This window comes from Procambarus clarkii, chromosome 14 (assembly GCF_040958095.1).
Source record: "Procambarus clarkii isolate CNS0578487 chromosome 14, FALCON_Pclarkii_2.0, whole genome shotgun sequence".
NCBI classification, from domain to species: Eukaryota; Metazoa; Arthropoda; class Malacostraca; order Decapoda; family Cambaridae; genus Procambarus; species Procambarus clarkii.
Window position 1 is genome coordinate 43,702,051 of NC_091163.1, and position 72,089 is coordinate 43,774,139.

The 72,089-nt window shown below is 45.9% G+C and overlaps 1 protein-coding gene across 1 annotated transcript; it reads right to left on the minus strand.

Annotated features, from left to right (window-relative positions):
- Positions 1 to 4,872: 4,872 nt before the first annotated feature.
- LOC138364815 (tripartite motif-containing protein 3-like) lies at positions 4,873 to 52,476 on the minus strand. Its single transcript, XM_069324798.1, has 3 exons — positions 52,383 to 52,476; positions 42,246 to 42,316; positions 4,873 to 5,709 (listed from the first exon to the last, which is right to left on the minus strand). Exons 1-3 carry the CDS (start codon positions 52,474 to 52,476, stop codon positions 4,996 to 4,998), a joined length of 879 nt encoding a protein of 292 aa, XP_069180899.1. The 3' UTR covers positions 4,873 to 4,995.
- Between the last annotated feature and the right edge of the window lie 19,613 nt (positions 52,477 to 72,089).

Below are 72,089 nucleotides of genomic sequence, written 5' to 3' on the forward strand. Positions count from 1 at the left end.
GACAAGGAAGTGGTCTGAGAATCCCATACAAGACCCAACCAGGTCTGAACCTGGGAGGGTGCCTGATGGGACTTCTGCCAGTTCACCAGGAACCCTAACCCGGCTAGCTGGAAAAGCACTAAACCCCTGGCGAGCAGACACACGGACCAACTGGGAGCACAAACCAGCCAGTCGTCAAGGTAGGCCAACACCTGAACACCTAACAGACGCATATAGGTCACCACGACTCGGGTAAGAGTGTGAACATGAGAGACCCCAGGTTCAACCCGAACGAGAGACAACGAAAGCAGTAACTCCGACGCCCCACAACAAAACCAAGCCAGTCCCTGAACCCAGGATGAATCTGGACATGCCAATAAGCGTCCTTGAGGTCCAAGGACACCATCAAAGCACCCGGCTCCACCAGCAGCCGGACCTGGGGCAGAGTGGTCATCCAAAAGGAGGGGCAGGAAACCCAGGGGTTCAGACATGACAAGTTCAGAAAGAACCGCAGGTCCACACAGTCCCATTTCGGAACCAGAAACGGCAGGAAACCCACCTGAGATGTCGTCATTTCGACCACACCCAAGCTCACTCACTCCAAGACGACCTGACAAAGCCCAGGAGAAGAGGCCTGCCCTGTCAGCCCCTAACCCCCCCCCCCCCTAAGGAGGAGGAGCCACCCAACGTCACCACAAGCCACGAGAAAAAATGCAAAATGGCCAATGCCCCTTATGAGAATCCGACCTGCGCACGGAGCGATCACCGCAAAAAGATCACCAGGCTGCACCTGGCTGCACCAGGTGCAGCTGGGACCGAAGGTGGCACTGCTCCAAAACTGGCACCTGTGGCCTACCTGACGAGCAGAACCACGAGCCCTGGCACGACCCCTCCGGGAAGAACCCACCCGGGAACCCCGGAGAACCAACAAGTCAGACATTGGGCAACAGCTGGAAGAAGCTGCTCGCATATACTGCTCGACCGCAGAGGCCGCAAACATCAAAAGACAAAAGGGCAAAGACAGTCTAAGAGCCAGGGCCCAAGCGGATTCCAAGGAGGAAGCGAAAACCACCTGTCGACACGAGACGTGCAGCGAAAACCACCTGTCGACACGAGACGTGCAGCGAAAACCACCTGTCGACACAAGAGACGTGCAGCGAAAAACCACGACAGTGCATCCCGCAGGATCGTTGTAAACAACTTCAAAAGTGCAGACAACGCACGACCAGCCGAGACCAAAGCACCAGACCCAAGGAACGGCCCCAAGCACCTCCACCACATCCTCAAGCCAATCCGAAGACAGCTCCAGGAGGGAAAAGAAATGCAGGACTGAAGTCAACAGGCAACGTGTGCGCAAGTCCTCAGCCACAAGCGCAGCCAACAGGCCACGTGTGCGCAAGTCCTCGGCCACAAGCGCAGCCAACAGGCCACGTGTGCGCAAGTCCTCGGCCACAAGCGCAGCCAACAGGCCACATGTGCGCAAGTCCTCAGCCACAAGTGCAGCCAACAGGCCACGTGTGCGTAAGTCCTCAGCCACAAGCGCAGCCAACAGGCCACGTGTGTGCAAGTCCTCAAACACAAGCGCAGCCAACAGGCCACGTGTGTGCAAGTCCTCAGCCACAAGCGCAGCCAACAGGCCACGTGTGTGCAAGTCCTCAGCCACAAGCGCAGCCAACAGGCCACGTGTGCACAAGTCCTCAGCCACAAGCGCAGCCAACAGGCCACGTGTGCGTAAGTCCTCAGCCACAAGCGCAGCCAACAGGCCACGTGTGTGCAAGTCCTCAAACACAAGCGCAGCCAACAGGCCACGTGTGTGCAAGTCCTCAGCCACAAGCGCAGCCAACAGGCCACGTGTGCACAAGTCCTCAGCCACAAGTGCAGCCAACAGGGAAGGAACCTGCACGTGAAGCTGAACCGTGTCAACATCCAGCAGAAGGGCCGGAGCAAAAAGGCACTCATTAAAGTACTCAAAGTCCCCCCCCCCCCCCCCAGGTAAACCTGGACCACAGTCAACGCCTCGCGCCACTCAAGCGTGTCGGTACGACAGAAGGCTTCCCAAGCATCCAGCGAGAACAAAGGGCAGTCCATAAGCCAGGACGAACCCTGAACTTCATAACAAACCCGGCACAGAGACGAAGCCCCAAACCTGAAAGAAGATGGATCCATTATGGAGGCATACTCCGGGTCGTGCAGGAGGTAAGCCGCAATGGCCGCCCGCACCTCAGTAGGCGAGACGCGGGAAGCTGAAAACCTCTGCAAGGACGGAACTGAAGGACCAGCAAGAACACGGAACCGAACCCGGGGAGGAGCCGAACCCAAATCCAACTCGTTCGCAGAGGGGGGAAAGGAAAACCCCACTCCTTGTAACAGTAAGCCTCGCTCAGAGAGTCTTCCAACTCTCCAAGGGTCCAACGGGGCCCAAGGCCCCCAAGCCAGCTCCTCCCCAACCCCGGGAGACTCCACGTCAGGCCTCGGGAGCGAGTCGTCCTCCAAAGCCCCGGTCTCACAAGAAAAAGCCGGGGCGGCCAGAATGGCAGAAAGAGAATGGGTCCAATGGTCAGACCCTGGAGCTACGGCTGGAGGAACAGACTTGAATGCCTCTATCTCCACCCTGGAAGGGGCAACCCCCAAAACCGCCCTAATCTTAGAAACCTCTAAACCCTGCCCCGACCCCGAAGCCCTCAGACAGTTATGAGCCGGAAGCAGGGGGGGAGGGGGGAGGAACTGAATGAATTACAGCAGGGAAAGAACAAGGGGGCGCAGACTGAACCAAGGCCGAAGTGACCAACACCCCAAAGTCTGGGTCCCTATAAGCAAAACGGGGCAGCCTCAGGGCATCTGGGGAAGCAACCAACCGAACACGTTGCAACAACCTAAACCTATCCTGCAACGTGCGAGCCGCCTGCACCCCGAACAATGTCATCTGTAGATTGGGTGAATTGAGTCACAAACAAGTAAGAAATCTCGAAGGACTCCGAGTCGAATGTGTCACCGACCCAACAGGCAGCATGACGGAGGCAAAAACAATAAGTGTCGCCCTGAGACAAGGGGACAGAGCAACCCTCAAACTTGCACAAAGTGAGAGGAGACTCAGGGGTCACATCCATCGGACCCGAGTGCCCCCGCGGAGTTTCCCAGGGCCACTAGACTGGGTCTGCTAAGGGTAATCCCAGGCAGTGTATTGCTAAGCGGCGCCTAAGCTACCAAACAACACTGCTAAAGCAGAACCCTCGGGACGTGTCCACTCACGAGGGCAAAGCAGGGGGTACCACCAAACAAAAGCAACCCTAGTAAAACGGGAAAGTAATACCAAGGCAGACCCCCCCACCAATTAAAAACAAAAAATCCTCGTAAGATGGCAACGTACCCAAAGGGAACAGAGCCAGCTGTTGTTATAGGTGAAAACTAGCTGTGCAGTACCCTGCACCCCTACAAGTGCAAATTCTACCACTTACCCCAAGGTAAACAAGTGCTGGAACCCCCCCCCCCCCCCCCAACACTCGAGGCAGTCAGTCGCTGAGCAGCAAAAGACCAACAGAGGTAGTCCCAAGGTGACTTCTGGATGACAACCCAAGCTTCAAGGGCGGTACTTACAGGGTACTTAGGGAAGGGAACCCTAAGTGCATGCAGCACGAGTACCTTGAAATAATACTCCCTGCTCTGACGCCACCGTAAGAGCAGCACTGAACCAAAGCATAGCACAACACAACACAAGAGTCTGGAGCTGGAGCCACATGGCAGCGATGCATCACACCAGCCGAAGAACTGGGGTGTGGATCGTTGGCACGAGGGTCTGGGGCTTCCCCTTCCCCCTACCGGGGAGGGGGGGGGGGAGCTGTGCAGACATGAGGCGCAGCTTGTGTGACGTCATGCTCGTTTGCTAATTTTTATTTGGGGAGTTCTGTCCACTCGTTTGACTGTTTTTGCCGTTTTAACCAGAACAGGGGTTTGTTTTGGGGTGCTTACCTTTCTGGGTGCCTGTCCCGGTTGATGGCAGATATAGAATGCTCCAAAACCACATGTGCATTTCTATAGGCCATTGCTCCTCGTGCCTCTCTGAGGGGGCCAGGTTCTGGCTCGTGGTCACCGGTAGGCCTAGAACTCCACCCACATCAACTGATGCCAAAGTTAAGGATATTCATGTCAGCCTGGATAGCTCCGGGGCCATAGGGGCGCTCCAAGAAAAAAATTAGTTAGTAGTTAGTAACAGTTGAGAGGCGGGCCGAAAGACCAGAGCTCAACCCCCACAAGCAAAACTAGGTTAATACCGTGTAGTGTACACTGAGTGCTGACCACAGTGTAGTGAACACTGAGTGCTGACCACAGTGTAGTGTACACTGAGTGCTGACCACAGTGTAGTGTACACTGAGTGCTGACCACAGTGTAGTGTACACTGAGTGCTGACCACAGTGTAGTGTACACCGAGTGCTGACCACAGTGTAGTGTACACCGAGTGCTGACCACAGTGTAGTGTACACCGAGTGCTGACCACAGTGTAGTGTACACTGAGTGCTGACCACAGTGTAGTGTACACTGAGTGCTGACCACAGTGTAGTGTACACTGAGTGCTGACCACAGTGTAGTGAATACTGAGTGCTGACCAGTGTAGTGTACACTGAGTGCTGACCACAGTGTAGTGTACACTGAGTGCTGACCACAGTATAGTGTACACTGAGTGCTGACCACAGTGTAGTGAACACTGAGTGCTGACCACAGTATAGAGAAACACCAAGATGACAGTTGACTTTATTAATAAAAATGTCTCATGCAGTTTCCTATATATATAAAGTTTACTCTCATCTTGATGTGTCTCCATATCATCCTATATATATAAAGTCTACTCTCATCTTGATGTGTCTCCATATCATCCTATATATATAAAGTTTACTCTCATCTTGATGTGTATCCATATCATCCTATATATATAAAGTTTACTCTCATCTTGATGTGTCTCCATATCAAAAGTGTTTATATAGAGGCAATACTACACTCAGTTGGGTGAGAACAATGTGACCTTCAGCAGCATACCTTCACTGAGGTGTGGACAGTGTTGACATCTGGGAAGAGTTCCTGACACTTCTGGAGCCAATCTTCTACCTTCATGCTGCACTCATCAGCTGTGTCTATGGTTGTGCCAACTTCCTGTGCTGTGTTGACTGTGTCGAGGCTCCCCAACATGGCCTGCAGCTGAGTCTTCCCTTCCTCTCCTTGTGTTGTCATATCCACCACACTGGTATCCTCCAGTTCCAAGAGCTTCATTGCTGACTTGTTCTGCTCTACCAGAGCATAGAGTCTGTCCTGGAGCTGGAGGTGTTGAGTCTTCCAGTCCCCCAGCTGCCCCCGGTACTCACCCATCTGGGACAGTACCTCTTCACAGCTGGTAATGAGGCTGCTGATGCTGCTCTTCTGCTCCTCCACCAGGGAACGTAACTTCTTACCGATGCCTCTGGTCGGAGCTTTATTGGGTTTTGTGGGTACTGTTGTCACTGGCACAACCTCCATACCTTTTAGTTTTCTGATAAGGGCCTCCATACCATAATTGATTAGGAACTGAGTAGCAGCTGTGGCAGTGTGCTGGGCTCGGCAGCTGGGGCAGTTCAGCTGACCATTCTTGATAGCATTGTCAATACACTGGGAGCAGAATGTGTGGCCACAAGGCAGAGTACGAGGCCGTAGCAGAGTGTCATCATAATTGTTAAAACACACTGAACATTCCTCTGGGTTGTTATCCTGTGGATAAAGAATATTTGGTTAAGTTACATGTATTTACAACGAAAAAAATTATTTTCTGTGTTAGTCCCTCCGGCTCTCTGGAGCTATCGGATTGATATGCGCATATTAGTCCGGGGTCATCAGTCATCTGGAGTTCAGCCTACCGAGGACCACAAGCCAGAACCTGGCCGCCTCAAAAAGGCAAAGGGAGCAATGGCCTCTGGAAACCCCATGTATTTGGGGACATTCCATATCTGCCATCAACTGGGGTTAGCACCCAGAAAGTTAGGCATAACAAAACAGACCCCACATGGTAAGAAAAATTGCAACCAAAGACCGAATAGAGAGGCAGATTCCACCCCCCCCCCCCATCTAAAGAAACAAGCAAACATCATACACACCGCCACACAACTAGTCCATGCAGCCTTCCCCCCCCCCCCCTTGGGAGGGTGAAGGAAACTCCTGTGCCGGTTACTCACACCTCAATTCAGAGGCTGAGAATCAAAAACAAAATGGAAACCACCGACCGGAGGGAGCGAGGGTGCCAGGAAGCCTCCGAGACTCGCCCAGAAAATGGCGTTTCATTACATTCAACGCTGGTTTTCTGTGTAGAGTTCCTCTGGCTCCCTGGAGCTACCAAACCAAGGAGAAGTAAAATAAAAGAGGGCCTAACGCAGGAGGTGGCTGCCACTCGCCCCTCAACTCGAAGTCGAAACAACTGGCTGCAACCTGCGACCCAAAGCCACACACGAAAGACCAGTACCAGGAACAATGACCAAGTAATGAGTGGCCAGGACCCTGTCCGACCTCCAAAACCCCCCACACCCGAATGTCAGCCCAAGACATGTTACCAAGCACGGCAGCCAAAGCAACAAACTTACAAACATCATAGTCACGAGGGTAGACCACAGGCTGGCTAGACTTAATAACCCTGCAGACGACCTGGGAGACCCGAGCCCTGGAACAGGGAACGAGGGAAACCGGATCAACCCAAAGCGCATCCCCAGCCACAGAAACCAAAGCACGCAGATAATGGCAAAGAGCCGCCACAAGACACAACACCTGATGCACCCCCGGTCAGCCAAGCATCAATGACCCAAGGCCCCTCTGAAAAGCCGTCATCTTGTTCTTTGCCATAAAAGAAGGAGATGGCTGCAACCGCGCAAACCGACCACCAGGACCGAAAGATCAGAAACCCCTGCACCAGAGGATAGCAGGAAGCTCTCCCACCAGACCTCCAGAGGCCAATGCCAACAGAAACAGCGCCTTAGAAAAACAGTCCTGAACCGAAGAGTCCACCACAAACCGAGGGAAAAAGAGAGCACCCAGTCCAAGGAACAGCATGGCTCAAGTGGCGCATGAGCAGGCTGGAGGTGAAACACAGCACGAGAAAGCTGACGGAATGGGGCAGAAGTGACATCCTAAATGCAAGCTAGAGCAGCTCGCCAGCACCGCACAATAAGAGGCGACAGTCCTGATCCGATCCAAAACAGAAGACAATCTACAAAGAGAACGAATACGGCGAAAAGAATGCCAGGAAACTTCATACTGTCACCGAGATGAAGCTCACATGTGGGACACCATCAAAGAAGCTACCTGATCACCATATAAGTGGTGATAAACCCGTCAAAAAGACCAGACGCAAAAAGCAGAGGAATAGATCGAACCAGCTGTGTACTTGACCGGTCCAATTTGCTGAAAGTGGCGGAACCACAGAAAATGCCCCTGGTTCAGACACCGAGCAAGCAGTGCCTGAAACCAAGACTGGGAAGGCTACCAAAGGGCCAGAAGAGGCCTGACTCTCCCACGGTAAGACTCCAAATGAACCAGAACCTGCAGCAACAGCTGGACTGGAGGGAAGAGGTACAAGTAGCCCCACCTTGACCAGTCCTGCTGAAAGGTGTCAACCGCAACAGCTCTGCAGTTGGAGAACGGTGCCACATATATCGGGAGACACTGAGACCATGTCAACACAAAGAGATCCACCTCCGGGAGCCCATACGTCTGGCAGAGCCAACTGAAGGAGTCAGCGTCGACCATCCATTCCATGGACAAGGGAATAAACCGAGACAGGCCATCTGCCAGGACGTCGGACACTCCACGGATATATTAGCCGCACAGAAAGCCAAATCCCAAGAATCCAGCAGATGAGTTACTCAAAGGGATCAGCCCCAAAGAGCCAAGGACCAAAGAGAATCCCCGCAGTTCAGACAATGTACCACCAGAGAGCAGTCCAAATGGAGCTGGATCGTTGAACCCCGAGTGACCCGGACCCTCCAAAGCGACAGCCAAACCTCTGCGAATTCCCACACCATGCTGTGAGCCCAACAGAAGGACGGAGCCGCCCCAAAGAGCCAAGGACCAAAGAGAATCCCCGCAGTTCAGACAATGTACCACCAGAGAGCAGTCCAAATGGAGCTGGATCGTTGAACCCCGAGTGACCCGGACCCTCCAAAGCGACAGCCAAACCTCTGCGAATTCCCACACCATGCTGTGAGCCCAACAGAAGGACGGAGCCCACTGCTCCTGGTCGGCCTGGTGAGCACTGGTCACAAAGCTCCAGCCTAGAATCGAGGCATCTGTGAACTTTGGACATGAACCCCTGGAGGCAGAACCCACCCATCGCGAGAGAGGTGAAAGGGACGGCCTCGATGCTGAAGCCAGACCCGACCCAGTGAGTAAACCGGCACGGGGAAGGTCAGACTCCTGCATAACTGCTCAAGCAACCACCACATGTCCCGGGAATCTCCCCCCCCCCAAAACAGCAGAAGGCAGGACTGCAGCAGCAGCAATGCCTCCAGAGGGAGAGACAAGGAAGTGTTCCGAGAGTCCCTCATGAGGCCCAGCTGGGTCCGAACCTTTGGACAGAACCAGATGAGACTTCCTCCAGCTCACCAGGAACCAGAATCCGGTGAACTGGGAAAGAACCACCCCCCCCCCCTGGTGAGCAGACAAGCAGACCGGCTGGGAGCCCATACCAACCAGTTGTCGAGATAGGCCTACACCTGAACCACTAGCAGACGCAGAAGGGCCACCACGAACCGGGAAGCCGCATGAATGTGCGAGGCACCAGATTCAACCCAAAAGGAAGGCAACGAAAGCGGTAAGCCTGCCCCTCCACCACAAAACCTAACCAGTCCCTGAACTCCAGATGAATAGGGAGGTGCCAATATACATCCCGGAGATTCAGAATCACCAACCAACAACCCGGCTCTAACAGAAGCCAAACCAGGGACAGAGTAGTTATCCGAAAGGAGGGGCAAGGAATCCAGAGGTTCAGCAGGACAAGTCCAGAATGAACCACATATCCGCACAGTCCCATTTCGGTACTGGAAACAGGCGGGAAACGCACCTGAGGGACAAGGTCTTTTCGACCACTCCCAAGCTCACCCACTCCAAGATGACCTGACAGAGTGAATGGGAAGTCAGCCACGAATCCCCCGGTAGGAAGAGGAGCCGCCCAATGCCACCACAGGCCGGATGACACAACCCGAAAAACCCACAAATCATGGGATCAGGCATGAGCAAACAGCACGAGTCCCTCCCCCCCCCCCCAGCATCCTGGTAACGGGACAATATCTTGAGGTTATCTTGAGATGATTTCGGGGCATTAGTGTCCCCGGCTCCCGTGGGGGCAACCCACGAAAGGGCCAACACCCCGTACGAGAAAGTGGCGCCAGTTCAGAAACTTACAACAAGGCCTACCTCGACCTGCAGAGACCCGAACCCTGGCACGATCCAGCCAGGAGCACGAGAACGCTGACCCCGGATCACCAACAAAGCAGAAAGAGGATGGCAGCAGCAGAAGCTGCCAGGAACTGAGGAACAACCTAGACTGCAAACAAAACAGACAAAAGAGTGGAGAAAACCCCAGAGCTAGGGCCCAGGCCAAAGCAAGACAGCGGTCTGCAAGCCAGGAAGACCCAGGGACCGCCCCTCAATACAGGTCGGGGCCAGATTAGAGGCCAAGACTGGGCCACATTGGAGGAAACCACCAAGGGCCACCCAAACCTGTACAAGAGAAATTTGAGAGGAAAATCTCCGGGAGACGAAACCGAAGAACCCAAAGGAAACTGGAAATGAACCTGAACCCAAAATGGAGCCCGAAGCACCACAACTTTTGGGGGAAAACGTACCCTGGAAAAGAAACAACAGGCGGCCATAAAACATACTATTACTCATATACAAATAATCAAACACACATTTACATATACACACGGCTCCAGGAGAAGTAAAGTGATACCTCGGCTCACAAATGACCCTCTTTACGAATTTTCAGGTTACGAGCCCAATTTCTTCGTAAAATCCAAATTGCGTTACGAACTTTGCCTAGGGTAAAGTAGTTTGTTGATACACGTATGGCCGACCTAGCGTGTGGTGGCACAGCGACCGCGCCTCAGTTTAACAGTGCCTCCCGCCTACTGACAATCGCGCCTGAATTCTTTGTAAAGAATTTCAGTGTTTTGGGATTTTTGGGTATTTGAACATAAAGGTAATTATTATATATCTTGCCATGGTCCCAAGAAAGTCAGTGGTAAGGTTCAATCTAAGAAAATAGTTATGAGTAGAGGCACTAGAGGATGTCCCTTCCTCATTAACCCTTAAACTGCCCAATACTGCATATGAACTTTTGAGTAACTGACGCAAAAGTGTGCATCACTGCATATGTAGTTTTGGAGTACTATGCAAGATTTAAACGGCCCGCGGATACACAGGGTTCACATCACCTTCCTCAGGGCTCTTGTAAACAGACGCCATTTTAAATAAAAATCGTGGGCAACATTACCAGGAGTGAGGGGCCTCAGTACTGAGTGAACCACCAAGGCTGGTGCACGCAACATGAGCTCACAGCACTGCTGTTCAGCTTGTGACCACAGCATCGCCTAAAAATGTCAAAATATATATGTGTACATGCTATTATTTAGCGATGATAGTATTACAGAAGACCCCTGACTGTGATAATAATGACCAGGATTCTGATAATAGCAGGATTGTTGTGATAATTTGTGCTGTACTGTGGGAGGAGCAATGTTGAGGGAAGGAAGGCTGTAGCGTCGTCTGCCGAATGTGTGGCCACCTGTTGCTGTCTGCACTTACTATACCAGCTTAGTGGTTTGCTATAGTGAACAAAATGTGTAGATACTTATATATATAACGTATATAGATAACGTATATATATATATATAATGTATATAGAGAATAAAAGCAAAGACAGTATGGTGGGAGGATGATAGCGAGGGAAGGAGTGGTGGTGAGTGGCTGGCTGGTGTGGTGGCCACTCCTTGTTGCTTTTTGACTCAGCATACCAACTTAGTAGTTCGTTATGGTGAACACAAATGTAGATACCTATATATACTGTGTACATATATAGTGTAATAACAGCAAAAGGAGTGTTGGGAGAAGCCATTTTGGTGAGGGTGGTGGCATCATCTGCATGACATGTCATGCTGTGTAAAGGTGGCTACTATGCTCTTTGGGCACTATACCAGCTTAGTTGAACAGTTATGATGAACAAAACATGCAGATACTTATATATAACTTGTGTATATAGTGTAATAACAGCAAAACTATTTGTTAATTGTTTTATGAACATAATAATTGAATCACTAATATGCACAACATAATTTTGAGTACAGCAATGATTCACACATTTTATTATATAAATATATCACATTACACACTATTGAATAATATTACTGCAAAAAAAATTAGAACAAATCAATCAGACATTGAAATAATTAGGTAATAATATCTTTGTGGCAACTCATGCCTGACAGCTGAGGCGGAGCAGACCTTCTTTGGCGCCTGCTCTGTCAACGCCTCTTTTGCCAGACTTCCCCCACCATATTACAGCCATAATATGTCAGTTAGGATTTTTTTTTTTATTTTTCCTGTGATCAGGGAACACAAATGAACACTTATAAGGCGAATTTTTTTTTTTTTTTTTTTTTTTTTTTTTTTTTTTGCGCCTGTGGGTGTTGAAGGCCTAATAGTCCCGAGCAGCTTAGGGGTTAAGAAAATGTGTGAATTATGGGAAGAACTGCAAAGTTTTGTTAAAAAAACTCACCCAGATAAAGCTGTAGCAGGCCATTGCATTGACCTTTTAAATGGTTATATGATATCTCACTACAGACAAGTGTTAAAATGTAGGGAAAAACAAGTGTGTTTAGACAGATTCTCAGTAAGACAAGCAAGCAGTGAGCCACAACCAGGTCCTAGTAGTGCTCCTGCAAAACGTAGGAGAGGGATTACCCCATAGAAGTCATCACCGCCTGATGTTATAATGGAAGGGGCCTCCCCTTCCAACCACTAACACCTCTCCTCCTCTCTCCCCTCCTCACTGTCTTCCATACACCAACAAGAGTCATCAATAAATTTAAGCAATAACCTGTACATACTTTAGTACTAAAGATTAGGGTGAATTAGGTATAAAATTTACTTTGAAGTTAATATTTATGGGAGTGTGGAATGGATTAATTCAATTTACATTATTTCTTATGGGAAAATTCGCTTCGGTTTAAAAATTTTGGGGTTATGAACCATCTTTGGGAACAGATTAAATACGTAAGCTCAGGTACCACAGTACCTCCAGATGGAGGCAAAAACTCCTCCAAAACTTGAGCCACACACAGTCACATGTAAACAAGACACAGCGCTGCCTTGTTGGCCAGCCGGGGAAGCGCACACAGAAATCAAAAACAATTTCGTGGCCTAAACACCCCTAATCTGGTTAAAATTACTGTACTACAGAAAACTAACAAGTAAACAGAACTCCCCAATTGAAAAACGAGCATGACGTCACACTTTCCGCGCTGCTTGTCTGCGCAGCTTCCCCCTCCCTGAGAGGGGGAAGGGGGAGCCCCTCGACCCATCGCACCGGCTATCCACTTGTCAGTTCAAGAGTGGATGTCAAAACACCCGAGAAAAATAGCCAACTGGGGAAAGGGAGGGCTACCAAGAAGCTTCCGGGTCTCACCCAGAAAATGGCAAGGAGTTCTGGGGGGAGCCCCCTTCGGCTCCCAAGAGCTATCTACCCAAAGCTAAGGACAAAAGAGGGACAAACCTGGGAGGCAGAAACCATGTGCCTAAAACCCGAAAGCAAGACAACAGGCAACACCGACAGGACCCCGCAGACAACCCGGGAGACCAGAACCCCTGAACAGGGGACAAGGGAACCCCGGGCAACTTAAAGCATGCCCAGTGGCCACAGAGGCCACGACATGCAGGCAATTGCTGAGAGCCACAACCAGACACAAGAAGATGCACCCCCCGGCCAAAAATACCAAGCAACAACAACCCCATGGACCTCCTCCAGAAAAACAGCCAACCCAACCTCACCAGAAAAAGAAGAACGGCTGCAACAAACAAACCTAACACCAGAACCCAAAGAAGTAGAAACCTCTGAGAAACAATCCGGAACCAAAGGGGCCACAACCAACCGGGGAGAAGAGATAAGAGAGCTTCATGTCCAAAGACCAGGACAGCTCAGGCGGTACAAGAGCAGGCCGGAGGTGAAACAATGCCCTAGACAGCTTGTGAAATGGTGCAGAAGGAACATCAAAACTGAAAGCAAGCCGTAGCAGCTCCGCCAGCACCACACGACACGAGGCGACAGAACGCGGCATACGAAGACGGTCCTGAAACAGCCACTAGAGAAAGAACAAGACCACCTCAACAAAAAGCGAAGTATACCTACGAAGAGACAAAAAAAAAGAAAAAGGAAGGATCGCCAGGAAGCCCCATACAGCCACCAAGACGAAGCACGCAGGTGGGACACCATCAACGAAGCCATCTGATCTCCACCGAGCTTCCCCCGTCCCAACGAAAATGAACAGATGGTTATAGACTTGAGTCAAAAGTAAAGTACCAGACGCAAAGACTCGAGAAGACCAAGCCAGCCCCGTAACAATCCCTGGGCAAGCAACGACACTGAGCAAATGCAGTGCCTGAAACCAAGGTTGTCAGGGAACCAGATGGAATGTCCATCAGGGCACCAGGCACCAAACCCAGCGAGCCGGGAAAGAACCAACCCAGGCGAGCAGACACGCCCCATCCTGGAGGATCCCCACCCCCTGGGACCCTTGAAGGACCAACAAGACCGACAACGGATGACAACGAGAAGAAACCGCTTACAGAAACAGCCCAACAGCAGATCCCGCAAAGAGCAAGGACAAAATGGTGATGAAAACCGAAGAGCCAGATGCCCAGGCAGAGGCCAATAAGGAAGCGAGCAACACGCGAGACGTGAAGCGAAAACAGTGACACCGCATCCTGCAGGAATGGTGCAACCAGCTCCAGCAGGGCAGAACAACGCACATGTCGCTGAGTAATGTATGAGGAAAACTACTTAGGATATGGACTGCACTAAAATAAAAATTCCCGTATGGAAAACTAACTCAAAGAAAAGTTCGTAGCCAGGGCTGTAATTCCGAGCTCCCCCCGTCCCAATGAAAATTAACTGCAGGGGGCAGGAGTGGTTGAATGGAAATCGACATCCACCTGCAGACATTGCATACCCGGCAGTCGGTAGTGTGATACAAGAAGAGGAAAGAACTCTGCGCTATAACTAAACACTGGTCAGTTCAAAATCAGGGAACTGAACATGTACATAGTCCAGCCTAGCACTATCATTAGTATAGCCAATACGCACATACTAATATACACAAGAATGTGAAGCATAGAGGTAGGAAATATGTAAATATGCAATGAAATGACTGTAAATATGGTCAACACACCGGTAGCTAGGGATAAAAGAGTATAATCAATATGATGAACTAACACAACTTAATTAGCAATTGCTAATGTAATGTACAAGATCAACTATATAAACAGAGAGATTCCAATATATATTATATAAGGATGTAGCCAGGCATTGAATGACAGTCAATGAATGAGTGCCCAGAGTCAAAAAAAGATTCAGTCGCTGAAAAAGTAAATTAAAAGTTACTAAAATTTTGGGCTATGCCCCACAGTGTAATGAACAACAATATATATGGACATATTAATTAAGGCAACGTTAACACTATAGGTAACTTTGGACAGGACTCGCGTCCACTACAAAAAATATTTGTATAAAATTCATTTTTTATCCAATCGACCTCGGGATAGTATCAAAATAAGCGAATTTAGATTGCGCACAATTTGATAACAAAATGAAAGATATAACATGAAACTTGATGTCCGAACACTTGAAAGATTATAAATAGGCTTTTGGTCAAAATATTAAAATATTTGTTAAAATTCTATTTATTGTGTTATTATGTTGAGACTAGTTTTAAAATGTGTGCCTTTACGCCGCGAACAATTTGATACCAAAATGAAAGATGTAACACAAAAATTTATGTCAGAACACTGGAAAGATATAAATAATTTTGTAATGATGAGCTTCCAGAATTAAAATATTTGTTAAAATTCCATTTATTGCTCTATTATTATGGGACTAGTTTTAAAATACGCGCCTTTTTATTGCGAACAATTTGATACCAAAATGAAAGACGTAACACAAAATTTGATGTTATCAAATTGAACGAGTATACACATTAGGTTGCAGTGTACAAATTGGTGCTCGTTCACGGATAACTTTAGGCTTTTCTGCGGGGAGGCACTCCAGGCTTTTGTACATTATATTCATACACATCTGTAGGGAATTTAATTGCGAACACAATGATACCAAAACGAGCGACGTAGCACGAGAATTAAGGTGAGAAAAATGGAACGAGTATGCATATGTTACTGATTTTGTGCACTCACGGGTAACTTTTGCCGACTTTAGGCTTTGCTGTTATGCGTCACGCCAGGCTTTTTGACATTATATTTATACACACCTGTAGGGAATTTAATTGCAAACACAATGATACCAAAACGAGTGATGTAGCACAAGAATTAAGGTGAGAAAGCTGAAACGAGTATACACATTTAGGTGTCACCGCGTGCTTATCCACACGCTCGGTGCATGACCCCTAAGTTGACTGCGCGCCTGCCCGGTGAGTGATAGCGTTAAGATGCACGCAAAGTGCCCAATCAACATAACACAAACAATACCCAACACTTTTCCAAAAATCGACAGCCAGTGCCTGGCTGACAGTGTAGCCAGACCATATAATCTCGCATGTAGAGTGTAGGCACAATAGTGGCACGACACAGCTCAGCCATGTAATATTCTGGGAGCATGGCTAGTGGATTATGTCCTACGTTGCGTATGCATTGGGATAAGAGTAGGCGAAGAGTAGAGGCGAAGAGGGCATCACACCGAGCCACCCTTCTCCTGCATTCAGAGAAAAAACTAGGAAGTTTCCCTATATAGAAAATCCAGAACTCCCCCAGTATTAAGGGGGCTATGACTGGAGAGAGAGAGTAGCTAGTGCGGTGTATTACATGTGTGAAAGGTCGCAGAATACCAACACTTGTTTACACTGTCCAGAAACAAAACTATCTCCCTCGAGCCATGCTCAGAATGCATGAGGTCCAAGCTGGCTCCACCCTTCTTTCGGAGAGGGTAGCCGACAATGTTTATTTAACAATTATTTTTATTGCCGAGACAGATTACAGAGATGAGATGTGATTAGAAAATAATTAGATATAGTATTGAAAGATGATACGTAGTATGGAAGTGAACCAACGAGTCCAAGAAAGGACTGGAGGTAATCCTCACAAGAAACTGACAGACGTACCAATAATATGTGAATTATCGAAGTTCTTCTCAAACCTTCGAGACCCTAGATAATCAAGCACTAAATCACAGAGGCACATATGGGCCCATTGGTATACTTGACCAAGAGTCATGCAGGATCCCGATACGATTCTTACATGAATGTGACATGACGCAGAAGAATACATGTCCCAGATAAGAATGTTGTTAAAATTATCCACAAGAAGAACGGAACCGAAGGACCCGAAGGGACACGGAACTGAACCGGGGAAGGACCATCACCAAAACCAACTCGTATGTAGAGAGGGAAGGGAAGGAAAACCCCCACTCCCTGTAAAAGTAAGCCCCACTCAAAGGGTAAGAAAACCCCAGGTGGGGTCTAATGGGGCTCAGGTCCCCAAGCCAGCCCTCCCCCCCAAACCCCGGGAACCTCTATACCAGGTCCCGGGGCCAAATTGTCCTCCAAAGCCCCGGCCTCAAAATCAGAAGACGGGGCAGCCGGAAAACACTAAGGAGGGGGGCCCACTGGTCAGACTGATATGCAACAACTGGAGGAATTGAATCAAATGCCTCCGTCGCCACCCCAGAAGGGGCAACCCCCGAAACTTCCTGAGTCTCAGAATCCTCTAAACTTCCCCCCAACCTTCCAGACCACGAAGCCCACAGACACTCCGGTGCCGGAAGCAAGGAGGGGGGGGGGGACCAGAATGAACCACAGCAGGGCAAGAACGAGGGGGCGCGGACTGAACAAAGGTCGAAACGACCAACACCCCCAAGTCCAGGTCTCTACAAGCAAAGCAGGGTAGCCTCGGGGCATCCGGGGTAGCAATCAACCTAGCATGTTGCAGCAACCTAAACCTAGCACCTGACGCCTGACAGCTGGGTGGACAGCGCTTCAGATTCGTAGTCTGGAGGTTTCAGGTTCAATCCCCAGTAGAGGCGGAGACAAATGGGCAAAATGTCTCTTTCACCCTGATGCCTCTGTTACCTAGCAGTAAATAGGTAACCTGGGAGTTAGACAGCTGCTATGGGCTGCTGCCTGGGGGTGGAGGCCTGGTTGAGGACCGGGCCACGGGGACACTAAGTCCCAAAATCCTCTCAAGATAACCTCAAGATAGCCTGCACCCGGATAGTGTCATCAGTGGTAAAGTGAGTCACAAACAAGCAAAAATGCTCGCAGGACTCCGGGTTGAAGGTGTCACCGACCCAACAGGCAGCATAACAGAGGAAGAAACAATGAGTGTCGCCCTGAGACAAAGGAACAGAGTAACCCTCAAACTCGCACAAGGAGAGAGGGAGACCCAAGGGTCACATCCATTGAACCCCTTGTGCCTCCGTGGGATTTCCCAGGGCCCTTAGACTGTTATCGCGAAGGGTAAGCCCAGGCAGGGTACTGCTAACCGGCGCCCATATCTATCAAACAAACTTCTAAAACTGAACCACCCCCAAGATGTGTCCACTCGCGGGGGCCAAGCAAGGGGGTACCACTGAAGATAGGAGGTTAAGACACTAAGATAACTGGGGGTAGGAGAACAAAAGTAGACACCCCCCCCCCCACCAGACACAAACAAAAATGAAAAGAAAACCCCTTCAAGAGAACATCGTACCCAGGAGGAAAAAAGCTGGCCACTGTAATAGGTGAAAACTGCGCCCCTACCAGTGCAAAAACTACCACTTACCCCCAAGGTAAACAATGGAAGGATACTCCCCAACACACTCGGGGCAGTCAATCACCAAGCAGCAAAAGACCAACAGAGGAAGATCTGTTATAATCTGGAAGAAAATATGATAGTTGATGAAATTGAAAAACCTGACTTTAGGAGAGGACATTATGGCAACCTTAGAAAAAAATTTAGTGAGTATAATTGGACAGACTTGTTGCTAGGCAAGGAAGTGAATGAGATGTATGTCAAGATTTGTGAAATATTTGATAAAAGGCACAAAAAAATTTATACCAAAACAGAGATGCAGAACTAGGAAACAGGATTGGTTCAACAGAAATTGCGAGAGGGCCAGAGACCAAAAGACACAAAAATGGAATCAATACAGGAAGAGGCCGAACCCCCAAACATACCAGCGATACAAAGATGCGAGAAACAACTACACGGCAGTGAGGAGAGAGGCAGAAAGAAATTTTGAAAAAGGGATTGCAGACAAAGGTAAAACAGAACCAGGTCTATTCTATAAATTCATAAACAACAAATTGTAGGTAAAGGATAATATTCAGAGGTTGAAAATGGGAAATAGATTCCCGGAAAATGAAAATGAAATGTGTGAAACATTAAACGAAAAGTTCCAAAGTGTGTTTGTACAAAATGAAATCTTCAGGGAACCAGATACAATAAGAATTCCAGAGAACAAAATAGAGCACATAGAGGTGTCTAGAGACGAAGTGGAAAAAATGCTCAAGGAGCTAAATAAGAACAAAGCAGTTGGTCCAGATGGAGTTTCACCATGGGTTCTGAGAGAATGTGAACCTTAGCTCAGCTTTCCTCTTCAACTAATTTTTCAGGCATCCCTGTTTACAGCAGTTGTAGCCTCCTGTAAACATGTAGATGTGTGGAAAAAGGCTAACATAGTTCCAATTTACAAAAGTGGAAGCAGGGAAGACCCCCTTAATTATAGACCTGTATCATTGACAAGTGTAATAGTCAAAATATTGGAAAAGATAATTAAAACTAAATGGGTAGAACACCTGGAGAGAAATGATATAATATCAGACAGACAGTATGGTTTTCGATCTGGAAGATCCTGTGTATCGAATTTACTCAGTTTCTATGATCGAGCAACAGAGATATTACAGGAAAGAGATGGTTGGGTCGACTGCATCTATCTGGACCTAAAAAAGGCTTTCGACAGAGTTCCACATAAGAGGTTGTTCTAGAAACTGGAAAATATTGGAGGGGTGACAGGTAAGCTTCTAACATGGATGAAAAATTTTCTGACTGATAGAAAAATGAGGGCAGTGATCAGAGGCAATGTATCGGACTGGAGAAATGTCACAAGTGGAGTACCACAGGGTTCAGTTCTTGCACCAGTGATGTTTATTATCTACATAAATGATTTACCAGTTGGTATACAGAATTATATGAACATGTTTGCTGATGATGCTAAGATAATAGGAAGGATAAGAAACTTAGATGATTGTCATGCCCTTCAAGATGACCTGGACAAAATAAGTATATGGAGCACCACTTGGCAAATGGAATTTAATGTTAATAAATGTCATGTTATGGAATGTTGAATAGGAGAACATAGACCCCATACAACCTATATATTATGTGAGAAATCTTTAAAGAATTCTGATAAAGAAAGAGATCTAGGGGTGGTTTTAGATAGAAAACTATCACCTGAGGACCACATAAAGAATATTGTGCGAGGAGCCTATGCCACGCTTTCTAACTTCAGAATTGCTTTTAAATACATGGATGGCGATATACTAAAGAAATTGTTCACAACTTTTGTTAGGCCAAAGTTAGAATATGCAGCGGTTGTGTGGTGCCCATATCTTAAGAAGCACATCAACAAACTGGAAAAGGTGCAGACATGCTACTAAGTGGCTCCCAGAACTGAAGGGCAAGAGCTACGAGGAGAGGTTAGAGGCATTAAATATGCCAAAACTAGAAGACAGAAGAAAAAGAGGTGATATGATCACTACATACAAAATAGTAACAGGAATTGATAAAATCGATAGAGAAGATTTCCTGAGACCTGGAACTTTAAGAACAAGAGGTCATAGATATAAACTAGCTAAACACAGATGCCGAAGAAATATAAGAAAATTCACCTTCGCAAACAGAGTGGTAGATGGTTGGAACAAGTTAGGTGAGAAGGTAGTGGAGGTCGAGACCGTCAGTAGTTTCAAAGCGTTATATGACAAAGAGTGCTGGGAAGACGGGACACCACGAGCGTAGCTCTCATCCTGTAACTACACTTAGGTAATTAGAGGTAGACCCCAAGGTGACTTGTGGAAGATAACCCCAAGCCCCAAGGGCAGTACTTACAGGGCACTCAGGGAAGGGAACCCTAAGCACATGTAGCTTGAGTACCTGTGAATATTACTCCCAGCTCGCACGCCACCATAAGAGCAGTACTGGACACAAGGCACAGCACAACACATGAGAGAATCTGGAGCTGGAGCCACACGACCGAGCCACAATCACATCAGCCGAGAACTGACAGGTGGATAGCCGGCGCGATGGGTCTGGGGCTCCCCCTTCCCCCTCCTTCTGGGAGGGGGGGGGGGAGCTGCGTAGAAAAGTGGCGCAGCAAGTGTGACGTCATGCTTGTTTTTCAATTGGGGAGTTCTGTTTACTTGTTAGTTTTCTGTAGTTGTTTTAACCAGATTAGGGGTTTGTGTTGGGGTGCCTACCTTTCTGGGTGCCCGGCCCGGTTGATGGCAGACATAGAATGCTCCACACAATAAATAAAGTATGTAAAATAAAATAATAAAATAAAATAAAGTAAACTTGGGAATAAAGTATGCAATGCGTTATAATCTGGAAGAAAATAAGGAGGTTGAAGCAGTTGAAAAACCTGACTTCAGGAGAGGACATTATGGCGACCTTAGAAATTTTTTTAGTGAGTATAATTGAACAGACTTATTGCTAGGCAGGGAAGTAAATTAGATGTATGTCAAGTTTTGTGAAATATATGACAAAGGCACAAAAAAATTTATACCAAAACAGAGATGCAGACCTAGGAAACAGGACTGGTTCAACAGATATTGCGAGAGGGCCAGAGACCAAAAGACACAAAAAGGGAATCAATAAAGGAAGAGGCCAAACCCCGAAACATACCAGCGATACAAAGATGCAAGAAACAACTACACGGCAGTGAGGAGAGAGGCAGAAAGAAATTTTGAAAAAGGGATTGCAGACAAATGTAAAACAGAACCAGGTCTATTCTATAAATTCATAAACAACAAATTGCAGGTAAAGGATAATATTCAGAGGTTGAAAATGGGGAAAAAAAATCATGGAAAATGAAAAGGAAATGTGTGAAACATTAAACAAAAATTTCCAAAGTGTGTTTGTACAAAATGAAATCTTCAGGGAACCAGACACAATATGAATTCTAGAGAACAACATAGAGCACATAGACGTGTCTAGAGATGAAGCGGAAAAAATGCTCAAGGAGCTAAGTAAGAACAAAGCAGTTGGTCCAGATGGAGTTTCACCATGGGTTCTGAGAGAATGTGTACCTGAGCTCAGCATTCCACTTCAACTGATTTTTCAGGCATCCCTGTTTACAGGAGTTGTAGCTGATGTGTGGAAAAAGGCTAACATAGTTCCAATCTACAAAAGTGGCAGCAGGGAAGGCCCCCTTAACCCTTAACCCTCAAACCGCTAGGGGCCCAAATGGAATTCACACCCACAGGCACAACAAAAAAAAAAAATTCCAAAAAATTCTTTCGTCTTATAGAAGTGTTCATTTTTGTTCCCTGATCACGAAAAAAATAACAAAAAAATCATAGGTGGCATATTTTAGCCGCAATAGGGTATGGAAGTGTGGCAAAAAAGGGGCGTTGGCAGAGCCTTCACCAGATGAGGTCTACTCCGCCCGAGCTGTCAGACGGCAGTTGCCACAAATATATTATTACCTAATTATTTCAATGTCTCTGATTGATTTTTTCTTAGTTTTTTTGCAGTAATATTATTCCATACAGTGAATTGTGGTATATTTATATTATAAAATGTGTGAACCATCGCTGTACTCAAAATTATGGTGTGCATATTAGTGATTCAATTATTATGTTCATAAAACAATAAACAAATAGTTTTGCTGTTGTTACACTATATACACAGGTTATATATAAGTATTTGCATGTTTTGTACACCATAACGAACTACTAAGTTGGTCTTGTGAGTCAAAAAGCAACGAGGAGTGACCGCCAAACACCAGCGAGCCACTCACTGCCACTCACTCCCTCAACACCACCTCACTCACCCTCATTCACCTCCTACAATACTCTTTCTGTATTTATTCACTATACACAGACGTTATATATACGTATTTACATGTTTTGTTCACCATAACTGTACATCTAAGCTTGTATGGTGAGTAAAGGCCACAAAGACGTAGCTACTCACACAGTCAGCTGATCGGCGGCCGCCCTCAAGGCCAGACGCACTAATATTTGTCCTTCAACAATATTGTTTGTGGTGTTATTATGCTATATACACATAGTATTATATATAAATATCTACCTGCTCTATTCACCATACCTGAACAAATAAGCTGGTATGGTGCCCAAAGACCATAGTGGCCATCAGTAAACACCATGCCAAGACGTGCAGACGACGCTCCTCCCTCACCAAAATGGCGGCTCCCAACCTACTCCTCTCGCTGTTATCACACTCTATACACACGTTATATATAAGTATCTACATTTGTGTTCACCATAGCGAACCACTAAGCTGGTATGGTGAGTGCAGTCAATAAATGGTGGCCACACACAGTCAGAAGACGACGCCACAACCCTCCCTCGCACAGCCTTACGCCTCCCTCCATGGAGCACAGCGCTAAATATCACCACAATCCTGCTATTATCAGAATCCTGGTCAGTTTTATCACAGTCAGGGGGCTTCAGTAATACTATCACTGCTAAATAATAGCAGTATCATATATATTATGGTATTTGTAGGCGATGCTGTGGTCACAAGCTGAACAGCGGTGCTGTGAGCTCGTGCTGCGTGCACCAGCCTTGGTGGCTTGCTCAATACTCACGCTGTAACACCCAAGAATGTTGGCCTAGACTTTTTTTCTAGGTAGCATCTTGCAACTATCGGTCGTGGCTGTACTATAGCTGCCCCTATCCCAGGCAGGAAGTTTAAATTATAGCGCTAGACACGAAATCATATATAAATGATGTGCGCGGTTTCGGTTTTGTTACTGATATCATTTATATATGATATGCGCGGTTTGAGGGTTAAGCTGCTAAGGGGTCCTGAGGAGATTTACACCCCTGTGCGCAAGAAAAAAAAATTCTAAAAAATTATTTTGTCTTCTAAAAATGTTAATTTGTGTTCCCTGAGCATGGGGAAAAAAATCGTAGGTCACATATTTTGGCCGCAATAGGCCGAGGAAGTCTGGTAAAATGTGGGCGTTGACAGAGCGGTCGTCAGAGACCGTCAGCGTCACCCGCGCTGACAGGTGGGAGTTGCCACAAAGATATTATTACCTAATTATTTCAATGTCTCTGATTGATTTTTTTAGTTTTTTGCAGTAATATTATTCAATAGTGTGTAGTGTGATAGATTTATATAATAAATGGGGTGAATCATCGCTATACTCAAAAGTATGGTGTGCATATTAGTGATTCAATTATTATGTTCATAAAACAATAAACAAATAGTTTTACTGTTATTACACTCTATACGTAGGTTATATATAAGTATCTGCATGTTTTATTCACCATAATGAACACTAAGGGTACGTTAGTATTATGAGTCGAAAAGCAACGAGGAGTGACCGCCACACACCAGCCAGCCACTCCCTCAACAACGCCTCACTCGTCTACTTTCTCCTCTCACCGTCGTTATTTATTTAATTTACTATATACAGACGTTATATATAAGGATCTACATTTTTGTTCAACACAACTGTGCAACTAAGCTGATATAGTTAGTTCAGGCACCAAGAGATGTCGCTACACAAAGTCAGCTGGCGGCTACCTCCCTCACTCATTCAAGGTCAGGTGCACTAAAATTTCTCCCCCAACAGTACCGTTTGCAGTTTTGTTACACTATATACACTCTCTTATAAATGTATAAGTATATACATTTGTGTTCACCATAGAGAACCACTGAGCTGGTATAGTGAATGCAGACAATAACAGGTGACCACACAGTCAGTAAACGATGCTATCTCCTTCCGTCCCTCAGCACTACTCCTCTCACAGCGCTAATTATCACAACAATCCTGCTATTATCACAATCCTGGTCATTTTTATCACAGTCAGGGGGTCATCTGTAATACTGTCATCGCTAAATAATAGAAGTTACATATTTATTTTGACATTTTAAGGCGATGCTGTGGTCACAAGCTGAACAGTAATGCTGTTATCTCATGCTGTGTGCACCAGCCTTGGTTGCTCCCACAGTACTGTGGCTCTCACACCGGAGAATATTGCCCACGATTTTTGTTCATACATGGCATCTCTTTACAAGAACCCTGAGGAAGCTAATGTGAACCCTGTGTAGCTGCGGGCCATTTGAATCGTGCCTGGCACCCTGACCTGTATATATTATAGTCTTGTATCATTGACAAGTGTAATACTGTAGTCAAAATATTGGAAAAAATAATTAAAACTAAATGGGTAGAACACCTGGAGAAAAACGATATAATATCAGACAGACAGTATGGTTTTCGATCTGGAAAATCCTGTGTAATGAACTTACTCAGTTTCTATGACCGAGCCACACAGATTTTACAGGAAAGAGATAGTTGGGTTGACTGCATCTATCTGGACCTAAAAAAAAAAAGGATTTTGACAGAGTTCCACATAAGAGGTTGTTCTGGAAACTGGAACATATTGGTGGGGTGACAGGTAAGCTTCTAACATGGATGAAAAATTTCCTAACTGACAGAAAAATGAGGGCCGTAATCAGAGACAAGGTATCAGATTGGAGGAATGTCATGAGTGTAGTACCACAGGGTTCAGTTCTTGCACCGGTAATGTTCATTGTCTACATAAACGATCTATCAGTTGGATTACAGAATTATATGAACATGTTTGCTGATGATGCTAAGATAATAGGGAAGATAAGAAACATAGATGATTGTCATGCTCTTCAAGAAAACCTGGACAAAATAAGTATATGGAGCAACACTTGGCAAATAGAATTTAATGTGAATAAATATCATGTTATGGAATGTGGAATAGGAGAACACAGACCCCACACAACCTATAAATTATGTGAGAAATCTTTAAAGAATTCTGACAAAGAAAGGGATGGACTTGAGACTGGTCCAGGACGGACTGAAACATCGTCGTCCCTTCACCTTCTAGTGTGTGGTCTGGTCAACATACTTTAGCCATGTTATTGTGACTCATCGCCTGCAAAGGGATCTAGGGGTGGTTCTAGATAGAAAACTGTCACCTGAGAACCACATTAAGAACATTGTGCGGGGAGCCTTTGCTACACTTTCTAACTTCAGAATTGCTTTTAAATACATGGATGTTGAAATACTAAAGAAATTGTTCACGACTTTTGTTAGACCAAAGCTGGAATATGCAGCGGTTGTATGGTGCCCATATCATCAACAAACTGGAAAAGGTGCAACGACATGCCAATAAGTGGCTCCCAGAACTGAAGGACAAGAGCTACGAGGAGAGGTTCGAGGCATTAAATATGCAAAAATTAGAAGATAGAAGAAAAAGAGGCAATATGATCACTACATACAAAATAGTAACAGGAATCGATAAAATTGATAGGGAAGAATTCCTGACACCCGGAACTTCAAGAACAAGAGGTCATAGATTTAAATTAACGAAACAAAGCTCCCGGAGAAATATAAGAAAATTTCCTTTTGTAAACAGAGTGGTAGACAGTTGGAACAAGTTAGGTGAGAAGGTGGCGGAGGCCAAAACCGTCAGTAATTTCAAAGCGTTATATGACAAAGAGTGCTGGGGGGACGGCTATCAGCCTGGATAGGGGAAAAGAGGAAAACTACCAAGGGGAAAACTGCTAAAAGCTGAACCCCTGTGACGTGTGTATTCCCCCCCCCCCCCCTCCCAGAAAGGGATGAAAACCCGCTACACAGAAGGCACAAAAGGCTCAAGAAGAGGCAAAGAGCCCAAGCGCTGCAATCGGGCTCACCACAAAGACCTGAGAACCCACAACAGGGGCTCCTAGGGCAGAGCCGTCCTCAATGCCCACTACCCCTGCAGAAAAGGTAAAGTCCAGGGAAAAGGCAGAAAAAAAGGGGTTTCCTTTTAGGACCCAGAAGCCTCGGCAGGAGGAACAGGCTCAAATGTCTCCGTCACCGACCCGAATGGGGCAAGCCGCCAGAGTCAGGAGCAGGGAGGGGGGAAAAGGGCAGAGCGAACAACAGGGAAAGGACTGAGAAGTGCAGATGGAACCAGAGTTGAAGCAACAAACACCCCCAAGTCTGGATCCCTTGCATCGCTGAAGCTGCCTGTACCCGAACATCAGTGTCAAGAGTGTGAGAAATTAGAGCAGAAGCAGAGAACATGTCTCGCAAGATTTTGGGTCAAAGGTGTCGTTGACCCAACAAGCAGCATGATAAAGGTATAAAAGGTTACTGTCACCCTGAGACAAGGGCACAGAAGGGCAACCCTCAAACTCACACAGGGCGAGGTGGAACTCAGAAGACACATCCACTGGTCAGCTGAGCCCTGACGGGGATTTCCAGGGCCCCCAGGCTGACTGCTACGTGAAACCCAGGCAAGGCACTGCCAAAACCAGTTAAACCCAAAACTACCAAGGGGAAAACTGTTAAAAGCTGAACCCCTGTGACGTGTACAATCACGGGGGCATAGTGAAGGGCCACCCAAATACCCTAACGTGGACAAATTGCCAAATAAGGAAGACCGCACCTCCAAGGAAGCAAAAAAAAAAACGCAAGAGTACAGCATCACCAAAGGAACAGAACACAGCCCCTACGTAGGTAGGCAAGCTGGGCAGTATCTTGCGTCCCAACCTGCAAGACAACACTACTTCCTACCCAAGGCCAAACAAAGGCCACAAAAACCACAGCTGGCCGCAAGGGCGGGGCAAAAACTGAGCAGCAAGAACTCCTACGGATGTGGAATCCTGAAAGCTCTATGGAAGATAACCCCTAGAACTCATGGGTAGTACTTACAGGGCAAATAGGAAAGGGAGCCTTAACCCTTAACCATTAAACTGTTCAACACGTCATATGACGTGTTGAGTAACTTATGCAAAAGTGCATATCACGTCATATGACATTTTGGAGTACTACACAAGATTTAAACGACCCGCAGATACACGGGGTTCACATCACCTTCCTCTTGGCTTTTGTAAACAGGCGACATTAAAAAAAAAATATCATGGGCAATATTCCCGGGAGTAAGGGGCCTCGGTACTGAGTAAGTCACCAAGGCTGGCGCATGCACCATGAGCTCACAGCACTGCTGTTCAGCTTGTGACCACAGCATCGCCTAAAAATGTAAAAAATATATGTAACTGGTATTATTTAGCGATGATAGTATTACAGAAGACCCCTGACTGTGATAATAATGACCAGGATTCTGATAATAGCAGGATTGTTGTGATAATTTGTGCTGTGCTGTGGGAGGAGTAATGTTGAGGGAGGGAGGGCTGTAGTGTCGTCTGCCGAATCTGTGTGATCACCTGTTGCTGTCTGCACTTACTATACCAGCTTAGTGGTTTGCTATAGTGAACAAAACATGCAGATACTTACATATAATGTCTGTATATAGTGAAAAAAAAAAAAACAGTATGGTGGGAGGAGAATGTTGGCAAGTCAGGTGAGGTGAGGGAGGGAGTGGTGGCCAATGACTGGCTGGCTAGCTGGTGTACCGGCCACTCCTTGCTGCTTTTAGACTCATCATACCAACTTAGTGCTTCGTTATGGTGAACACAAATGTAGATACTTATTACACTATATATACACGTTATATATAACAGCAAAAGGGGTGTTGGGAGAAGCCCTAGTACACTAATTACACCTAGCCACCACACCACAAACAGCAGCCCCAGTACACTAATTACACCTAGCCACCACACCACAAACAGCAGACCCTAGTACACTAATTACACCTAGCCACCACACCACAAACAGCAGCCCCAGTACACGAATTACACCTAGCCACCACACCACAAACAGCAGACCCAAGTACACTAATTACACCTAGCCACCACACCACAAACAGCAGACCCAAGTACACTAATTACACCTAGCCACCACACCACAAACAGCAGACCCTAGTACACTAATTACACCTAGCCACCACACCACAAACAGCAGATACACCACCAAGGTACAAATACTGCCAAAGAATGAGGTCAGAGTCGATGACCACCCAGGAGAGCATCAGCCAACGAACTGGGGTCATGAGCTCCCCCTTCCCACTCCCGAGGAGGCGAGGGCTGCGTGGACAAGTGGCATGGCGGCGGTGTATGACAATTGACAATTGTTTGTTTGCTTGTTTCTATAGATAGGGGGAGTTCTGCCTCACTGTTTGGGCTTCGGTTGCAATTTTTCTTACCATGTGGGGTTTGTTTTGTTATGCCTACCTTTCTGCGTGCTAACTCCGGTCGATGGCAGACATGGAATGCCCCCAAATACATGGGGTTTCCATAGGCCATTGCTCCCTTTGCCTTTCTGAGGAGGCCAGGTTCTGGCTCATGGTCCTCGGTAGGATGAACTCCAATTGACTGATGACTCCGGACTAATATGCACATATCAGTCCGATAGCTCCAGGGAGCCGGATGACTATACACAGAAAAAAATATTACAGTATTTTATTCACCGATACAAATTATATTATATTAACATAATTTCTTTATATTAATTATTCTAGAACAGAGTTAATATTTCTGGCAAACGTATCCCAGAGCAGAGCTAACATTTCTGACAGGGTTAAACATATTCCAAAGCTGGGCTAACATTTCTGACATACAGTGACACCTCGGCTTACAAATGCCCCTATTTACAAACTTTTCAGGTTAAGAGCCCAATTTCTTCAGAAAATTCGAATCGGGTTACGGGCTTTGCATCGGGAAACGAGTTTGTTGATACGTGTATGACCAATCTAGCGCACGGTGGCACAGCGGTCGTGCCTCAGTTTACCAGTGGCTCCCGCCTAGTGACAATCCCGCCCAAATTCTTTGTAAAGAATTTCAGTGTTTTTTTTATTTTTGGGTATTTGAACATAAAAGTAAGTATTATATATCTTCGCATGGGTCCCAAGAAAGTCAGTGGTAAGGTTCAACCTAAGAAAATAGTTGTATGTAGAGGCAGTAGAGGATGTCCCTTCCTCATTAAGAAAGTGTGTGAAGTATGGGAAGAACTGCAAAGTTTTGTTAAAAAAAACTCACCCAGATAAAGCTGTAGCAGGCCGTTGCATTGACCTTTTAACCACTGAACTGCACAACGCGCCTGCAGGCGCTCGACGGGGGGTGGGTGGGGGGGGGGGGGGGAGGGGGGTCAACGCGTCTCTAGGATCTTATATTTTTAGCGTATGATTCAAAACTCCCTCCCGCGGCTACGTGGGGTTCACATCATCTTCCTCAGGGCTCTTGTAAACATACGCCATTAAAAAAAAAATTGTGAGCAACATTCCTGGTTGTGAGAGCCTCAGTACTGAGTGAGCAACCAAGGCTGGCACACACAGCATGAGCTCACAGCATTGCTGTTCAGCTTGTGACCACAGCATTGCCTAATAATATCAAAATATACAGTATATGTGACTGGTATTATTTAGCCATGATAGTATTACAGAAGAGCCTGAGCGTAATAATGACTGTGTACAATGATCAAATCAGTGAATCAATGCTGTTCACGATGTTCACAGCGCTAACCACAGCACCACAGCATTATTTCGTCCATCTAGGAATCTTCAAACGACTTCTTATGTTCCTTTACAAAATAAACTTGTGGTCAATTATTCATTTACAGGATTTAGTGTCTAGCATTGTGATAATAGCAAGATTGTGGTGATAATTAGCGTTGTGCTTAGTATTGTGGGAGGAGGAATTTTGGTGAGGGAGGGAGGGAATAGAGGTAGCCTCACTGTGTGGCAGCCACTCTTGTTTTGCTCAACATACTAGCTTAGTGGTGCGCTATGGTGAACACATATGTACATGGGTAAACAATCTTTGGACAACACCCACCAGTGGGACTCGAACCCAGAAAGCACAACTACCTTCCAGTAGCTGGCATAACTAGTATGCTTTAACCCACTACGCCATCAGACCTTACAAAAGAAGTAGATAGTTCGAGATATATATCTCAAACATCTCTACCTCCCGAAGGCACCAGATGAGTGAGGGGTCAGTCTGCATTTTTCGTCAAGCCACTGTCAATGTGAGAGAACTCGTGTCCAGCTTATAAGCCTATACTTGCATAAACCACAAGTGAAGATAAACAATCTTTGGACAACACCCACCAGTGGGACTCGAACCCAGAAAGCACAACTACCTTCCAGTAGCTGGCATAACTAGTATGCTTTAACCCACTACGCCATCAGACCTTACAAAAGAAGTAGATAGTTCGAGATATATATCTCAAACATCTCTACCTCCCGAAGGCACCAGATGAGTGAGGGGTCAGTCTGCATTTTTCGTCAAGCCACTGTCAATGTGAGAGAACTCGTGTCCAGCTTATAAGCCTATACTTGCATAAACCACAAGTGAAGATAAACAATCTTTGGACAACACCCACCAGTGGGACTCGAACCCAGAAAGCACAACTACCTTCCAGTAGCTGGCATAACTAGTATGCTTTAACCCACTACGCCATCAGACCTTACAAAAGAAGTAGATAGTTCGAGATATATATCTCAAACATCTCTACCTCCCGAAGGCACCAGATGAGTGAGGGGTCAGTCTGCATTTTTCGTCAAGCCACTGTCAATGTGAGAGAACTCGTGTCCAGCTTATAAGCCTATACTTGCATAAACCACAAGTGAAGATAAACAATCTTTGGACAACACCCACCAGTGGGACTCGAACCCAGAAAGCACAACTACCTTCCAGTAGCTGGCATAACTAGTATGCTTTAACCCACTACGCCATCAGACCTTACAAAAGAAGTAGATAGTTCGAGATATATATCTCAAACATCTCTACCTCCCGAAGGCACCAGATGAGTGAGGGGTCAGTCTGCATTTTTCGTCAAGCCACTGTCAATGTGAGAGAACTCGTGTCCAGCTTATAAGCCTATACTTGCATAAACCACAAGTGAAGATAAACAATCTTTGGACAACACCCACCAGTGGGACTCGAACCCAGAAAGCACAACTACCTTCCAGTAGCTGGCATAACTAGTATGCTTTAACCCACTATAGGCTTATAAGCTGGACACGAGTTCTCTCACATTGACAGTGGCTTGACGAAAAATGCAGACTGACCCCTCACTCATCTGGTGCCTTCGGGAGGTAGAGATGTTTGAGATATATATCTCGAACTATCTACTTCTTTTGTAAGGTCTGATGGCGTAGTGGGTTAAAGCATACTAGTTATGCCAGCTACTGGAAGGTAGTTGTGCTTTCTGGGTTCGAGTCCCACTGGTGGGTGTTGTCCAAAGATTGTTTATCTTCACTTGTGGTTTATGCAAGTATAGGCTTATAAGCTGGACACGAGTTCTCTCACATTGACAGTGGCTTGACGAAAAATGCAGACTGACCCCTCACTCATCTGGTGCCTTCGGGAGGTAGAGATGTTTGAGATATATATCTCGAACTATCTACTTCTTTTGTAAGGTCTGATGGCGTAGTGGGTTAAAGCATACTAGTTATGCCAGCTACTGGAAGGTAGTTGTGCTTTCTGGGTTCGAGTCCCACTGGTGGGTGTTGTCCAAAGATTGTTTATCTTCACTTGTGGTTTATGCAAGTATAGGCTTATGTACATGGGTATATACAATGTGTGCATATAGTGTAATAACAGCAACAGGAGTATGTTGGGAGGAGCCATTTTGGTGAGGGAGTTGGCATTGTACTCATAGCGTCGTCGTCTGCTGTGTGACAATTGTCAATTGTCATGTAGTGTATGGCGGCCACTGTGCTGTTTCGACACAATACCAGCTTAGTTGTATAGTTATGGTGAACAAAACATGTAGATAGGTATACATAACATGTGTAAATAGTGTAATAAAAACAATAACAGTATGGTGGGAGGAGGAATGATGGTGAGTGTGATGTTGGAGGAGTGAGGGAGGACCGGCTGGGTGTGGCAGCTCACACTCTCGGAGTTCTGAGTGTGTTGATGGTGAGTGAATATAGTGTGTGACAGTGTTCAGTGTGTAAATATAAATAAATGAACATGAAACATTGGATATATGAGCAATATATGTGAACACATGTGTGATGCATGTAACAGTGTCTTGGGATAGTACGGATGTTCTACTACCATAAAATTGTGTACGTGTTAATTATACATAGGATTGGCAAGAAAAAACAAAACAAATGTATTTGGAACTGTGCAAAAAATGAACAAAAATATATTTGTGGCAACTGGCGCATCTTGAACCTGGCGGGTGACCCCCAATTGATGATGTTACAGGCCATTTTGAGGATCCCATTGAGGCCAAAGTAAATACAATTTTGAGTTTATTTTTACATTTCTGTAATCAGGGAAGAGTTTTTAACAGATTAAAAATAAATACAAAATTCACGAGCATTTATTTCCTACGCACGGTGCCATATTTGGAGGCCGAACAGCCCAGTGCTTACATGACAATGTGATGTCTTACTACAGACAAGTGTTAAAATGTAGAGAAAAACAAGTGTATTTAGACAGATTCTTAGTAAGACAAGCAAGCTGTGAGCCAAAAGCAGGTCCTAGTAGAATGCAAGCAAAACATGCCAGAGAGTGTGTACCCCAGAGAAGTCGACAAGAGTTATCAGTATAGGTAATAACTTGTACATTAGTACTGAAGATTTTGGTGAATTAGGTATAAAATTTACTTTGAAGTAAATTTTTTGGGGCGTCTGGAACGGATTAATTCAATTTCCATTATTTCTTACGGGGAAAATTTGTTTCAGTTTACTAATATTCGGCTTACGAGCCGTCTCTGGGAATGGATTAAATTCGTAAGCTGAGGTACCACTGTACTAACATATCCCAGAGGAGGGCTAATATTTATGAAAAGATTAAAATATCCCAGAAGCAGGCTACCATTTCTGATAAATTAACATATCCCAAAGCTGGATTAATATGTTTAACAAACTAACATATACCTGAGTTGGGTTAACATTCAAACAAACATCCCAGAGCTGGGTTAATATTCTGACAAACATCCCAGGGCTGGGTTAATATGCTGACAAACGGCCCAGAGCTGGGTTAATATTCTGACAAACGGCCCAGAGCTGGGTTAATATTTTGACAAACATCCCAGATCTGGATTAACACTATCGGTCACCGGGCAGGCGCGCGGTAAACTTAGGGGTCATGTACCGAGCGAGCGTGCGGTGACACCTAAATGTGTATACTCGTTTCAACTTTCTCACCTTAATTAATTCTCGTGCTACGTTGCTCGTTTTGGTATCATTGTGTTCGCAATTAAATTCCCTACAGGTGTGTATAAATATAATGTCCAAAAGCCTGGCATGACTCCCAACAGCAAAGCCTAAAATCGGCAAAAGTTACCCGTGAGTGCACAAAATCAGTAACATGTGCATACTCGTTCCATTTTTCTCACCTTAATTCTCGTGCTACGTCGCTCATTTTGGTATCATTGTGTTCGCAATTAAATTCCCTACAGATGTGTATGAATATAATGTACAAAAGCCTGGAGTGCCTCCCCGCAGAAAAACCTAAAGTTACCCGTGAACGAGCACCAATTTGTACACTGCAACCTAATGTGTATACTCGTTCAATTTGATAACATCAAATTTCGTGTTACGTCTTTCATTTTGGTATCAAATTGTTTGCGACGTAAAGGCGCGCATTTTAAAACTAGTCCCAACATAATAGCGTAATAAATAGAATTTTAAAAAATATTTTAAAATTTTGACCAAAAGCCTATTTATAATCATATAAGCGTTCGCACATCAAGTTCCATGTTACATCTTTCATTTTGGAATCAAATTGTGCGCATTCTAAAGGCGCTTATTTTGATACTATCCCGAGGTCGATTGGATAAAAAAACCAGCGTTGAATGTAATGAAACGCCATTTTCTGGGTGAGTCCCGGAGGCTCCCCGGAGCTATCCATGGCTGATATGGATACCCTAACTATTTTGCATCAGTCGATGCGGGTGGAGTTCTAGGCCTACCGGGGACCACGAGCCAGAACCTGGCTCCCTCAGAGAGGCACGGGGAGCAATGGCCCATAGAATTGAACATGTGATTTGGAGCATTCTATATCTGCCATCGACCGGGACAGGCACCCAGAAAGGTAAGCACCACAAAACAATCCCCAATTCTGGTTAACAACAAAAATCGACAAACGAGTGGACAGAACTCCCCCAGGAAAACGAACTAACAAACATGACATCACACGAGCCGCGCCGCATGTCTGCGCAACTCCCCCCTCCCCGGGAGGGGGAAGGGGGAGCCCCAGACCCCCGCGCCGGCGATCCCCGCCCCAGTTCTGAGGCTGGATATCAAAACCGTGAAAAAAAACGCCGACCGGAGGGCGGGAGGGTACCGGGGAGCCTCCGGGACTCACCCAGAAAATGGCGTTTTATTACATTCAACGCTGGATTTCTGGGGGGAGCCCCTACGGCTCCCCGGAGCTACTTCACCAAAGACTACCTAAGAAAACAAGGGGACATACCCGGGAGGTGGTCGGTGAACCACACCTCAACACTAAGTCGAGATAACCCAAGGACCCCTCCGGAAAGCAGCAGGCACACAGCAGGCACACAGAACGGCTGCAGACGAAGAGACTTATGACCACGACCACAGGAGCCAAAAACCACTGCGCCTGAGAAGAGCATGAAGCTCTGCCACACGACCCCCAGAGGCCAATGCCAACATAAAAAGAGAGCCGAGGCAAAGCAAACCTGAACCGAAGAAGCCACAACAACCAAGGAGAAGAAAAACAGGAGAGCACCCGGTCCAAAGACCAGAACGGCACAGGCAGTGCATGAGCAGGCCGGAGGTGAAACAACGCACGAGACAGCCTGTGAAACGGCGCAGAAGGAACATCGATACTGAAAGCTAGCAGCAGAAACCAAGGTGCCAGACCCAGGAATGGCCCCAAGCGCCTCTACATCCTCCGCAAGCCAATCCTATGACAGTCCCAGGAGGGAAAAGAAAATGCAGGACCAAAACCAAAATGCCACAAGCGTGCAAGTCCACCGCCACAAGTGCAGCCGACAGGGAAGGAACCCGCATAAGGAGCCGCCCCGCACCAACATCCCGCAGAAGGGCAGGAGCGAAAAGACTCATTAAGAGAAGCAAAATTGCCCCCAGGAAAACAAGTAGCGCCGAGACAGCGCAAAGAGAAGAGATATGCACAAAAGAACAAGAAGGCCAAACACCCAGAAGCTGCCAGGAATAGGACCCACAAGCTCTAGAAAGGACCAGAGGGAAGTAGCAAAACCGTCCCGAACCTTCGAGAACAAAAAGAAGCAAACACAAAGGACGAAGGCACAAAAACCCCGTCGCACCCGAACCAAAAGTCATGCAGAAACCCCAAGAAGAGGGGGACATGACGGAAAAGGCCCATCCCAGAAAAAAGGGGCGAGGGGCGAAGATTGTAGAAAAGCACCCACCGACAGGACGGAAACAACGGGCACAATGGACAAGGAAACCGAGCCCAGGGAGGGGCCGACGACCACAAAGCACGTGCAGAGAGGGGGAACGGAAAAACCCCACACCACAAAACCGCAAGCCCCCGCCCAGAGGGGTAGAAATACCCTGGCGGGGACCAACGGGGCCTAAGGCCCCTCACGTGAGTCCAACCCCAGCCCCGGAAACCCACCCTGCAGGACCCGGGGCCAAGCTGTCCCCTCAAAGCCCCAGCGTCAAGAAAAACCCCGGGGCAGCCGGGAAAAACACTAAGGAAGGGAGCCCACTAGGCTCTGGAACTTGAACCGAAACCGGAGGATAGGCGAGGGGCGAGATGAAGACCCAAGCTCATCCCCAGCCAGCACAATGAGGCGAGGACAAGACAGAGAATCCAAGGAACATGGAAAAACCAGGCCCGGCACAGCAAGACCAGCAAGGAAGGAGGGCCCCAGAGGGAGCACGGAAGGGCCGAACATAATGCCACAACCAACCCCCGACACACAGCTGCAGTACCAAAACCGCTGCAAAACGTCACCACACTCCCCGAGGAAGCGACAGAAGATTGATAAATCATACATAAGTGGCACACAAGGGGACACAGGCGGAAACCGAGCACCCAACTGAGCCACAGGGACGGTAGAAGAAATGTGTGCAGTGTAACAGGCAATCGAAGGAACACATTAGGCAGTCCAACTTGGCCTGACCCCATACACAGCCCCAAGAGCAGAGACGAGAGCGCCCATGAAGCACAGAATCAACTCGACAGGCAAACGACAGGGGAGAGGTGGAACCAAAGAGCTAGAACCCAATCCTGCAAGCACAAGGAGGCGAGCACAAAACACCCTCGACACAGGAAAACGTACCACCGAACAGGCACCCCCACCATTGCACTGCGGAACAAGGTGGAGGTGGGGCCCCGAACTCAAGCAAGGTTAAACAATCAAGAGGAGAGAGGCAGGAGGAGTACAGGCAGGAGCCACCTCGGAAGGGACAAGAGGCTACCCGCAGACACCCGTGAACCGAGGAAGGAATCAGGTGGAGAGAACAAGAGCTGCCCAGTATGGGCTAATAGCCCTGCAGTAGGCACCTCGGGTGGTACGGTCCACATTCTCAAGGACGTATGTACACCCATTCCTACTTCCAAAAACAAAAACAGCGTCAGGACGAAGGAGACGCCAAACCGCACCAACTCACCTGCAGAACATAGGCGCTGAAGGCCCATGACGCAAGCTTTCGAGTCCGTAGCCGCCGGAGGCGGCCAGGGCGCCCATGCTGGAGAGGAGGGGAGTGGCGAAAGAGGCTCCCCACCCTAGAACGCAGGGAAAAATCACGTGACTTCCCCACAGAGGCACCCCAGAACACCCCCAAAGCAACGGGGAAAGGATTGGATTAAGAAAAGAGAGAGAGGCGAAGCCCCCCCCCCCCCCCCCCGAGAGAAAATGGATGCAGAACACGTGTGCACACCGCCCGGAACCAAAACTAACTCCCATTGCACATGCGCAGGACACGAAAAAAATAAGTAGCCCAACAAGGTGAGAAGTAGCCCAACCAGTCGAGAAGTAGCCCAACAAGGCGAGAAGTAGCCCAACCGGCGACAAGCAGCCCAAACTGCAACAAGGAGCCCAAAACGGCTACAAGGAGCCCAAAACGGCTACAAGGAGCCCAAAACGGCTACAACGAGCCCAAAACGGCTACAAGGAGCCCAAAACGGCTACAAGGAGCCCAAACGGCTACAAGGAGCCCAAAACGGCTACAAGGAGCCCAAAACGGCTACAAGGAGCCCAAAACGGCTACAAGGAGCCCAAACGGCTACAAGGAGCCCAAACGGCTAGAAGGAGCCCGAACGGCTAGAAGGAGCCCAACCTATCCAGAACAGAACGAACCAGTATGGAGGCAAACTCCGGGACACTCAGGAGGCAAGCCGCAAAGGCCAACCGCACCGCAGACGAAGAGATGCGGTTAGCCGAAAACCTCCGAAAGACGGAACCGAAGAAACCACAGGGACACGGAACCGAACCCGGGGAGGAGCAAGACCCAAGCCCAAATCGTAAGCAGAGGGGGGAAAGAAAACCCCACTCCTCGCAACAGTAAGCCCCGCTCAGAAGGACGGAAATCCAGGCGGGGCGCAATGGAGCCCAAGGACCCCAAGGCCGCTCCTCCCCAACCCCAGGAGCCTCTACACCAGGCCCCGGGGCCAAGTCGACCTCCAAAGCCCCGGCCCCACAAGAAAAAGCCGGGGCAGCCGAGAGAGCTGGAAGAGAAGGGGCCCACTGGTCAGACCCCGGAGCATCGCCGGAGGAACAGACTCGAATGTCTCCGCAGCTACCCGGGACGGGGCAACCCCCGAAACTGCCCAAGTCTCAGAACCTCTAACCCCCGCCCCGACCCCGAAGCCTGCAGATGCAATAGGGGCCGGAAGCAGGAGGGGGAAAAACAAGGGGGCCGTGGAAGAACCAAGGCCGAAGCGACCAAAACCCCCAAGTCTGGGTCCCTACACAAGCGGGGCAGCATCGGGGCGTCCGGGGAAGCGACAAACCTGAGCGCATTGCAACATCCTACCCAGCAACGCGCAAGCTACCTGCACCCATGGGAATTCATCAGCAGACTGGGTGAATGGAGTCACGAACAACCAAAAAAGCTCGCAGGACTCAGGGTCGAATGTGTCACCGACCCAACAATGCAGCATGATGGAGGCAAAAACAAGGAGAGTCACCCTGAGACAAAGGGACAGAGCAACCCTCAACTCGCACAAAGCGAGAGGGGACGCAAGGGTCTCCACTATCGGACCCGAGAGCACCAGCGGGGTTTTCCAGGGCCCCTAGACTGGGTCTGCTAAGGGTTATCCCAGGCACCGCACTGCTAACCGGCGCCCCAAACTACCAAGCAAACTGCTAAAGCTGAACCCACGGGATGTGTCCACCCGTGAGGGCGAAGCAGGGGGTGCCACCACACAAACGAACCTAATATAAGGGGGGGGGGGGCAGACCCCCCCCCCTTATATTACACACAAGGCAGACCCCCTACCAGGCAAAAACAAATATAAAAGAAAAACCACACAAGTGGACAACGTACCCAGAGGGAACAGAGCCGGCCGCTGTCATAGGTGAAAACTAGCTACGCAGTACCCTGCGCCCCACCAGTGCTATAACTACCACTTACCCCAAGGGAAACAAGGGAGTAAAACCCCCAAACACTCGGGGCGGCCAAACGCCAAGCAGCGAAAAGCCAACAGAGGTAGACCCAAGGTGACTTGTGGAAGGCAACCCCAAGCCCCAAGGGCGGTACTTACAGGGCACTCAGGGAAGGTGACCCTAAGCACATGCAGCCCGAGTACCTGAGAATACTACTCCCAGCTCACACGACCACCATAAGAGCAGCACTGAAAACAAGTCACAGCACTGAGACAAGACTGGAGCTGGAGCCACACGACCGTGCATTATCCCATCAGCCGAGGAACTGGGGCGGGGATCGCCGGCGCGGGGGTCTGGGGCTCCCCCTTCCCCCTCCCGGGGAGGGGGGAGCTGCGCAGACATGCGGCACGGCTCGTGTGACGTCATGCTTGTTAGTTTGTTTTCCTGGGGGAGTTCTGTCCACTCGTTTGTCGATTTTTGTTGTTAACCAGAATAGGGGTTTGTTTTGTGGCGCTTACCTTTCTGGGTGCCTGTCCCGGTCGATGGCAGATATAGAATGCTCCAAATCACATGTGCATTTCTATGGGCCATTGCTCCCCGTGCCTCTCTGAGGGGGCCAGGTTCTGGCTCGTGGTCCCCGGTAGGCCTAGAACTCCAACCACATTGACTGATGCAAAATAGTTAGGGTATCCATATCGGCCATGGATAGCTCTGTGGAGCCGTAGGGGCTTTCCCCAGAAAATGAGTCTGCCCACGGCTGTGGGGCATGCTGGGAATTTTTTTCAAACTGGTGGATGCTCATTGGAAGCCTCAGTCCTCCATCTTGTACCCAAGTTTTGAATCCTACAATATATCTACGAGTGCATTAAGGGGTTATGCGCACCCCCGATTGAGTGCATTAAGGCACTATGTGCAGTTCAGAGGGTTAATACACTCAACATAACTAGTTAATATCACCATGATTAATACACTCACCATCACTGGGTGATAACAATAATACACTCACCATCACTGGGTGATAACAATAATACACTCACCATCACTGGGTGATAATAATACACTCACCATCACTGGGTGATAACAATAATACACTCACCATCACTGGGTGATAACAATAATACACTCACCATCACTGGGTGATAACAATAATACACTCACCATCACTGGGTGATAACAATAATACACTCACCATCACTGGGTGATAACAATAATACACTCACCATCACTGGGTGATAACAATAATACACTCACCATCACAGGGTAATGACACCATGATTAATACACTTAAAGGATAATATTCAGAGGTTGAAAATGGGAAATAGATTCACGGAAGATGAAAAGGAAATGTGTGAAACACTAAATGAAAAGTTCCAAAGTGTGTTTGTACAAAATGAAATCTTTAGGGAACCAGATACAATAAGAATTCCAGAGAACAACATAGAACACATAGAGGTGTCTAGAGACGAAGTGGAAAAAATGCTCAAGGAGCTCGGTAAGAACAAAGCAGCTGGCCCAGATGGCGTTTCACCATGGGTTCTGAGAGAATGTGCATCTGAGCTCAGCATTCCACTTCACCTGATCTTTCAGGCATCCCTGTGTACAGGAATCGTAGCAGACGGGTGGAAACAGGCTAACATAGTTCCAATCTACAAAAGTGGCAGCAGGGAAGACCCCCTCAATTATAGACCTGTATCATTGACAAGTGTAATAGTGAAAGTATTGGAAAAAATAATCAAAACTAAATGGGTAGAACACCTAGAGAGAAATGATATAATATCAGAAAGACAGTATGGTTTTCGATCTGGAAGATCCTGTGTATCGAATTTACTCAGTTTCTATGATCGAGCCACAGAGATATTACAGGAAAGAGATGGTTGGGTTGACTGCATCTATCTGGACCTAAAAAAGGCTTTCGACAGAGTTCCACATAAGAGGTTGTTCTGGAAACTGGAAAATATTGGAGGGGTGACAGGTAAGCTTCTATCATGGATGAAAAATTTTCTGACTGATAGAAAAATGAGGGCAGTAATCAGAGGCAATGTATCAGAATGGAGAAATGTCACAAGTGGAGTACCACAGGGTTCAGTTCTTGCACCAGTGATGTTTATTGTGTACATAAATGATCTACCAGTTGGTATACAGAATTATATGAACATGTTTGCTGATGATGCTAAGATAATAGGAAGGATAAGAAATTTAGATGACTGTCATGCCCTTCAAGAAGACCTGGACAAAATAAGTATATGGAGCACCACTTGGCAAATGGAATTTAATGTTAATAAATGTCATGTTATGGAATGTGGAATAGGAGAACATAGACCCCACACAACCTATATATTATGTGAGAAATCTTTAAAGAATTCTGATAAAGAAAGAGATCTAGGAGTGGTTCTAGATAGAAAACTATCACCTGAGGACCACATAAAGAATATTGTGCAAGGAGCCTATGCTATGCTTTTTAACTTCAGAATTGCATTTAAATACATGGATGGCGATATACTAAAGAAATTGTTCATGACTTTTGTTAGGCCAAAGCTAGAATATGCAGCTGTTGTGTGGTGCCCATATCTTAAGAAGCACATCAACAAACTGGAAAAGGTGCAAAGACATGCTACTAAGTGGCTCCCAGAACTGAAGGGCAAGAGCTACGAGGAGAGGTTTGAAGCATTAAATATGCCAAAACTAGAAGACAGAAGAAAAAGAGGTGATATGATCACTACATACAAAATAGTTACAGGAATTGATAAAATCGACAGGGAAGACTTCCTGAGACCTGGAATTTCAAGAACAAGAGGTCATAGATTTAAACTAGCTAAACACAGATGCCGAAGAAATATAAGAAAATTCACCTTCGCAAATAGAGTGGTAGACGGTTGGAACAAGTTAAGTGAGAAGGTGGTGGAGGCCAAGACCGTCAGTAGTTTCAAAGCGTTATATGACAAAGAGTGCTGGGAAGACGGGACACCACGAGCGTAGCTCTCATCCTGTAACTACACTTAGGTAATTACACTTAGGTAATTACTTGCTAGCACTGGTTAATAACACCATGATTAATACACTCGCCATCACTGGTTAATGACAACACCATGATTAATACATTCACCATTACTGGTTAATGACAACACCATGATTAATACATTCACCATTACTGGTTAATGACATCAAGATTAATACTCACCATCATTAGTTAATAACATTATAATAAATACACTCACCATCACTAGTTATTGAAAGCATAATAAATACAGTCATTATCACTAGTTACTGTAAACATCATGATTAATATGCTCACCATAACTGGTTAATGACATCAACATGACACACACACTCACCTCTTGTACAGTAAGAATAAAATTGTCCTTACCATCATTAATGGGCAGAAGTTGTGTTTGCTATCGTCCTTGGTAGCCGAGCAGAGACTGGAAGCCGTATTACCTATTAGGCGAAATAAAACATTTAAGGTTTCTATAACTAAATTTTCCCATCAAAACATAAGAAATGTTTAGAAAAATGTAATAATTTTGTTTATGTATTATGCTAAGAGCAGGTTCTATATTGGTACGGAGTACCAGAAGCATCAAGAGTAAGTATGGGCCAATAGGCCCTTTGCAGTTACTGTACTTCCATTCTTCCCTCTCATTTATCCAATTAATACCCAATGTTCCGTGTTCTGTCTTGTGTTGGTCAAAAGTTTGTTCACCCTCATACAAAACTGTTGCAACATATCACCTCACCCAAATGTGAGTATATAAGACAAGCTGTTTAATTAGGCATGTATTATGTTTCGGATCCTCATTTTTACCGTACCCGAGTACCTGAAATTTATCACTGTTAAACATCATGTTATTTTCTGCTACTCAATCGAAAACTTTGTTGACATCTGCTTGTAGTTTTTCAATGTCTTCAGCAGAGGTAATTTTCATGCTGATTTTTGTGTCATCTGCAAAGGACGACACGAAGCTGTGACATGTATTTTTGTCTATATCAGATATGAGAATAAGGAACAGTAGCAGTGCAAGGACTGTACCTTGAGGTACAGAGCTTTTAACATCGCTTGGACTCGATTTTATCTGACTGACTGTTACTCTTTGTGTTCTGTTCGACAGGAAATTGAGTATCCAGCGTCCTACTTTTCCAGTTATTCTCATTGATCAGAGACTTCTTTTAACAATATAAGAAGAGAAAATAATTGTTTGGAAAGAATTTATTTTCTGTGCACCAAGGGGTTGTCATATTTTAATGCAGAACAGTACAGTGGTTAAACAAAACATGCTGTTCGATTAGACCATTTCAGCAGCCCATTATCCATTTCAGTAATTTTCCTTGTATTCCCAGCTCAGCAAGCTGTTCTAGCATGATTTCCCTGTTTGCTGTATCAAAAGCTGCTGCTAGGTTGATGAAGACGGCTTGAGGGGAAGCTTCAATATGAGCGAAGTAGTCAGGAAAACAGTGTTGTGTACTGAGCCTCAGGCATAAATCCAAACAGTTGGGGAGACAGGTGCCCCTGTATACGATACGTGAGTCGGTTAAGGACAATGTGTTCAAGCACTTTACAAACACATGATGTTAGAGATATGGGCCTATAATTATCTGAGTGTGGTTTGGGGATATGAACAATAACACTCTTTGTCCAAGCATCAGGTAATACTCATTCACTGTCTACTGCAATTCGTGCACAACCACACAGTTCTTGTACTTATTTAGAGTATGAGAATATTTGGGCGACGAGTCAGAGGAAGGTGACTCTTTTTCTGCTTTTAATGAGGTGGATTCAGAACATAGTGTTACCATGCCTGTCGCTAGTGCCAGTGGTGTTACCAAGCGAGATTTTGTCGCATCAGCAGCGTCTCACCCAGCCAAGCGCCGCCGCATGGCACCACATGAGGAACCAAGACCCTCATGTTCACGTGATATTACCTCATGTTCACATAGCACCCGTACTTTGCATAGACAGGCTTCAGCTCCTGGTACATGGTGTGCAACGATTCTTCGCCGTCGTGCCGGTGTTTCGTCTCGCAGGACACAAGGTGTACTTGTGTGGAGTGATGGTATTACAAACCTTTTCCCTGATACTGGCAAGGACGTGTGTGAAATAGACTATTTTACAGCATTTAATGATGAGACGCTCATGGAATATATTGTACACCAAACGAACCTTCATGCAGCTTATCTCATTTAAAAAATATAACAGAATTTTCACGATTACAGCATTGGAAAAACACCACTGTAGGTGAAATGTATTTATTTTTGGCACTATGTATGTTGATGAAACATTGTGTAAAACATATTATCTTAGATTATTTGAGCAAAGACCAGACTGTTCCAACACCTTAGTTCGGGAAATATATGTCCCAAGACAGGTTTCAGATACTCCTCAGGTGTCTTCATTTTGCAAGTAATGTAATGAAGACCGGACAGAGATTGATAGACTTTGGAGAGTCAGGCATATTATGAATGAAGTGATTGCAAAGTACAGATATTTCAACGTACCAGCACAGAAGCTGGTGATTGACGAATCCCTTGTGCTTTTCAAAGGACGTGTTGGGTTCAGGCAGTATATTCCCTCCAAACGCAACAGATTTGGATTGAAATTCGTTGTTCTTTGTGACTGTGAAACAGGATATGTGTTACACATGATTCTGTATTCAATTAGCAATGTAGACATTCCCGGTAACGACCAACATGGTTTCTCAGGTAGTGTGGTAAAGTCACTGATGGCACCATGGATGAACAAGGGCCACATTTTATACACAGATAACTACTATACAAGTCCCTTGCTAGGTAAGTTCTTGATTGAAAATAGATCTGGAGTGTGTGGCACAGTAAAGCCAAGAAGACGAGAAATGCCAGTGTTTGACAATAATCTTGAAGTTGGTGACTGCCAGCTAAGAAAAAGTGATCAAATACTCTCAGTTAGGTGGAAAGACGAGAGAAGTGAACTTGCTGACAACCGTTCATGATGGTACAATGGTAAACAGTGGCAAGGTGAACCGAGTAACAAAACAACCAGTATATAAGCCAGATTGTCTTCTTGACTATAATATCAACATGCGTTTGGTTGATAAACTTGACATGATGGTGGGCGCTGTCGAGTGTGTTAGGAAAACATTGAAGTGGATGAGAAAAGTGTTTTTCCATCTGGTTGACGTAAGCATGCTGAACAGCTAAAATATGTATCTGGTGAAAACTGGACGTAAACCAAGTTTACGTTCGTTTGGTTTTACACTTGTGACAAAGTTACTAACAAAGTTTGGCAAAGAAATTCCTGGCATACAAAGACCCCATCATGAACCCAGTGTTGCAACATGCTGCTACACCCAGGCTCACTTACACGGAGGCCTTTTAAGCACACAGACTAAAACATTTGCCACCAGCAGGAAAGCGTGCATATAGATCAACGTGATTGCATAGTTTGTAGAACAAAAAAAAAAAAAGAGAGACCACAGAAACGTAAACTAGTGCAAATATGGTGTGAAGTGTGTGCAGTCCCGTTGTGCGCTGTCAACTGCTTCAACGACTACCACTATCTCCAAGACTTCTAAATGTGCAATGATGTTGCAAAAACCTGTAAATAGTGAGTGGATGTGTGTAAATATAATAATGAAAAATGTGAATACATACATGCGTAATTGAAAACATTTGTGTGTGCATTATTGTGACACTATTAATCAGGTGTATACTTAATGTATGCAAGTTGCATTATAATTCAACATCAAGTAATATTATATGCAACACAATAAGTGAAAAAGTAGAGTTGAGTATAGTCTTTACTTAGCCAGGTCTCTGTTAAAATAATAAATGATAGTTTAGTACCTAATGCTGTGAGTAGTGCATTTATATCATCAAATTTTTTACCAAGTGATCTGACATTTTGGTTGAAAACTGATAGGCAAGTGTTATTTTGGAGGTTTTTTTTTTTTGTGCAAAGTTTTGTGTGTAATAGGTGCAGTAGTGATGATCAATATGGTGGTTATTGTAGATGTGTGAGAGCAGATTTAGTTGAGGATCAATATCAGCTTGCATGTAGATGCAATGGAGTCAAGATACAATAAGGCAAGCAATTACACAACAGTAAAATACTATATCTGCTGTAAATATCAAATAACTATAACAAAAACACACACAAAAAACCAGCGTTGAATGTAATGAAACGCCATTTTCTGGGCGAGTCCCGGAGGCTCCCCGGAGCTATCCAGGCTGAATGGATATGTATAACTTTCTGGCATCAAAGTGCTAGGAGTTCTTGCCTACCGGGGACCACGAGCCAGAACCTGGCCCCCTCAGAGAGGCACGAGGAGCAATGGCCTATAGAAACCCCCTTGTGATTGGGAGCATTCTATGTCTGCCATCGACCGGGACAGGCGCCTCAAACCAAACCCCTATTCTGGTGAAATTATTGCTACCGAAAGCCGAACGAGTGGACAGAACTCCCCAAATAAAATTATCAAACTAGCATGAAGTCATCACGTCGCCGCGCCACCGTCTGCGCAACCCCCCCTCCCCGAGAGGGGGAAGGGGGAGCCCCAGACCCTCCACGCCGGCGATCCAACTGGCAGTTCTTAGGCTGGATGTCAAAATATGCGAAAAATGCCGCCGACCGAAGGTAGGGAGGGATGCTGGGGAGCCTCCGGGACTCACTCAGAAAATGGCGTTTCATTACATTCAACGCTGGTTTTCTGGGGGGGAGCCTCGTCGGCTCCCCGGAGCTACCTCACCAAAGATAAGTAAAACAGGGAAGGAACCGGGAGGCGGATACCACATGTCCTAACTGAACAACCAAAACCAGTGACAAAACAAAGACCAAAACAAGAAAAAAAAAAAAAGACCACCCAGGCCAACGACCAGGATGGCCCCAAAACTCAAGTGCAGGCCAGAGGGGAACAATGCCCAGGACAGCAAGTGGAATGGAGCAGAAGGAACCACAACACTGAACACAAGCAGGAACAGCTCTGCCAGCACCACCCAACATGAGGTGACAGGACAATCCCAGACGATGGTCCCAGAACAACCCCGAAGGGAAGACAAGCCAACCCTATCAAAGACCGAAGGACCCTTCGCAATGATAGGAAAACCACACACCGCCCCCGAGACGAAACACACAGGTGGGAGACCAATAACATGGAACCTGTTTTTAGATTCGCAAAATGCGAATCTAAAAACAGCGACCCCGCAACCCAAAGGAGCATCATAACCAGCTCCGGCAGGGAAGAATGAGACACGCATTCCCGAGGCATCCAAGAGGAGAACTACCGAGGACGAGAACTGCAGGAAAGCAAACACACCCGGTCCGGAAAAGGAACAAAGAAAAACCGAAACCAGGACCGGAACCCAGCAAACCCGGTTCCAAGAAAAGGAACCAGGAAAGCAGGAGCAGCAGACCGAAAAGTCCACAACCCCTCCCCCCCCACAGACAGCGCAACCCGAAGCCTGCAGAAAACCACACAGAAATCGCAGGAACTCAGTACCAAAACGGAACACCGGAGAAGTCCAAAAGCAGGACGTGGAACATGGACAGAGGCCCACCGGAGCACCAAACAGGATAATCAAGAAGCACTGACCCAGACACACAAAAAAGTGTAGCATGGGGGGAGGAAAAACGGAAATAAGTAAGGAAACCACGAATACGGCCCAAGGAGCGGCCGGGAAGTAACGCACACGACCAACCACAAAATGTGTAGAGGAGCGCGTACATACCTGAGGGACCTTACGGACAGCAGGGTGCAGTCAGGCACCGAAGATAGGCAAGGAAAGTGTCCAGACAGGGAAAAGAGCCAGGGGTCGACAACGAAAACAAAAGCACCAAAATGCGGGGCAGAGCCCCACAAGACAACAAAGAACAAAAGATGGACAAAAAAGGCACTAAAGACACATGCAAGGTGACCAAACACCCCAGTCAGGAACCATCAACGCAATCTCGCCAAGCGGGGAAGAGTAAACAAGGATGGAACAGTGAACAAGAGTGGGGGAGTGAGTAGAGTATCCCAAGAAGAAGCTCGCTCCAAATGCATGAGCCTAACTAGAGAAGCAAAGCTCTCCAAAGTACCCACGATGGAACTCAAACCGTTCTGTACATCCAAGGAAAAGTCCTGCCAACCTGTGGAGAACTGTGAGGCGGCGTCCAAGCATATAACCAGCAGAGTAGCGAATAATAACTAGACTACCTGCAAGTGTGGTCTAGAACAGACATGCGAGACACCGTACCGACACGCAGAGCGCCCAACCCGCACCATTGGCCGCCAAAATATCACCTGCAACTACTGAATACGCAACAAAAGATAAGTAGTTCCTTAGTGTAAGCTTTTATTGACCAATCCCCACGAAACAATAGAAACTGGGATAGTGGCACACGTCACCCTTGCGGCACATTGTGGGCACGAAACGACGGGCATAAAAGGGATAAGCGCAGAATCAGGAAAGACCGGAGGAATGACCTGCACTGTAATAGCCCCGGTGACGTGCGGAACCTATTACCACGTAACGTGGTGGTGGGGCCCCACGATTGGTGCAAGGGCGGGTTGGACATGTATGTGAGTGGGAATGGATGGTAAGAAACAGTAGCTGCCTCGCACGGGCCAATAGGCCCTCCGCAGGTCCACTGTACTTATGTCCGTATGTTTGTACGCACAAGGGGACACAGGAGGTAGTGAGCACCCAAAGGAGCCACAGACACTAAAAAGAACCTGATTAATGTCAGGGGAAAGGAAGCGAAAAGCACCAAAAAGCCATGTGGAGGAGGCAGACACCACCCACAGGAGAAAACGTGAAGACAGAGCTCAAAAGGCTCAGGAAACTGCACAAACGTCAACTGACAGGAGAAGCGGGGCCCAAGAGCCAGAGCCAACCCCCACAAGCACAACTAAGCAAGCACCCCACCAAAAGTGAGAACCAGCACTAGGCCGACAGAAGTGCCAGATAAGACAACCTCACCTGCAGAGCAGACACAAGACCGTGCCACAACACAGGCGAGCCAAGTAACATACCAGGAGCAGCACTAAAGGTGTGCCCGAAAGCCATGCATACTCGAGGCAGTAGGCATAGTATGTACCGTTACCTGAATAAAATGCGAAGTTGAAGGAGAAATACAGCCAGAGGTGCGCGCCCTGCAGAAGACGAAGCAGTACAGAGGAAGAACAAAGTGACACCCCCAGATATAAATCCAAAACACCCTCAGCACCCAGAGGGGCACGACTGGAGGGAGAAACGAGCAAGAAGCCGTAGAAAACCACAAGAAACGACACGAACACACGAGCATACCGCCCGTAAACAAAACGCACACCGCAGCCCCAGCACACGAGGTACGAAACGCACCACCTGTCCACCGGGAGGCGTGGCTCGTACACCAGGAGGATACACAAATCGTACACACAACGTACAGACATCGTACAAACACCAGGAAGGCGTGCGGAATGAAGACAAAGAACGACGAAACTGGAAGTAGAGATGACACGAAAACAAAACAAGGCGAAAACGAAGCAAAAGAAAACAGATGATGGAAGGGAACCAACAAGGTCGACAAAAGACCCGATGGAAACCACATCGAAAATCAACAGACGTTCCAATAATATTGGAAGGTACGAAGAGACTTGCGAACCAACGAGAACCACGACAAGCATCCCTAACCAAGGAACATGCAGGGACAACGATACGAAGCGGTTTAGGCACTATGTACTAGGTCAATATAGAAATCCATCAATGTTTGTTTCACACCTTGTATGGATGTACCTTACCTGAACACCTTTTTTTTTTTTTTTGTGAACAGCATCGCAACGTAAGAGCGAAAAGGGTAAGGAAAAGGGGGTGAAACACACCCCCAGGAACGACGGGACCGACGAACCCAAAGGAACATGGAACCGGACCCAGGGAGGGGTATACCCGAAAACAACAGGAACACAGAGGGAAGGAACAACCCCACTGAGGAACTGCCAGCCCCACACTAAAGGTACAAAGACCCAAGAGGGGCAAACGGGTCCGAGGCCCCCCAGGCAACCCCTCCCTAACCCCGGGAACCTCTACGGCATGACCCAGGGGCAAGTCGCACCCCCAAAGCCCCAGCTTAACAAGGAAAAGCTGGGGCAGCCGTGCAAACACTAATGAAGGGCGCCCACTGGTCAGACCCATACGGCACGGCTGGAGGAACCGACTCGAATGCCTCCGCCGCCACCCCGGAAGAGGAAAACCCCCGAGACCGCCCGAGTCTCAACCCAACCAGACCCCGCCCCAACCCCGAAACCCACCTATGGTTCGGAGCAGGAAGCAAGGGAGGAAGTGAGTAGAACAGAAGGGGAGGAACAAGAAGCGGAAGGAGCCAGAGCCAAAGCGACCCCCACCCCCAAGTCCAGACCCCAACCACCAAACTGGGGCAGCCTCGGGGCATCCGGGGCCGCAAACCAAGAGCGTTGCAGCAACCTACACCCAGCAAGCAACGCCGCAGCCGCCTGCACCCGATTATCAAGACCAGTGGCCTGGGTGAAGGAGAGCGCGTACCGACAACAATCATTGGACGACTCCTGGTCACAAGAACAAGGACCCAAATGGCAGCATGGCGGAGGCACAACCGGTGAGTGTCACCCTGAGACAAGGGGACAGATCAACCGTCAAACTCGCAGGACGCGAGGGGGACTCCGGGGACACACCTAGAGAACCACGGAGCCCCCGTGGGGTTTCCCAGGGCCCTTAGCCTTTGGTACACGCTAAGGGAAGCCCAGGCAGGGTACCGCGAACCGGCGCCCAAATCTACCAACAAACCGTTAAAGCTGAACCCCGGGACGTGTCCACTCACAGGGGCCAAGCGGGGAGTACCGCAAACAGAAGAATTCAAAAGAAATTCATCTAGAACAGGAAAGGGGGACCATAGTAAAGGCAGACCCGCACCAGGCAAAAACAAAAGAAAAACTCCGCAAGAGGACAACGTACCCAGGCGGAACAGAGCCGGCCGCTGTTAATGGTGAAAACTAGCTGTGCAGTACCCCGCGCCCCTGCCAGTGACGAAAACTACCACCTACCCAGAGACAAACCAGGGCAACAAAACCCCAGCCGACTCCAAGGGCGGCCCAGTACCGAGCAGTAAAGGGCACAGCGGAGATAGAACCCAAGGCGACTTGTGGAAGGTGGCCCCAAGCCCCAAGGGCAGTATACAGGGCACCTAGGGAAGATAGCCCTAGGCACATGCAGCCCGAGTACCGTGGAATATTACTCCTGGCTCACACCCCACTGGTAGAGACAGTCCACACCACAAGGCACAGAACTGAAACAAAAACCGGAGCCAGAGGCACTCGACCAGCCAGTAATACCATCAGCCAAGAACTGCCAGTTGGATCGCCAGCGTGGAGGGTCTGGGGCTCCCCCTTCCCCCTCTCAGGGAAGGGGGGTTGCGCAGACGGTGGCGCAGCGACGTGATGACGTCATGCTAGTTTGATAATTTTGTTTGGGGAGTTCTGTCCACTCGTTCGGCTTTTGGTAGCAATAATTTCACCAGAATAGGGGTTTGGTTTGAGGCGCCTGTCCCGGTCGATGGCAGACATAGAATGCTCCCAATCACAAGGGGGTTTCTATAGGCCATTGCTCCTCGTGCCTCTCTGAGGGGGCCAGGTTCTGGCTCGTGGTCCCCGGTAGGCAAGAACTCCTAGCACTTTGACTGATGCCAGAGAGTTATACATATCCATTCAGCCTGGATAGCTCCGGGGAGCCGACGGGGCTCCCCCCCAGAAAAGTAAAATAAAGATCACTGTAGTTAAGACAAGAAGGATACATAAGTAAAAAAAATCAATAAAGATTGACAAGAATAATGTTCAATAAGAATATGGAATTAATAAAGACAAAAAAATTACAAGGTTAATCTTAATTAATTAATACTGACTTAAATAGTCATAAAGTAATATAATCTTAATGATAATTAACTATAATTAGCTTAGTTATGATCCAATAATTAATATAAATTAATGTATTGTATGTACTAGCTCTATCTTTAAATCTAACAGAATGTTTGTACTGTAACTCTGCAACTTTGTATGTACTGTTCCTAAATAAATTATTATTATTATTATTATTATTATTATTATTAAATATGAACTCAATTAATTAAATCCAATAAATGACTAATATAAATCAAAATACCATTAAATTTAAAGATAACAGAGTAAGATAATACATTTGAGTAAGATTTTACTAAGATACTGAGGTAGATGCTTACATAAGTACATGGAGACTTTACTGAGAAGTTAGGAACTTTTATGGATGAGAGAGCATTATTTAACCAATAGAGTGAAAGACAGCACCTTGGACAAGGTTAGGCCAGGTTAGGCTCAGACACTCATGAGATATTTTCAGTATTGACATTGGAAAGATTCTGGTTTTCAGATATGCCACAGTCATTAAAGGTCAGTAGTTGTTGATCACACTTTATTTCATATCTTCTTCCTGCTCTTTCCTTCTTTACAATGATCGTTCCATTCCTAGTGTAGCACTGCTTAATAACATCTGGGTTTTGTTTGCGAATTCTCACCTTGTAGTTCCTCTGGTAGATCCGCAGAGCTAATGATCAGAGAGTCGTGAAGTTGTTGTTGTTCTAAGGCGTCTTCAGAGGCCGCCTGGTGCATCTGGAGATTTATTTGTTTTTCCAGCTTTTGAAGGATGTCGCTTTATCCTGGTTGCATTTCCCCTGGTCATAATCTTGTTTATTTGCTCCATTGTGTCACTTGTTACAACTTGTAAGCTGTGAATTGCTTGATTGTTGGTCGTCGAAGATTTAAGGAGGCGGACATTGTTTGTTGTTGATGGGAGACCGTGGCTTGGAGGGCCTCAATTGCTTCCAATTGCTGGAGCACTAGATTGTGTAGTTTCTTCAGCCATGGGTTGTCCCGCAATGGTTTGAAATTTATACAGGGAGGCATAGATTGAGTGAATTCCACAGCTTGGGTTTTGAGTTGAGTCGTTGGCAGCAGCTGGGAGAGAGGGTTGGTAACGCCAGGTGCTGTGTTTACCAACACTGGCGATGATCCCAGTGTTGCCGTTGTTTCATTTGGGTCTCTTGGTAACAAGTTGAATGGGCGAGAGGCACCTCTACCTTGCTTGTTGCCAAGTTTGGACATGTTTACGGTGGTACAGTAGATACTTGGTAATGTTTACAGAGGTAGATACATGGAGATTGGTAGTGGAGGTGGGTTAAGCATATAGTGTACGCCTGGCAGCAGGGTCATAAATAAACATGCACAATGAAAATTTGTTATTTATGGTTGATTACTGTTGAAGTTTCCTGTGAGTTATGGCATATTAAGTTTCCATGCACTTATCTCTTGCTAGACAGCAGTTAGGCAATGTAGTGTTGGGTGGAGACAAAATTAACCCTAATTTTCTGCCACAGTGTCAGTGTCTCCTGCCTGCATTCCCACAGTTATCTGGAAGAGGAAAGTATACAACCCTCTTCCCCACCCTTCCTTATGAAGGAATAGAGATATGAAGAAACCCCAGAACTGGTTGATACCTGGTTGATGGGGTTCTGGGAGTTCTTCTACTCCCTAAGCCCGGCCCGAGACCAGGCTTGACTTGTGAGAGTTTGGTCCACTAGGCTGTTGCTTGCAGCAGGCCCACATATCCACCACAGCCCGGTTGGTCCAGCACTCCTTGGAGAAAATGATCTAGTTTTCTCTTGAAGGTGTCCACGGTTGTTCCGGCAATATTTCTTATGCTCGCTGGGAGGATGTTGAACAACCGTGGACCTCTGATGTTTATACAGTGTTCTCTGATTGTGCCTATGGCACCCCTGCTCTTCATTGGTTCTATTCTGCATTTTCTTCCAAAATGAAGAATCTTCATTTTGAATCAAAATTAAAATCTTCCAAAAAAACTGAAGACAAAACTCACGAGAAAAACACAGAAACCACAATGGTACCCCCAGCACCAGGCCAGGCACCACGATAGGACCCCAGCACTGGGCCAGGCACCACGATGGGACCCCAGCACCGGGCCAGGCACCATGATGGGACCCCAGCACCGGGCCAGGCACCATGATGGGACCCCAACACCGGGCCAGGCACCATGATGGGACCCCAGCACTGGGCCAGGCACCATGATGGGACCCCAACACCGGGCCAGGCACCATGATAGGACCCCAACACCGGGCCAGGCCCCATGATGGGACCCCAGCACTGGGCCAGGCACCATGATGGGACCCCAGCACTGGGCCAGGCACCATGATGGGACCCCAGCACTGAGCCAGGCACCACGATGGGACCCCAACACCGGGCCAGGCACCATGATAGGACCCCAGCACTGGGCCAGGCACCATGATGGGACCCCAACACCGGGCCAGGCACCATGATAGGACCCCAACACCGGGCCAGGCACCATGATAGGACCCCAACACCGGGCCAGGCACCACGATGGGACCCCAGCACTGGGCCAGGCACCACGATGGGACCCCAACACCGGGCCAGGCACCATGATAGGACCCCAACACTGGGCCAGGAACCACGATAGGACCCCAGCACTGGGCCGGGCACCACGATGGGACCTCAACACCGGGCCAGGCACCATGATAGGACCCCAACACCGGGCCAGGCACCACGATGGGACCCCAACACCGGGCCAGGCACCACGATGGGACCTCAACACCGGGCAAGGCACCATGATGGGACCCCAGCACTGGGCCAGGCACCATGATGGGACCCCAGCACTGGGCCAGGCACCACGATGGGACCCCAACACCGGGCTAGGCACCATGATAGGACCCCAGCACTGGGCCAGGCACCACGATGGGACCCCAGCACCGGGCCAGGCACCATGATGGGACCCCAGCACTGGGCCAGGCACCTGAGCCAGGCCATCTACCCAAAATGGGATGAGACACAAAACTCCAGAAACCTGCTGCGAGCCATACCCAATTGTCTGAGTGTCAAACAAGAAAGCCCCTGAACCCCAGGATGCACTACACAAAATATCTTTGGATGGTTGCCAGTATATGGATAGTCACCAGTAACTGGACAATTGCCAGTGACCAGTCACCAATGTCTGGTTACTAGCATCTGGATGGTCACCAATATCTGGATGGTCACCAGTATCTGGATGGTCACCAATATCTGGATGGTCACCAATATCTGGATGGTCACCAGTATCTGGATGGTCACCAGTATCTGGATGGTCACCAATATCTGGATGGTCACCAGTATCTGGATGGTCACCAATATCTGGATGGTCACCAGTATCTGGATGGTCACCAGTACCTGGATGGTCACCAATATCTGGATGGTCACCAGTATCTGGATGGTCACCAGTATCTGGATGGTCACCAGTATCTGGATGGTCACCATTATCTAGAGGGTCACCAGTATCTGGATGGTCACCAGTATCTGGATGGTCACCAATATCTGGATGGTCACCAATATCTGGATGGTCACCAGTACCTGGATGGTCACCAATATCTGGATGGTCACCAGTATCTGGATGGTCACCAGTATCTGGATGGTCACCATTATCTGGATGGTCACCAATATCTGGATGGTCACCAATATCTGGATGGTCACCAGTATCTGGATGGTCACCAGTACCTGGATGGTCACCAATATCTGGATGGTCACCAGTATATGGATGGTCACCAATATCTGGATGGTCACCAGTATCTGGATGGTCACCAATATCTGGATGGTCACCAATATCTGGATGGTCACCAGTACCTGGATGGTCACCAATATCTGGATGGTCACCAGTATCTGGATGGTCACCAGTATCTGGATGGTCACCAGTATCTGGATGGTCACCATTATCTGGATGGTCACCAATATCTGGATGGTCACCAATATCTGGATGGTCACCAGTATCTGGATGGTCACCATTATCTGGATGGTCACCAGTATCTGGATGGTCACCATTATCTGGATGGTCACCATTATCTGGATGGTCACCATTATCTGGATGGTCACCATTATCTGGATGGTCACCATTATCTGGATGGTCACCATTATCTGGATGGTCACCATTATCTGGATGGTCACCAATATCTGGATGGTCACCAGTATCTGGATGGTCACCATTATCTGGATGGTCACCAATATCTGGATGGTCACCAATATCTGGATGGTCACCAGTATCTGGATGGTCACCATTATCTGGATGGTCACCAGTATCTGGATGGTCACCATTATCTGGATGGTCACCAATATCTGGATGGTCACCAGTACCTGGATGGTCACCAGTACCTGGATGGTCACCAGTACCTGGATGGTCACCAGTACCTGGATGGTCACCAGTACCTGGATGGTCACCAGTACCTGGATGGTCACCAGTATCTGGATGGTCACCAGTATCTGGATGGTCACCAATATCTGGATGGTCACCAGTATCTGGATGGTCACCAGTACCTGGATGGTCACCAATATCTGGATGGTCACCAGTACCTGGATGGTCACCAATATCTGGATGGTCACCAGTATCTGGATGGTCACCAGTACCTGAATGGTCACCAATATCTGGATGGTCACCAGTACTTGGATGGTCACCAATATCTGGATGGTCACCAGTACCTGGATGGTCACCAATATCTGGATGGTCACCAGTATCTGGATGGTCAGCAGTATCTGGATGGTCACCATTATCTGGATGGTCACCAGTATCTAGAGGGGCACCAATATCTGGATGGTCACCATTATCTGGATGGTCACCATTATATTAGATATTAGGTCACTGCACATCCTCTCTTGTGTACTCTATATATTTAAAACTCTGAATTGTAATGTCAATCGTGACCTTCAACGCTTCCTAGAAGGTTGTAACAGAACTCATGGGCACCACACCAGAAACAAATACCTATTTGATATTCCAAGAGTAAGACTTAATCAAACTAGGAATGCTCTACAAATCAAGGGACCCAGAACGTGGAATGACCTTCCCAATCATGTCGAAGATTGTACCTCTCTCAACCAGTTTAAGATGAAAACTAAGTACTACCTAATTAACTCCATGTAACCTACCTTACTTCTAAATGTCAACCAATGTCTTACTATTAAAAAAAAAAAATGCTGTTTGTTGATCAACTTGTATATTGGCTATTTTCTACCATGTTCCCCTCTTTTTTATCTTTTTTATTTTTTTTTCTTTCAATGCAATTTATACTTTAAGCTCAATTACTATTAAGTTTTAGTCTAAGTGGGTTTTTCCCACCTCACCTTGCCTGAAACACTATACGTACTAGTGGCTTTAGGTATTGTATGTACTACCTCTATCTTTATATCAAACACAATGTTTGTACTGTAACTCTGCAACTATGTATGTACTTTCCTAAATAAATTATTATTATATTATATTATTATTATTATCTAGAGGGTCACAGTATCTAGAGGGTCACAGTATCTAGAGGGTCACAGTATCTAGAGGGTTACAGTATCTAGAGGGTCACAGTATCTAGAGGGTCACCATTATCTAGAGGGTCACAGTATCTAGAGGGTCACAGTATCTAGAGGGTCACAGTATCTAGAGGGTCACAGTATCTAGAGGGTCACAGTATCTAGAGGGTCACAGTATCTAGAGGGTCACAGTATCTAGAGGGTCACAGTATCTAGAGGGTCACAGTATCTAGAGGGTCACAGTATCTAGAGGGTCACCATTATCTAGAGGGTCACAGTATCTAGAGGGTCACAGTATCTAGAGGGTCACAGTATCTAGAGGGTCACAGTATCTAGAGGGTCACAGTATCTAGAGGGTCACAGTATCTAGAGGGTCACCAGTATCTAGAGGGTCACAGTATCTAGAGGGTCACAGTATCTAGAGGGTCACAGTATCTAGAGGGTCACAGTGTAACGGGGGGTGGGGGAAATAACTCTATCTTGTCCATTATTCCACCCCCCAGTTAACTAACGAGGCCGGGGGGAAACAGCTCTCTCTAGTCCGTTATCCCGTCCCCAGTTAGCTAACTATTCTAGAGCACCTCCAGAGTTCCTAAGGCAGCCTCTCTCGTTCAACACCTTGTAACCTAGGTATTTGACTACCTAGGTGCTAAGACTACAAGGCGTCGTAACTGGATCAGTTACCCGAAACTCTAGAGAGAACTCTAGAATACAAAATCATTAGCCACAAACGTATAAGAGAAAACGAAAGGAAAGAAATGAATAGTGAAGTAATTAGTGAGGGCTTGGGGTGAGAGGGAGAGAGGTGGGAGGAGCGAGGAGGGTCATTAGTTGAAAGTGAGAGTTCAGAGAGGGGTGGAGGGAGAGGAGTAGATAGGTAGAAGGAGAAGAGTAGATAGTAGAAGTAGAAAGTAGATAGTAGAAGACGAAATGCTGCCACCATCCATTCATGATCATTACATACAAGACAAGGAATGGAACTTGCCTGTATCACAAAATTCTCAAAAGATGTTATCATGAGTTCATTATTAGTATGTTCCCTCTGTACCATGTATCAACTCCAAACATGTACTCATTTATATCATGAACCCAGTAACCACAGAGGCTTTCTCACCTCAACTCAACTCTAGGGACACAGTGAAAGACCATTTAAATAATAAATTCAACAATTATATTTTTCATGATAAATATCATAACTTAAGCAATTCAATTAAAATGTTCCAGTTTAATATGCAAAGTGAGTCATCATCCAAGAATTCGAGAACCCTACAACTTGACTGCCCCTGATCATCACACAACCTATGTAAACACGACCAAGTCACCTTAATGTTCACTCACCGAGTACTGAGTCTAAGTTGAATAGAGAGGGGGGGGGTCTGTAGCTTGACAGAGACTGTCTCGCCCCTGCCGGCCGACAGCCTCCCTGGTAAGGACGTCCTCTCTCTCTCGTCTGCTGCTCTGTCTGTTAATGCTTTATGCTGGATAGCTCTCCGAGTTTATATTGGGGAACCTAGTAGCTAACTCCGCCCACAAATAGATAGCCTCCGGCACTACCAAGCCACTCCTTAAACGTCGGCATGTTTGAAGGCTACCAGACTACAATTATAAGCTTAGCGGAAGCAAGGTGAAATTCTCATGATCTGACCTCAGGTCACTTGAGGTCATTAACGCTTTGAGGTGTGAGATCTCAGGCAGACAACTGGCGCCTCTCCGATCCTTGTCTGTGACTCATGTACTCTATGTATGTATTAACCTAAACCAAACACTTTTACAGTGTTACATCTCCCCTTCTCCCCGAAAATAAAGTTTTTGCAACACTGCTAAAGCAAGCTAGCTGTGTGCGACAACTTTATTAACGAAAAGAATACATCCTAGCTAAACAAATATACATCATCCTACTCTAAAAAATGAAATATATAGACAGACGTCCATTGTCTCTGGCTGGGCGACGTCACTGCTTGGTCTTGTAGATAATCCTGTACCACATTTCTTCAACACAACTGCCTCCGTCGCTTCTCCGTCGTTAACGCACAACAACACTTGGTCAACCCGAAAGCCGTTACTACTTGAACTGAGCACAGGACCGTGGAATTCGGTTGTCCCAGCTGATCTGTAATTGGCCCTACGTCAGTCACCATGAGAGACGTATATTGGGGTTCTTCACAGCTATAGGGACTACAAGTTTCGAGACCTTCATATAGTTGCCAACAGTAGAAATCCCATCCTACTCTTCTTCCTCCCTGTTGCTCCAGCACGCCTCCTTCAGAGAGCTACTTCTGACAGCCACATCAAGTCCGCATGACACAGGAAGAATCACTCAACAGAGCAACATGCTTGTAGGAGGGGCGGCCAGTTAAGGCAAACGATCCTGTCTTGCAATTACGCTCCATGCAATGATGCTGACACCAGCAAGGGACACTAGGTATCATGTCTCACTCAGCTTGTCTTATCTTCCTTCTTCTCTCTTCTTTCTTCTCTCTTCTTTCTTCTCTCTTCTTTCTTCTCTCTTCCTCCTCCCATGGGTCTTTGACAAGCGACCTGGGGTCCATTGGGGTCCGTCCTGGGTAGACCGATGTTGGTGGGACAGACTGGAGTCGTTGTTCCTCTTCCATCTTTACTGGGTCGTCTGGGTTCGTCTGCAGAACGACCTGGGGTCCACTGGGGTCCGTAAGTCTTGGGGTCCCCTGGGGTCCGTCCGTCCTGGGGTCCACTGGGTAGACCAATGTTGACCGACCGAGAGGGCTGCATCTTGGGGTCCCCTGGGGTGGTGGTGGTGGTGGAGCCATGACCTCCAGGTAGTGGGCTGGTCGTGGTGGTGGTGATAAACGCCCCTGAGTGTGGTACATAGCAGCCGTCTCCCTCTTTTGTATGTGCGTCTCTCCTCTCTTCTGGCTCCCACCTGTGGATGAACAGAAAGGCGACAATATCGTGCTCCCAAGATATTTGTGTGACCCTGTAGTTTGTATAGGGTTACACAGTCATATCATAACGCTCTCCTCCTGGCAACAACTACACTTCAATTTTTAATAATTCAATTAACTCTGAATGATATTGACTTGGTGGAACATAAAACAGTAACAGAGTAAAGTTAGAGAAGAGAGAATAAGGTCATCACTACTTTTAACTTGTCACAAAAAAAAATCAAAACTAATAGACAAAACACTAGCCTAAACTTAACTGTACCGTTCCTAATCTTAAGTACATAATTAACCATTACTCCCACCCTTAACCTACAGCCACCTACGTGACCCAGAGTGTTTCCCTAGCTTCTCCGCCGGTAAACAACTCAAAACTGTTGCCACCCCTGTGACCAGACTATCTAACGTCGAGCGTCCCCAACGTGAAGTCTACTGACATACTAAGCCTCCCCCTAGTATGCTGTACAAGACCAGTACACCTCGGGTTATTGCGTTCAAATGGAGTAAAACAGTCGATCGCAATAATCTGAGCAGAACCACCACTAAATTCTACTTAAGAACTACACCTGCCACTCCCCAACTGACCTGGAGACCAGCGGTGGCTGGGTGTCCCCGTGGGACATGCGAGGTCACCTGTCACACTCAGCTGACCTGCACTACCAACACCGCTAAGTTCCCAAATCGCCAAATCTTATCACTAACATTAATCACTACACACGCAAGTTCTGGTGAACATTCCCTGAACACCACAAAACTCACAAACTCACTAAACCACAACACCAGAGAATCACTATCTCCTAACCTGAAAAAAACTCGCTAACTCGCGAAAGTAAAACACCTGTCAAGATCTCCCTGATAGCGCCTGAGCGGCAAAAAGACACGTGGGACTGAACAATGTTAAAAGAACACCAACTACCTACAACATTGTTCAACACCGCTGCCAACATTGTAACGGGGGGTGGGGGAAATAACTCTATCTTGTCCATTATTCCACCCCCCAGTTAACTAACGAGGCCGGGGGGAAACAGCTCTCTCTAGTCCGTTATCCCGTCCCCAGTTAGCTAACTATTCTAGAGCACCTCCAGAGTTCCTAAGGCAGCCTCTCTCGTTCAACACCTTGTAACCTAGGTATTTGACTACCTAGGTGCTAAGACTACAAGGCGTCGTAACTGGATCAGTTACCCGAAACTCTAGAGAGAACTCTAGAATACAAAATCATTAGCCACAAACGTATAAGAGAAAACGAAAGGAAAGAAATGAATAGTGAAGTAATTAGTGAGGGCTTGGGGTGAGAGGGAGAGAGGTGGGAGGAGCGAGGAGGGTCATTAGTTGAAAGTGAGAGTTCAGAGAGGGGTGGAGGGAGAGGAGTAGATAGGTAGAAGGAGAAGAGTAGATAGTAGAAGTAGAAAGTAGATAGTAGAAGACGAAATGCTGCCACCATCCATTCATGATCATTACATACAAGACAAGGAATGGAACTTGCCTGTATCACAAAATTCTCAAAAGATGTTATCATGAGTTCATTATTAGTATGTTCCCTCTGTACCATGTATCAACTCCAAACATGTACTCATTTATATCATGAACCCAGTAACCACAGAGGCTTTCTCACCTCAACTCAACTCTAGGGACACAGTGAAAGACCATTTAAATAATAAATTCAACAATTATATTTTTCATGATAAATATCATAACTTAAGCAATTCAATTAAAATGTTCCAGTTTAATATGCAAAGTGAGTCATCATCCAAGAATTCGAGAACCCTACAACTTGACTGCCCCTGATCATCACACAACCTATGTAAACACGACCAAGTCACCTTAATGTTCACTCACCGAGTACTGAGTCTAAGTTGAATAGAGAGGGGGGGGGGTCTGTAGCTTGACAGAGACTGTCTCGCCCCTGCCGGCCGACAGCCTCCCTGGTAAGGACGTCCTCTCTCTCTCGTCTGCTGCTCTGTCTGTTAATGCTTTATGCTGGATAGCTCTCCGAGTTTATATTGGGGAACCTAGTAGCTAACTCCGCCCACAAATAGATAGCCTCCGGCACTACCAAGCCACTCCTTAAACGTCGGCATGTTTGAAGGCTACCAGACTACAATTATAAGCTTAGCGGAAGCAAGGTGAAATTCTCATGATCTGACCTCAGGTCACTTGAGGTCATTAACGCTTTGAGGTGTGAGATCTCAGGCAGACAACTGGCGCCTCTCCGATCCTTGTCTGTGACTCATGTACTCTATGTATGTATTAACCTAAACCAAACACTTTTACAGTGTTACAACAGTATCTAGAGGGTCACAGTATCTAGAGGGTCACAGTATCTAGAGGGGTCGTCAGTATCTGGACAGTTACCAGAAACTGAACAGTTGCCAGTAACTGAACAGTTGCCAGTATTTGAAAGATTGCCACAATTTGGACAGTCACCAGTCAATTGCCACAAGACAATTACCATATCTGAACAGGTCCCAGTATCCGGACAGTTGCCATATCTGGACAGGTGCTAGCATCTGAAAGGTTACCATTATCTGGACAGTCACCAGTAACCAGACAGTTGCCAGAAACTGGATAGTTGCCATTAACCAGACAGTTTCCAGTAACTGGATGGTTGCCACTATCAGGACGGCTACCAGTAACTGGATGGTTGCCACTATCAGGACGGCTACCAGTAACTGGATGGTTGCCACTATCAGGACGGCTACCAGTAACTGGATGGTTGCCACTATCAGGACAGTTACCAGTAACTAGATGGTCACCAATATCCAGATGGTGTCTAGTACCTGAATGGCCACCAATATCCAGATGGTTTCCAGTACCTGAATGGCCACCAATATCCAGATGGTTTCCAGTACCTGAATGGCCACCAATATCCAGATGGTTTCTAGTACCTGAATGGTCACCAATATCCAGATGGTTTCTAGTACCTGAATGGTCACCAATATCCAGATGGTTTCCAGTACCTGAATGGCCACCAATATCCAGATGGTTTCCAGTACCTGAATGGTCACCAATATCCAGATGGTTTCCAGTACCTGAATGGTCACCAATATCCAGATGGTTTCCAGTACCTGAATGGCCACCAATATCCAGATAGTTTCCAGTACCTGAATGGCCACCAATATCCAGATGGTTTCCAGTACCTGAATGGTCACCAATATCCAGATGGTTTCCAGTACCTGAATGGCCACCAATATCCAGACAGTTGCCACTACCCAGCCGCCAGCATCCGGACGGTCGCCAATATTTGGATGGTCACCAATATCTGGAAGGTCATCAGTATTTGGACATTTGTCTGTATCTTTCTCGGTTAACCAGCAGAGGCAGTACCCTCACTTTCCAGGTTGATGATTAGATCAATATAGTCCAAACACTAACAATTCGATAAGTCAATGTCCAAGCCCCAGCAATTCCATAGGCCTATGTCCATACGCCAACACTTGCATAGGCCTATGTATGACAATGGTGGAGCATACAGCACTCAAGTACTTATGGTGGATGATGAGAGTGCGAGGAACAAGGACCTGATTCACGAAGCTCCATGTATTTCTTTGTCAGTAGGTTTGCTACGAAGGTTCCTAAGTGCCGGCTAAGAACGCGCCAAAGGGCAATTCAGAGAAGTAAGCTTACGAAGATTTCTAAGTAGTTCACTTAGGTCTCGCTAGATGTCACTACGCTTTTAGTTTGGCCAATCAGAGAGAAGGTAACATTTTTCATCTTACAGTTATAGCCAATCACGACGCTGCCATATCAGAGTTTATCCGTGACCACTTGCGACATATTTACGTCAAATGTTCTTATAAAATTAGTATGTAACCCCGCGATTATCCGGGATTCAAACATCCGGAAAACGCCCTTATACGCCCAAAATCGTGATCGGATAAAGTTATCACAATATCCGGCCAAAATAGCCACTGGGACCGGATTAAAGCAGGTTTAGTCGGATAAAATGTTGGGGCCCGGTTAATTTTCTGCAGAAATTACACTATCCGGTCAGTCGCCCGGATAATCATGCCTTTGTCCGTATATGAAAACATGAGGCGGGCCATACGGTATTAATCCCGTCTGCCCGAGACTCGAGGCGCATGGTGTAGGTGGGGGTGGGGTGGGTGGGTGGTGTCGGGAGAGAGGGGAGCGTTGGGAGGGACCACCTGGGGGGATTAGGGGGGGATGGGGAGTGGCCTATACACTACAGTACAGTAATTACTATCAATTTTAGAACAATTCATCATAGCCAAAATCAAAAGAAATACTAGTAATTATGTAATAAAAAATTCCATACAAGTTTCCTAAAAACAATTTGCACAGGCTGAAGTTTCCTTCAAAAATATATATTTTTTTCCTCCTGGCGGCCTACGTAACGTGCCTCCTTCCTGCCCCGAGTGGACCCGTCCAGGCCCGGTCAAGCCATGTGCTCTCTACCCTCGTGTTACACCACAGTGCCGCGCCATTAGTGAAATATTTTTTTAAATAACTTTTTTATTTTCATAGTAACTTTGAACATTTTTGGCCAAGACTATGTCTGGTAGCAGCATGAATCGTTCTGGAGGTGGTAAGAGGAAGAAGGTTGTCCTAACACTTAAGGACAAGCTACGTGTTATACAACTTTGTGAACATGGCCGGTCGACCTCAAGTGTTGCCAAGGAATATAATATAGGCACTAGTACTGTTTCTGATATAAGGAAACAAAGAGAGAAACTTATGCAATTCATTTCAACGTGTGAAAGTGAAGGTGCAAGCACTAGCAGAGGTTGTGGTAGAAAAACTATGAAAACTTCGACGCATGTGCAGTTGGATGAGGCTGTGTACAAGTGGTTTGCTCAGCACCGCACAGTTGGCGTGACAATTCGCGGCCCAGAAATACAAAATGCTGCAAGCAGGTTTGCTGCAAGCCTTGGAATAAAGAATTTCGAAGCGAGTGAAGGGTGGGTTGCAAGGTTCAAGGGTAGGCACAATATTGTGAAGAGGAAAATTGTCGGTGAAAAACTGAGTGCAGATGAAAGCAGTGTAGAACCATTTAAACATAAATTACGAGAATATATTGTGGCAAATAATATTTATTTGTATCAAATTTATAATGCAGATGAAACTGGGTTGTATTGGAGGAGTTTACCAGAAAAAACTCTAGCAATGAGGAGTGAGGGTTGTGTGCCAGGACGTAAGGTTTGCAAGGACAGGCTCTCAGCCATGATGTGTGCGAATGCCGACGGCACAGACATTGCAACATTGCATGGACAGACTGCCAGTGAAATATTATAACTCAAAAAATGCATGGTTTACACAGGAGATCTTTCTTTCCTGGTTTCATGACGTGTTCTGCAGGGAAGTTCGTGCCTATCAAATTAAGAAACTCAAAATAAGGCCAAGCAAAGTTCGGGCTTTACTGTTGCTTGATAATGCGCCTGCCCACCCCAGAATTGACACGTTAACCTCACATGATGGCAAGATAACGTGTATGGCACTTCCTCCTAACACAACCTGTCTCATTCAGCCTATGGATCAGGGAGTTATCTGTGCTACAAAGAGGTTGTACACCAAAAAAATGCTAAACGAAGTTTTGGTGGTTTTGCCTCTTCCGGAAGATATTGAACTCGGTGTGGATAACAGGGCTAAAAAAAACCCTTCAGAATTTGAAGAACTATACAATCAAGGAAGCCGTCTATAACTGGGCCAAGGTATGGAGTGAATTAAAGGAATCGACTTTGAAAAATTCCTGGAAAAAACTCCTCACGTCTACGGTCAGAAATGAGGAGGATGAAGAAATGGATTTTGAAGGATTTACAGATGAAATCCATGGAATGTTTAGAAATGCCGGCGAAAACTTAGAAAGACAGGATGTGGTTGATTGGCTTGAACAAGATGCCAATGATCCAGGATATGGTGTGATGAGTGAAGACGAAATTCTACAGTCTGTTACTGGTGAGGTGGACGAAGAGGATGAAGAAGGCAGTGAAGAACCAACACCAATGACCACGAAATACAGTGTACTCATGACGTATGTTGACGGATTAATAAATTTTTCATCAAATTGTGCTCATCCAGAGGTTGGAAACATGTATCCGTACCTTAGGCGAACAAAAGAGCTGATCATACAACTGGCCAGTGAACACAGAAGGCAAGCAACACTTGATTCATATATGGTACGAAAATCAAACCAAACGCCTTCAACAAGTGAGGCGGCACGCGCAACCCAAGCGCCTTCAACAAGTGAGGCGGCACACGCAACCCAAGCGCCTTCAACAAGTGAGGCGGCACGCGCAACCCAAGCGCCTTCAACAAGTGAGGCGGCACACACAACCCAAGTGCCTTCAACCAGTGAGGCATCCTCAGCAGACAGTGAGAACTAACTTTGCCTAATGAACTGTACAGTAATTTTAAGTGTTAATTTTAGTGTTGTGTTACTATAAGTTGCGTAAATTGTCAAGAATTTTTAACTTCAAGATGAGTCATCAAGAAGACGAACAACAAAAAGGTAAGTTGAGGTTTCTAGTTGAATATTTAATAATTATATGTGGCATGTCTATTCAAATTATGTTACTTGTAGTATAAAAATAGTTGGAAATGGTTAGTTTTGGACTCGTAGGTGAAAAAGTACCATTATCCGAAAAACGTGCTAATCTGGCTGGGGGTCCTTCCCATATAGTCCGGATGATCGAGTGGAGACAGTATTTCGAAGTAAAACAATGTTTTTTCAACTTGTACAGTCAGCACCGACATTGTAGTATACAAATATGTTACATTTTTTGTTTACCTACATATTTCTAAGAGATAGTGTATAGCTCCCCTTCTCGCTCCCAAGACTTGAGGAGCGATGGTATCTATTTACGTATATATTTACCTAAATTTACCCAAGGGCCACTAACTATCTAGTGGCCTCGACGAGGACAAAAAGCCGGGGGCTTGTTAAGTCCCACTAATTGTCCTAATGATATTTTCTAGCTGGATTTTAGCAGGTACGGCTTCAGCGGGTAGGCAGTTCCATGGGTTTTAACCATCTGGGTAAAAAAACATCTTTTTTCAGTCTTACTTGGAGGACATACTCTCCAACACTATATCTGTGATTGCCCTGTTACAGTATCAGTGACTTCATACCAGATGATATGAGGCACTTTGAGCTCTGTAATTACTTCATACACTCAGGAATATTGGAAGATATTCTTGTGCTGTACCCAGATTTTGTCAGTGGGAGCTAATAGATCAGCCTTAAGTATTTTGTTCTCTCCTGATTCCATGTATGACTGGCCGTCCTGTGAGGTGAGGATGTTGGACGAGTTTGTAGCTGGTTTTTTATCTAGACTATTTATTTATTATTATTATTTATTAATATATATATAAGAAGGTACATTGGGATTGTGAGGCTACATAGCATAGTGATTACATTCTTGTAAAGCCACTAGTACGTGCAGCGTTTCGGGCAGGTCCTTAATCTAACGTAAATACTAGCAAAATTTATAAAAATGATAACAGGTAATGTTATCTGTTAGTCAGGTAAGAAAACAAAGAAAAAAAGTTGAGAGAAATTAGAAAGTATATTAAAGCACATTGGTAGCTCAAATTGATTGCATTGACAGCTTGAATGATAGTTTAACAAAAATTACAAGGCACAATACAGCATATTGCTAGCACTGAAAAGAAGACAGCAATGATCACAAAGGTAATATTGTTTGGATTAAGTACATAAAGGTTGGGAGATTGGGTAACACTAGATACAGACCAAATTTAAAGCACAGTGTAGGAAACTATGAAGATGAAATTAGGTACTTTTTGGTTTTGTTTTTGAATGAGGCAAAAGTCTGACAGCTTTTCAATTCATTAGGGAGTGAGTTCCATAGACTAAGTCCCTTTATTTGCATAGTGTTTACACAGATTAAGTTTGACTCTGGGGATATCAAGGAGATATTTATTTCTGGTGTGGTGATAATGGGTCCTATTACATCTGTCCAGGGAGAGTTTCAGAGAATGGACTATATGGTCCTTCATACAGAATAGGGAAGCAGCACATTGCTGTGTATGCCTAAGCATGTTAAAAAAATACATTGTTTGAGAGGAGTCTTGTAGAAACTAGTAAGAGAACTGTAGTTATAATATAATGTTACCATGATTCAGTGCTTACCTCTTGTGAAAATCGTGAAGTTATTGTTTAGTCAGAGTTGATTTGTTTTTTGTATTGAGGCAGGTATTTTCTCCCCTGATTCCATGTATGACTAACCATCCTGTGAGATGGGAGTATTAGATGAACTTATAGCTAGTTTTTTATCTACACTGTATAATCTTCCATATAGAATAGGGTAGCAGCACATTGCTATGTATACCTAAGCTTCTTAATACAAAAATATCAGTAATAAAGATATTAAATTAAAGTTTGTGTCATTACCAATATTATCCTTATTAAATCATGTTAACCATGGATCATTAAGATCTCGTGTTGATATGTAATACAGAAGTCATATTTCTTTTGAATCATTCATTAAATTGTGCATTATGTCTCAATATTTCACTTCTTTGGATATACTGTACTGTATAGTACAAAAAGATAGAATAAAAATAAACCAGTAATATTTCTTTCATTATATGTTTTATTTAAATAACTGCATCAATATTTTTACAGCTGACAGGATTTGTTTCTCACAGGTGCATTATTTGTTAAAAAAATTAGGTTTATTGCTACACACAATGGTGCTACATAGCCTTCCCAGCTTGGTGCCTTCTTTTGATAATTACTTACTGATTGTTACACAGCCAAATTGTGTAACAGGAAGAGGTCTTGGACACAAATTTGTTCCATGCTAAATGTAGAGGAATCAGCTGAGCATTCCTCAAATAAAATAGGCTGCCTCAACTTATAAGATAAATAAAATAAGCATTCCTCAAATAAGTAGCTGCCTCACCTCACTGCCTTAATGCTACATAGCCTTCCCGACATGGTGCCTTCTTTTAATAATTACTGATTCCACACACCCAAATTGTGTAACAGGAAGAGGAACCCTACTTCCCCCTCTCTTTTTTTAATAGTCCATATAGTCATAATTATAGGTTTAAGTTATTTATTTATTTATGCATAATTCAAGTATTATGTATTCATTGAATATAAGTATTCAATGAGAAAAGTTTTTGAAGTTTTTACCCTAACCTAACATCTTTGTGCAGGATATTTTTCTTTTGTGTCTCACTCAGATTTAATTTCAAAATAAAACCAAACAAAATAAATTAAATGTGTGTATGTATAGCTAAGGTACACCCTTACTGATTACTAGGTGAACAGGGGCATTTGGTGATAGTAAATGCTCCCATCAGGCAGGGCTCATAACCTTCTCTCATATTTCATGTTCACCAGTGTTTATTTACTTAATAACTACTGGTATAATATCTTGCTATTATAAAACTAATTCTCCTATCATAAAAGACATATTTACTTCAAGTTTCAAGCAGAGAAACTTGTGGTAATTAGACGGACCGGACGTAGCCGCCACGAAGGCGCTAAGAAAAACATTGGTAGCTAAGAAGAAAAACATTGGTAGCTAAGAAGAAAAACATTGGTAGCTAAGAAGAAAACCATTGGTAAGTACCTTGGTGAATGTGGCCCAAGGTGGTCAGGTGGAGCCAGTGACTCCTTTCTTCAACAGTTTTGTCTCTTCCTCGTGGTATATCCTCAATGTCTTCAGTGGTGTGCCCTCACCACACACTTACACTGCCACAACTGTCTTGTGAGTATTGTGGGAGGGACAATTTGGCGGGTATTTTGGACACAGGAGACCGTCTTTAAGATAGGCGAGGAGCGTCAGTGTTATCTCACGGGTCGTGTACACGTCCAATAGTGGAACCTTTGTTGTGATGACGTCACTCGCTCGCTTCCCCGCCACCTTCCTTCTTCCATTTTCTTTGGTTACTGATCTTTGCCCACACTTATGTCTAATGTTGGGTTTTATTGATTTATTATTTACCGGTATGTATTGAAGAAGGTAGAGTGGGTTGTGAAAGCACAACATTGGTGATTGAGTGTTACATCACTCAACGACAGGGAATCTACATCAACGAGTGCTTGACTAGAAAAAGACAGCAACTCCTCTACCGCCTGCGTCAAATCCGTCATCAAAACCCAGATGTGATTCATCAGTGCTTCGTTAGAGATGGCTTGATTAAAGTGAGAAAGACTTCAGTAGGTAAAATGTTTACAATTGCTAATGAGGATAACCTCAACACTTTCTTCACCCAATGTGGTTTGTCTCACCTTATTATCACTCTCAATGAGTCAACATAATTAACCCCCTTGTCACCTAGTGCGGGCTACGTATCCTAAGTCTCTTTGTTTCACTTTTTAAATTAATTTTTAATTTACTTTTTACTAGTCATTTATTAGACTTAATTAACTGAGTGCTTTAATATTTCTTTAGGTCTTATTAATTATACGTTCATAACTAAACTACTTATTGTTAATAATCTTTAACTTAAATTTGTCTATGTTTATTATTCAACTTTTTTCTTTGATTTCATTTATTACCTAGGTTGCCTAGCCTCGCCATACTCCCTTACTCCATTGTACCCCTGGCTTTGCCTGTGTCTCAAAATGCAAATTATTACTTACAGTGTACCTGAGAGTACTTGTAAGCCCCTTGTAAGCTACCTCATTTTTTTCTTTTTTTGTTCATTTTGTGTTTGTTTTGTATAGTCTTAAATAAATAAATAAAATAAATATGTTTATTCAGGTAAGGTACATACATACAAGTGATGTTACATTAATGGATTGATATATAGATAGAGCTAGTACATACAATGCCTAAAGCCACTATTACGCAATGCGTTTCGGGCAAGAAAAACATTAATATCTAGAACTTAATACTAATTGAGCATAAAGAATAAAAAGTGTTGAAAACAAATACAAATAAAGATAAAAAAAAAGGGGGAACATGACTGAAAAAGCAGCACAAATACAATAGGTTGACAAACAGTGTTGATTAAAAAAAAAAAAAAAAAAAAAATAATAATAATAATAATAAAATAAAAAAACAGACATGGGTTGACATTTAGGGGTAAGGTAGGTTACAGGGAATTTATTAGGTATTGTTTAGTTTTTATCTTAAACTGGTTGAGAGAGGTACAGTCTTTAACATGGTTGGGAAGGTCATTCCACATTCTGGGTCCCTTGATTTGTAGAGCATTTCTAGTTTGATTAAGTCGTACTCTAGGAATATCAAAACTGTATTTATTTCTGGTGTGGTGCTCATGGGTTCTGTTACAACCTTCAATGAAGCTTTTGAGGTCAGGATTGGCATTACAGTTCAGCGTTTTATATATGTATAATACACAAGAGAGAATGTGCAGTGACTTAATATCTAACATATTCAGAGATTTGAGTAAGGGTACCGAGTGATGTCTGGGGCCAGAGTTGGATATTGTCCTAATAGCAGCTTTGTGTTGAGTAATTAGAGGACGTAAATGATTTTGGGTAGTAGAACCCCAAGCACAAATACCATAGTTGAGGTATGGATAGATGAGGGAGTAATAGAGAGTAACCAGGGCAGGGCGGGGTACATAATATCTGATCTTAGAAAGAATGCCAACAGTTTTTGAAACTTTTTTTGATATATTTAGAATGTGACCCTGGAAATTCAGCTTGTGGTCGATGAGAACGCCAAGGAATTTGCCATCTAATTTGTTACAAATTTGGGTATTGTTTATTTTGAGATTTATCTGATTAGAGGATTTATTGCCAAACAGAATATAAAACGTTTTGTCAATGTTAAGGGTGAGTTTGTTGGCAGTTAGCCAAAGATGGACTTTCTCTAGCTCAGTATTTACTGTGGCATTTAGAGCAAGGGGGTCAGGACTGGAGTAAATGAAGGTTGTGTCGTCAGCAAATAGAATTGGTTTGAGGTGTTGGGAGGCATTTGGAAGGTCATTAATGTAGATGAGAAAGAGGAGAGGGCCAAGTATGCTGCCCTGAGGAACACCAATGTTGATGGGTAG

Excerpts from the sequence above, each read along its gene's own strand:
- LOC138364815 (XM_069324798.1), bottom strand. The coding sequence starts at position 52,476 with ATGCACCAGGCGGCCTCTGAAGACGCCTTAGAACAACAACAACTTCAC. Across the intron at positions 42,317-52,382 it reads TCTACCAGAGGAACTACAAG|GTAATACGGCTTCCAGTCTC; the intron begins GTGAGAATTCGC and ends TTCGCCTAATAG. Across the intron at positions 5,710-42,245 it reads ACTTCTGCCCATTAATGATG|GATAACAACCCAGAGGAATG; the intron begins GTAAGGACAATT and ends CTTTATCCACAG.